The sequence below is a fragment of the Xiphophorus hellerii genome, chromosome 3 (assembly GCF_003331165.1).
Source record: "Xiphophorus hellerii strain 12219 chromosome 3, Xiphophorus_hellerii-4.1, whole genome shotgun sequence".
NCBI classification, from domain to species: domain Eukaryota; kingdom Metazoa; phylum Chordata; class Actinopteri; order Cyprinodontiformes; family Poeciliidae; genus Xiphophorus; species Xiphophorus hellerii.
The window spans coordinates 17,215-78,162 of record NC_045674.1 but is presented as its reverse complement, the minus strand read 5'-3'; the positions used below and the strand labels follow the sequence as shown (position 1 = coordinate 78,162).

The 60,948-nt window shown below is 47.6% G+C and overlaps 3 protein-coding genes and 2 long non-coding RNA genes across 15 annotated transcripts; 4 read left to right on the top strand and 1 right to left on the bottom strand.

Annotated features, from left to right (window-relative positions):
- Positions 1 to 284: 284 nt before the first annotated feature.
- arhgef2b (rho/rac guanine nucleotide exchange factor (GEF) 2b) lies at positions 285 to 13,455 on the bottom strand. Of its 6 annotated transcripts, none has more exons than XM_032558929.1 (22): positions 12,754 to 13,439; positions 10,026 to 10,176; positions 8,566 to 8,633; positions 8,422 to 8,485; positions 8,207 to 8,339; positions 7,817 to 7,920; positions 7,595 to 7,738; positions 7,222 to 7,472; positions 4,387 to 4,512; positions 4,125 to 4,242; positions 3,805 to 4,053; positions 3,658 to 3,734; positions 3,369 to 3,541; positions 3,212 to 3,279; positions 2,919 to 3,128; positions 2,747 to 2,824; positions 2,611 to 2,663; positions 2,224 to 2,265; positions 2,047 to 2,097; positions 1,691 to 1,969; positions 1,484 to 1,622; positions 285 to 1,414 (listed from the first exon to the last, which is right to left on the bottom strand). In XM_032558929.1, exons 1-22 carry the CDS (start codon positions 12,811 to 12,813, stop codon positions 1,380 to 1,382), a joined length of 2,673 nt encoding a protein of 890 aa, XP_032414820.1. In that variant the 5' UTR covers positions 12,814 to 13,439; the 3' UTR covers positions 285 to 1,379. The 6 variants fall into 6 exon arrangements, with proteins under 6 accessions (XP_032414820.1, XP_032414825.1, XP_032414824.1 ...); XM_032558934.1 differs by lacking the exon at positions 12,754 to 13,439 and adding an exon at positions 9,881 to 9,972 and having other exon boundaries at positions 8,566 to 9,389; positions 10,008 to 10,104; XM_032558933.1 differs by lacking the exon at positions 10,026 to 10,176 and having other exon boundaries at positions 12,754 to 13,041.
- LOC116717494 (transmembrane protein 79-like) lies at positions 10,497 to 21,641 on the top strand. Of its 3 annotated transcripts, none has more exons than XM_032558938.1 (5): positions 10,497 to 10,660; positions 20,057 to 20,524; positions 20,600 to 20,794; positions 20,875 to 21,106; positions 21,219 to 21,641. In XM_032558938.1, exons 2-5 carry the CDS (start codon positions 20,059 to 20,061, stop codon positions 21,421 to 21,423), a joined length of 1,098 nt encoding a protein of 365 aa, XP_032414829.1. In that variant the 5' UTR covers positions 10,497 to 10,660; positions 20,057 to 20,058; the 3' UTR covers positions 21,424 to 21,641. The 3 variants fall into 3 exon arrangements, with proteins under 3 accessions (XP_032414829.1, XP_032414827.1, XP_032414828.1); XM_032558936.1 differs by lacking the exon at positions 10,497 to 10,660 and adding an exon at positions 14,726 to 15,094; XM_032558937.1 differs by lacking the exon at positions 10,497 to 10,660 and adding an exon at positions 15,107 to 15,242.
- A 1,828-nt stretch (positions 21,642 to 23,469) lies between these two features.
- gon4lb (gon-4 like b) lies at positions 23,470 to 46,041 on the top strand. Of its 4 annotated transcripts, none has more exons than XM_032558925.1 (30): positions 23,470 to 23,583; positions 27,303 to 27,420; positions 27,536 to 27,678; positions 27,749 to 27,823; positions 28,170 to 28,220; positions 28,298 to 28,336; positions 31,837 to 31,932; positions 32,111 to 32,209; positions 35,048 to 35,179; positions 35,251 to 35,479; positions 36,573 to 36,674; positions 36,744 to 36,784; positions 36,883 to 36,965; positions 37,401 to 37,659; positions 37,878 to 37,964; positions 38,099 to 38,285; positions 38,366 to 38,516; positions 39,984 to 40,134; positions 40,210 to 40,326; positions 40,400 to 41,254; positions 41,330 to 41,549; positions 41,639 to 41,787; positions 42,343 to 42,540; positions 42,864 to 43,007; positions 43,090 to 43,389; positions 43,865 to 43,948; positions 45,079 to 45,199; positions 45,273 to 45,561; positions 45,641 to 45,743; positions 45,822 to 46,041. In XM_032558925.1, the coding sequence occupies exons 2-30, from the start codon at positions 27,303 to 27,305 to the stop codon at positions 45,933 to 45,935; spliced, it is 4,737 nt and encodes a 1,578-aa protein (XP_032414816.1). In that variant the 5' UTR covers positions 23,470 to 23,583; the 3' UTR covers positions 45,936 to 46,041. The 4 variants fall into 4 exon arrangements, with proteins under 4 accessions (XP_032414816.1, XP_032414819.1, XP_032414817.1 ...); XM_032558926.1 differs by lacking the exon at positions 23,470 to 23,583 and adding an exon at positions 23,911 to 24,009; XM_032558928.1 differs by lacking the exons at positions 45,273 to 45,561; positions 45,641 to 45,743; positions 45,822 to 46,041 and having other exon boundaries at positions 45,020 to 45,113.
- A 6,075-nt stretch (positions 46,042 to 52,116) lies between these two features.
- LOC116717497 (uncharacterized) lies at positions 52,117 to 52,677 on the top strand. The gene is made up of 2 exons (XR_004338751.1): positions 52,117 to 52,279; positions 52,329 to 52,677. It is a non-coding gene; the product is annotated as an uncharacterized LOC116717497 (long non-coding RNA).
- Positions 52,678 to 55,992: 3,315 nt separating this feature from the next.
- LOC116717496 (uncharacterized) lies at positions 55,993 to 57,843 on the top strand. Its single transcript, XR_004338750.1, has 3 exons — positions 55,993 to 56,296; positions 56,389 to 56,941; positions 57,718 to 57,843. It is a non-coding gene; the product is annotated as an uncharacterized LOC116717496 (long non-coding RNA).
- Positions 57,844 to 60,948: the final 3,105 nt, after the last annotated feature.

The window sequence follows — 60,948 nt, the reverse complement described above, 5'->3', positions numbered from 1 at the left end:
GACAGACAGGATAAACAACAACACACACACACACACACACACTCCTAGGGAGAATTTAGAGAAACCAATTCACCTGACAGTCATGTTTTTGGACTGTGGGAGGAAGCAGGAGAACCGGAGAGAACCCACCATGCACAGGAAGAACATGCAGAAAGACTCCAGGCCGGGAATCTAACCCAGGACCTTAATGCTACAAGGCAACTGCCACTGTGGAGCCCTCATTCGTCCACATCTCTATCCATCTATTCATCATTCATCCATCCATCCTAACAACAGCAGACAGGAAGTTTCTGAGGTTTTTATATTCAGCAGAAATCAATAATCAGTTCCTGAAAGGTTTCAGGTTGTTCTCCTGGATCTTCCAGATGTTTCTGTAAATTCTCTAAAATGTTCTGGATAGGAAACCTTCATCATCATCTTCATCAGCTGAAGAGCTGGAGTCGTTTGTGTCCATCAGCAGGTTCATAGTGTTTACATCATCATCATCATCATCATGTTGACACTTACAAACTGGTTAATTAACTCTTATAGAAAAAACAGCCATGCTAACATGCTAATGTACAGCAGCTGTGACTCATGCAGACCTCCCTCCCAGTCCTCCCAGTCCCTATCTCTAACTGGTCCCTCCTCCCACCCTGCTGCTGCATTAAAATGTTTTGGCTTCACCTGAACCTGGAACAGATTTTGAAGCTAAATATTCAGACGTAACAAACAGAATAAAAGTTTCTAAAACTACTTCTGTTTAAATAAAGTTCCCACAGTCAGGCTGCAACTCCAAAGGCCTTCTGGGTAATGTAGTGTGGTGACCGTTCATGTGTCTCATGTTTGGATCTGAGCCAGGAACAGAAATGTTTCTGCTTCCAGCGAAGGTCAGCAGGTCGGTCTGCTCTGAGATCTGCTGAATCAGCGTTCCTATCAGGCCAAATCGATTATTACTTATTGATCAGACTCTCATTTTAATATCTGAATCCTGCCAAGCAGCGTTTCCTGTTTTATCCACAGTTTCACTCCAGCTTCTTTTCCCCTGACCCCCCCAGTAGCTCCCAGTAAACCTGTACTGGTCTCCAGCTCCCAGCATGGCCGATTGTATGAAGCATTTTTTGAAGCAGATTTTGAACTTTGGACTGAGACACACAAACTCCGCCCACTGGCCTTAGGGCCTCCAATCAGAGTTGACCACAGCCTCTGTAAGCCCCTCCCTCTCTCTATGCCCCTCCCCCCTCCAGCAGACATGATCAGTAAACAGTTGTCATGGTTACACTTCCTGTATCGAACAGAAAATTTAGGAAATGTTGAAGGAAAATGTCCGACAGCGAGTGGATCTCTGGTAGCGACGGTGACATCACGGTGACATCATGGCGGCGACATCCACTGGGAGGTTAGCTCTCGCTCTCCTCGGGAATGTCCTGGAGGTCTGGGGGGGTCACAGAGCGGCGGTTACCATGGTGACAGTGAGGCGCACGGCGGTGACGGCGGTACTGACCTCTGGGACTGTCGGAGCGCGGCGAGATCTTCATCACTTCTTCATCCTCCTCCTCCTCAAGGCCATCTAATTGGTCGACGGGATCCTCGACAGCCAACGGGGCGACGGTGGGCGGCTCGGCTTCCAGCTTCCTGTCGACCTGTTGGGAGAAACAACGGACTTCAGCGCTGTTCGCCGTCGCCGCATCACCTGGCTCTCCAGACTCACCTGCTGGTCCTTGGAGGCGTCACCCTTCCCTTTGTTCTTCTTTTTCTTCTTTCCGGACCCCGCCACCTTCTTGCCGCCCTCCTCCGCCTTCAGACGCAGCCGCGACAGCTCCTCCTGCAGCAGCTCCACCTGCCGGCGCAGCAGCACCGCCTCGCCGCTGGCGTCCAGCGCCGCATCGCGCGACATCGACCGCACCAGGCGGGGGGCGGAGCCAGGGCCGGCCTGGGGGACGGCGCCCGCCGACAGCTCCAGGATCGAGTCCTGCCGGATCACCGCCGCCTGGGGGCAGAGCCAAACACAGCCGTTACATCACTTCCTGCTTCAACAGGAAACGCTTTTAGACCGGAGGAACGGACCTGGAGGGTGTGAAGCTGCGTGCTGAGCCCGACCAGCCGCTGGCGCACTTCCTGTTGACATAAAGCGGGTCAGAACTGGGTCAGACCCAGAACCGGGTTCTGACGCTGCGGCTCAGCCTAACCTCTGAGCCGAATGAAAGCTGATTGGTCGAAGCAGAAACAGGAAGTAGTGGTTACCTCGTTCAGGGTCCGTTCCTGCAGCTGGTTTCCGTTCCGGTCCTGAAACACAAAACCGGGTCAGAACCAGAACCCTCATGGTCACACACACTCTGATGAAACGGGTCGAGCCCGGCTTTCATCAGCCACCTCCAGACGACTCGCTGAAACAGAACCTTCTCGGATCACCGGCCAGCCGAGTCAAAACGGACCCGCCCAGAACTGCAGAGCGATACCGCCGCCGTGCAGCTGCTCCTGTTGCCATGGCCACACCACCAACAGCCCAACTGGGACCAGTCAGAACCTTCATCATTAATCTGCGAACCTAAACCAAACCTACACCTGAACTGGACCTGAACCGCCTCAGACTAAGTAGAATCAGCGGAGTTCTGGTGGAAGGAGCTTTACCTTGGAAGAGCTGTTGAGTTTAAAAGAACCGTTGACAGAACCCGAATCCCCATCTGAGAGAGAAACAGGTGAGGGAGGGACAGGTGAGAGGAGGTCGGAACCGGGCCAGGAAAAGAGCAGAACAGGTGTGACTCACTGCTGATGTCCTGGTTGCCGTTGGTCACAGAGGATTTCTGATTGCTGGTGTCGGACAGCAGCGCTGCCAGTTTGTCGACTGAAACAAGAAACAGAGAAGGAAAGTCAGATTCAACCAGGACGACCAACCAGAACCAAGCAGGTCCAACAAGGACCAAGCAGAACCTCCTCACCTTCTCCAATGGCGGCCAGGAGGAGCGGTTCTGCTTTGGGAGCGTGCGGTGTGTCGGCTCTGAACAGGTTCCGGTTACAGGAGGAGGTCTTCGCCTCCACACGCCGCTCCTCTCCGTCTTCTCGCGCCGTGGCCTGGACCAAATCGGAGAACAAGGTGGCCCGCTCCTGCAGGAGCTCCAGAACCTCCTTGTCCTTCTGCTGGATGTCAGCTGTGGAGACAGGCGAGGAAGAGGATGGACATTAGGACCCAACTTCACTCAGGGTCAGAGGTCACCGGGAGCAGCATCAGTACCTCTGAGGCGGCGCTGTAAAGCTTTGTCTTCAGTCTCAATGAGAGGAAACTCGTCTCTGGAAGGACAGCTGCAAAGAAAACGTGACGAGCTTTACGAACCAGTTCAGAACGAGAAGGAACTACAAACTACGTCACTGTAGCTGGGCGGAGCACCGACCTCTGAGCAGCCTTCTGGATGCAGCTCATCCACGTCTTCCGGTCGTCTTTGGACGAAGCGTACAGCTCGTACATCTCTGGGGGGGCGGAGTCACTGATCAGGTACATCCCTTTTTCCTGATTGGCTACTTCTCTGACGATCAGCTTGGTCAGGGAAACCACAGGGGACTTGTCCTGAGACGCAGGAGGACAGACAGGTGAAGAGACAGAGGACAGGCAGGGTCCCTCAGAGACAAGCTAAAGTTCACAGGTTTTTAAAGGTGATAAAGGTGAAATCAGGTGTGGCTCACCAGTGATGCAAAAGTGAATTTCTGGTCCTTTTCCTGGAGGAAAACTAAGATGTCTGACATCAGCAAGACCTGCACATCTGGAGAGAGCAGTGAGTGTAGTCAGCAGGTGTTCCCCAGGTGTTCCCTAGGTGTCCCCGCCCCGCCTACCTTTCATCCTGGAGCCCTGCACCTTCCAGGTGAGTGTCCCCTCATGGAGCAGCTTCCTCCTCAGCAGCTCCCCCCCTCTGAACGCGCCGCCTCCCTTCACCTCAGCCTGGGCCCGTGGGTCCAACCGGGCCTGGACCTCCTGCAGCCGCCTGTTCCGGTCCAGCTCCAGAACCTCCTGATCCACCGAGCCAATCAGCTCCTTCAGGAGGACCAGGGCCTCCTGTAGGTCTCGCCGCTCGTCCGGACAGCCTGCAGGGGGCAGAGCAGATCAGCGCCGCCGCCGGGGATGAGGAGGACCTGGTGTGGGGGCGGAGCCTCACCTTTGGTGTTGTCCAGGATCCTCTGGATCAGAACCGGGTATTTGGTGATCCGCTGGGTGACCAGCAGGATGCACTCCTGGACGCCATGGCGACGCAGCAGAGGACCGCGACAAACCCGCTGATTAACACAGAAAGAAACCGGTTTAATCTGGATACTGCCCAGCAGCACCCGCTTTAATCCAGTTCTAGTTCAATCAGTGTAAACCGGAGTGAATCCGGTTCAGTCGGTGTAAACCGGAGTGAATCCGGTCCTTCTCCTCACCCTGATGAACTGCTGCAGCCTGCGGTCTCGGTTCAGCACTTCTTTGTAGAGTTTCACGGCTTTGGGGTGGCGGCTGCAGAACTCGGAGTAAAGCTTCTTCATGTCTTCGGCACACTGACCTGAGAACTGCACACACACACACACACACACACCCACTTATTAGAAACATGTTCTGTCCATCAGGACTCTGAAGCTGATGTTCCCATCTGTCTCCAGGCCTCACCAGATTTGGGGTGTTCAGGGCCGCTGCTAGCTGCTGTGCGGGGCCCGGCCCCCCAATGGGAGTCACTGATAAATTCTGTATTTTTCACTTCATTTCTCCAAATGTGGTGGAGGAACATTAAGGATCAAGAAGTCAACAGATTTGAAAGTGTGATTAAAACAAGCAAACAAATAGAATATAATGATTTAACTGGGAGAACTAGTTCTCATGTGAAGACGTTTTAACATGTTGTACTGGTTTGGAGCAAAATCATAAAGAACATCTAAAAGGTCCAGGTATTCATCACTTTACTTATTTAACTTTGTCTTTTATAGGAATGTTGAGGAATGTGCCTTTTAAAGGAGATTTAATGGGAAGTAATTCACATTTGTTTAGGTTTAGAGTCGAACCAAAGCTTTGGAGAAGGTGTTGATAATTTCAATAGAGTTTTTTATTTCACATTTATTCTTTAGAAATACTGCAGTATCATCAGCAAGCTAAGAAATTACAATATTTCTGTTTTCAAAATTAATTGCTGTAATTTTTTTCTTTATTTTAACTGAAAGAATATGGCAAGAATAAATAAATACGGGGAGACTGGACAGCTTTTCATATAATAACTTTTAGAGCAACCATGAGACAATTTTAACCCTAACCCTGCAGATGCATTACAGTTAATGCAGTGGTTCCCAAAGTGGGTCCCTGAATGTTTTAGTTCTCTCCCTGCTTTAACGCACCTGGACCCAATGACGGCTCGTTAGAGGCCTAAGAAAAACACTGACATGATGAAAAGGTTGTTAACCAGGGACAGAACTAAAACGTGCAGGATGCCGGCCCTCCAGGCCCCCCTGAGATAATATATAACACTTGACAACTTTTAATTAAGATTTGTAATTTGTAATCATTTGTAAGATTTTGTAATATTGCCTCTCCTGCTGATTGAGCAGTAACATGTACCAGCCACACTTTGTCCCTCCACTGAGTTTTCCAGAATTTGGTATCATTTGTATTTGAGTTTGTTGGATAAAACAAAAGTCAGCTTTACAGTTTTTAATATATATAAAAAAATTACCTTTCTTTTAGTGTTGTAACTTAACCTTCGAGCATTGAGTGAAATAACTTTAAAAAAAGAAATGCTTCTAACCCTAAATGGAGTCACAGGAAAATCTAACAAACTCTCCCAACAGAGAAATGATATTATAAACGGACCTTTTTCAATATTTAAATGTCATTACTTAACTGTTAGTTCTGATTCTCAAGATGTCTGCTACCCAGCTAGTAAGCAAATGTTCGGTCTTAACGTTCACTCCATCCATACATTCGCACATTATGGAAAAAATTATTTTTGCTGTAATTTTACTTAATTAGTTTTAAATAAATTTAAAACCCTTATGGTGGTTAATATTTTTGACAAAATCTCCATTTATGTTTTCTTTAGAAAGTCTGCATCTCTGAACGTCGTCTGAACGTCCGTGTGCGACGTTTTTATAAAATGAAGTTGCTAAATTCAATACCCCACTTAGGCAGTAGGGGGCTCCACGCCCAGAAAAACATTGTCCTCTCCATTCAAAATATGGTTATAAGTCTGATTTTTCTCACTCCCTTTCCTGCATAAACTGCATTGCATTTATTCTAATGTAATGTAAATGTATCTCAAAGGAGAGTAATACTTAAATAAAAGTCCTTTCATTTGGGGCGTGCCGTGGTGGCGTAGGGGACAGCGCGACCCACGTTTGGAGTCCTTGAGTCCTCGATGCGGCCGTCGCGGGTTCGACTCCCGAACCCGATGATATCTGCCGCATGTCTTCCCCCCTTCCTGTCAGCCTACTCTCATATAAGGGACTAGAGCCACAAAAGACCCCTGGAGGGGTAAAAATAAATAAAATGTATATCCTACCGAGTGACGTCACTTCAGATTTCTGCAGTCATGAAACAAAGCTTCTTTACTTCACATGAAACCTATGGGATCTATTCGGTAGGTTATTGGTTTCCATACTTATTTGTATCATATTCTGACCAAGCATGTTAGAGCGTAAAAAGCCAGATTTGTTCCCGACGCCTTTTGTGTTTGTATCATGACAAGATTCGTCCTCCTTCGTATCAACCACTAAATAATGCTGTTTGCCGTTTCCAGTGACGTAAATCACGAGCCAATCAAATGGGTTCGGTACCGTACCCTGCTGTGCTGCTAATGCTAACCCTGGAGTAGGTAGGAAAGTCTGAGAATAGCCGGGCTGAGCCGCGCCGGATCTGCTCATGGAAACTGAATCTGGTCGAGGCGGACCGGGACAGAACCGGACCGGACTGGTTAGAGACGCTCTGGTGAAAAAACGCCTTTAGTTCAGTCAGAACCTCCTCTTGTGGACGTCCTCTGTCAGTACACAGGCGGAGGAAGTGGGCCGGCTGAATTCAGTACCGCTGGAGACCTGCAGGGGGAGCTGTCTCCCTCAGACTGAAACCGGACCTTCAGTCTGGCTTCATGTTGTGACGTCTCAGGTGAGCAGCTAGTCTTTTTATTGATTTTGTGTGCAAATAAAATATTTTATTTAACTGGTTCCTCAGACCTGAACCTGCCAGGTTCTGCCCGGACCCCAACTCCCTCTGACCCACTTTGTCGCCACAGGTGAGCTCACCTGTCGCAGCAGCAGGTCGCCCAGGCGACGGACGGTAAAGTTGTTGGCGCTGCCCTCCTGCAGCCCGTCCTTCCTGCGGCTCAGCAGCTGGGACAGGAAGTTGGTGTGCAGCTCCAGCAGCTGGTCCAGGCAGGGGAAGATGGTGTGGACCACTCCCGCCTCCAGCAGCACCTCCTCCTGCATCCCTCGCCGGTAAACGCCCTCCATGATCCGCAGCGTCCGGACGTGGTGGAACTCCGTCTGGATCAGCTCTGAGACATGAGACGGGTGGAGGCAACATGTAAAGTTTATTCCGTTTATTTGGTTCTGGTCCTGCTCAGTCCGGTGATTGTGTCTCGGCGGCTCCCCCTGGTGGCCGCGGCGTGCGTCGTACCGTAGATGACGTCCTGCTGCTTGATGACGTCTTTGTGCTGCATCTGCAGGAACTTGGAGTCCACCGCCATGCTCCAGCTGTCGGCCTGGACGCAGCCGCCCTCCTCCTGCAGCTCCTCCAGCAGGGGGCTCCACCACCACTCGCCTGTTACAACACAGCCTGTCGTTATCAGACGCAGCGCCCCCCGCTGCCGCTAGCGGCCCGTCAATAAGCTCAACGCACCGTCGTCGGTCAGAGACTCCATGGACAGAGTTCTGTTGCGGAAGTTCAGCGACTCGGTGGACTGGGACAGAATCCTGCGGAGACCGACGGACTCCTCTGTCCCCCTGGGACACAGAGAGACAGTCCATCTGAAGCTGTAGCTCAGGACTCTGAACGGATCTCTGGACTCAGCAGTGGCGCAAATGATCACACCTGCAGGTCCAATTAATCGCCTGCTAGCTTTTAACCACAGTGTCAGGAACAGAACAAGAAGTGGAGATGCTATCTGTTAGCATGTGGAGATGCTATCTGTTAGCATGTGGAGATGCTATCTGTTAGCATGTGGAGATGCTACCTGTTAGCAGTTGAGAGTGCTTCCCAGCAGCCAATCAGATCTTGGTTTTTACTCACCCTGCGATGTTATTGGTGGAGACGCTCTTGGCGAGCGTGAGGCCGGTCCGAACCCGCCTGGATCCCAGCAGAGACTGTCGCAAAGTGTCTGAGGGGTAGATAGCTGAGCTCGGACGCTCCTTCATCATCGGAGCTGAGGATGAGCACAGAGGAAGAGGATGTAGGATGGGCAGAGGCAGACAGACCGGTGGAGGCAGACAGACAGGTGGACTCACTTTTGGTCCGCAGAGCGACGTTCTGTAGAGCTGAATTGTTTCTGACTAACGTCAGCTTCTGTTGCTGTGGGACAAAGACAGACAGACAGGTGGTCAGACAGACAGGTGGTCAGACAGACAGGTGGTCAGATAGACATGTGTTACCCTCTGCTTCATCTTGGCGCAGCTCGCCACGCTGTCCCTGCAGCGGTTGTGGATGGTGACGTTGCATCCTAGGAAAGAAAGGAGTCTGCTCAGTACCTGCTCTCTGATTGGCTTTGCAGGAACCACAGTAGTGATGTCACAGACTGGTCAGGTGCACCTGTGCATCACTGTAGCCAGGTGAGACATTACTGTCACGTAGACCTGGTCCATTTCCCTACTTGGAGTTCTGAGACCTGGACCGGACCCCACCTGTCCCACCAGCACCGGATCTCCACAAGGCCACATGCTGAGAGCCCCACAGACCCAAATGGTACCATCACAGGGATTGGGGGCCTCTCTCTGGAAACCGACTACAGAGTGGAGAACGGAGAACAACAACCTCCGTTTGAACACGAGCTGATCGTCGACTTTAGGGGTGCAAACCACACATTCACCCCATCATTAGAGACGGGGACAGGGTGGAGAATGTGCCAGATTTCAGGTTCCTTGGCAGCTACGTCAGTGAAGACCTGACCTGGAACGCCAACTTCACTTCAGTCCTCAAGAGGGCAGAGCAGAGTCTGAACTTCCTGATTATTCTCAGGAAGAACAAGCGGAGAGCTGAGCTCTCTGCGGAGTTGGTGTTGAGCCACGGCGTCTCGCTGTGGTTCTCCAGCAGAGAGGAAGCAGCTCCAGAGGGCCAGAAGCTCCGCCCACAGACTGACTGGATGCCCTCTTCCGTCTCTGGAGGAGATCAACAGGATCCGCTGCCTCCGGAGAGCCCGCAGCATCACCACGGACCCCTCGCACCGCGAGCACCACCTCTTCCTGCCCCCAGGGAGGCGCTTCAGGATCATAAAGTCAAGAACAAACTTTATTTATTTATCTATTTATTCTTAACACTCCAGTTGTTCTGTGTTTCTTTGATTCTGAAAGTGAAGTTGGTCCTCTCTACGCACTATGGACACACACCTTTCTATCTTCATAAGGACTTTGCACCGACTCAACTCACACCTCAGTCCTAATCCTGACCTCTGACCCTAGAACAGTAGTTCTCCTTATGGGTCCCAGGCTTTGGGGCCCATACGGAGCAGTGGGTCCTCACAAAAAGAAAAATGGGCCTTACAACATGAGAAAAACCAAAACACACACTTTAGCAGAAGTATAACAGCTGTGTGTATATTTCGGTCCAGTAATGACATCATCAGTGGAAAAACTGATGATGTCATTACTGAACAACAAAATGGCTGAGTGTGTACTTGCCTATAGTGCATAGAAAGAACCAACTTCACCCACAAGTTGAGCTTCTTGTGGACAGTGAGGACATTTTTCTCACCTGGGGGTTGGAGGGTGGTTAGATGACCGAGTCCAAATCTGAGGGTCAACTGTTCCTGGTGGTCACACAGTCACCTGGGCAGCTGAGTTTACCTGGGCAGCTGAGTTTACTGGGCAGCTGAGTTTACCTGGGCAGCTGAGTTTACCTGGACAGCTGAGCGCCTCCTTAGCCGTGATGCTCTTGTTGCAGGAGGAGCAGAGCGTAGTGGCCGATACGCTGAGCGAGGTGAACAGGTGGCCGCTGCTGGAACGCGCCTCCCGCTCTCTCGTCTCCTTCAGCCGCTCCTTCTCCTTGATCTGGACAGGAAACCATTGGAACCAGTGAAACCAGTAGAGCTAATAAACCAGTGGAATCAGTGAAACCAGTAGAACCAGTGAAACCAATGGAACCAGTGGAACCAGTGAAACAAATGAAACCAGTAGAACCAGTGAAACCAGTGGAACCATTGGAACCAGTGGAACCATTGGAACATAGGGTGGGGCTAATACTTAGGGGGTGAAGGCTGGAAACACCTGAGCTCTCACTGTTCAGTGTTTTGTTCTGAGGTAAACCAGGTCAGAGCGGTACCAGACTGGATCAGAACCGGGTCAGAGGGCTGTGTCACTGTGTCACTATGGGAACTTCTGCTTTCCTCTGTTCTGTTTCTCTCAACAGGAAGAGGAACAGGAAGTCCATCTGTATTCATCAGAACCGGCCGCAGGATTACATCAGAGACGTGTAAAGGGGCCGGGTCCAGACAGCAGCCCAGGTCCTGGTTCTGGTTGTAACCTTTGTGTTCAGGTGGGTGGTCCTTAATCTGGCGCCGCCCACCTGTATGCATCATTAATCGTCTCTAATCCTCAGCTGGATTCCAACTCCCAGGATGCATTTCACCAACAGCACCCCAGATGGCTGGAAGAAAACGGTTCTGTTCTGATGAGCTGTTCAGATGGTTCTGACTTTGTTAAACTGGTTCTGACTGAGTCAGACTGGGTTACGCTGGTCCATATGGATCATACCGGGTCTGTCGGAACCGGCTCAGGGCAGAAGCGGCGCTCAGTGACAGTCAGTGATCAGCTGATGGATAAATAAAGAGTTCAGTGATGAAGAGGAAGAAAGGGAGCTCTGTTGGAGAGAGAGAGGGAGGGCGAGCGAGTTGGGTTAGAGCAGAGAGAGAGAGTCAGGAGGAGAAAGGTGGTTCCAGGTCATGTGACCGCTGAAGTCTGCAAGGTGATAAGGTTCTGGAGTCCTCTAGTCCAGGTATTATGGTAACAGCCAATCACATCCCTAGTGCTCCCAGCCAGCAGAGGGAGCCAGCGAGCCGCAGATTAACGCAGCGCAATGAGACACGAGCAAGACGCAGAGCAACCAGCAACTCTGGTCGTGATGCTGCAGCCCCAGCAGCAGAGCTAGCACTGTTAGCATGTTGCTGGAGCACCCAGCAACCATCTTCTTCTCCAGCCACAGACCTGATGTTTGACCTTTGACCCTGAAATCTTCAACCAATTCCATTTAAGATGAGGTGGTTGTACCAATGCCATGGATACCAGACCTCACAGCGTCCCCACAGGCGCGGAGGTGAACACGTTGCACAGAGGGTTCGGTTGGTTTGACTCAGAAAGAGAAACGCAACAACAGCAACAAATGTTGCTGTTAGCAACAAATTGTGCTGTTTTGGTTCCGATTGAACAGCTGAGACTAGAGCAACCTGCAGCTCCAGGTGAGTCAACCTGCAGGTTTCAGATCAGTTCTGCTGCTTTCATTAAATGGCTGAGATTATTGATCATAAATCCTTCGTACGGCTGTCTTATCACCAAGCTTCGATCAATATTTGAGCAGTGGAGTGAGTGGGCGCACAGGGCTGCTGCAGCCTGCAGGTAACCATGGCAACGGCCAGGATGCTTCAGCTAGGCGTAGGCGTGCGAACACCCGCTCTGCCTCATCTTCATCGGGATGAAGAACACTAAGCTCCGCTTGAGCGACCAATCAGAAGTCAGCGCCTGAGACTGACGGGCCAATCAGAGCTCAGCTCAGATTCTGTTGAAAGACTTTGGAGTAAAAACTAAAAACTCCCACTGTCCTTGAAGCAGCATTCCCAGTTAAACCAGTGACCCCCTCCCCACCACCATGACACCTCCACCGTGCTTCACAGCTCAGCCACACCGACCCGACCCGGAAGAAGAGCAACGGTTCTGATTACAAACATGGAAGCTCTGAAGAACCCTCAAAATCAGAACTTCTGCTAATCAGAACCGGCCCTGGTTCAGGAACTGATTGGGTTTTCCGTCAGAACCGGGTTGTTTGGGTTTGTGGGTCAGAGGTCAGACCTTCCCATCTCTTCCTGTATGAGACACTGGCACGCGCGCGCCCCAACGCACGCGGCGCGCGCATCCTCCCCTCCCCCCCTCCCCGCTTCCTCCTGCAGGACAAAGCGGCCACGCTGCCTCCTTTAAAAAGTCCGAACTCACCGAACCTCTTCGGTACCGGCCCACGCTTCTCGCACACGCTGTGACCCACGCAAGCACGCACCCTGTTCACGCGCAGTAGAAGAAACGCGCGTGCTCGTTTGAGTTAGCGGAAAGAAAAAAAAATCTGTTTCCCGTTTCTGATCTCCGAACTTTTCGGCTCCGTTTCCCTTTAAACTGGACCCAGAACCGGGCCCTGACCCGAACCCTGGCCCGCTCACTGAGCCAGTCCGCCGAAGTAACGAAACCAGCGGTTCGGTTCGTGTTTTCCAGATGTGCCCGGTCAGATCGGAGCGGAACCAAGCAGACTCGGACCGGGACCAGGAACCGGTCTGCTCGGTTCCGTTCGACCCATTATAAAGTGTCTATAATTAAAGTGTGGGTGGTCGCGCGCGGCGGGGTTCGGCGGGTTCCGGGGTTGCGGCTCACCTTCAGGCTGCTCTCCTTCATCCGGTCCTTCTCCCTCCGGCTCTCCAGCAGCCGGGACATCGAGCCGCAAATCGGTTCCGATCGGTTCCGACGGTCCGAGTCAGTCTCTCTCACTCTGAGCCACAAAGTCCGGAGGTTCTGGTCCCGGTCCGGAGCGCTCCGCCGTCTGTGTAGGGGGTGGGGCTTGAGTCTGACAGACAGATCTTCTCTGTACTTCTGACCAATCAGAGCGCAGCCCGCTGCCGCCGCGCTCGGCTAATCCCGTCGCTGCTCGTAGCTTAGGCCCCGCCCACCGACACATCTAGGAGAGCACTCGTTTCTGGAGCTGGAGCAGCGCAGTCAACGTTTTGGGTGGGGTTAGTCTCTATGACAACGTGTCACCAAGTCACATGACCCACATCAGCCAGCCAGGGCGTCACTAGAAGTCACGTGACTGATGATCAAACGCTCTCGGCACCGGAACGATTAGCTCCGCCCGCCGACAGAGGCATGGACAACAGACAACCGAGTGACGTGGAAGTGAAGGATCCGACCCCGCCCGCCCCGCAGCGCAGCGGGCAGCGCCGGTGAGCGACCCGAACCTTCACCGGCTCCGCTCAGACACAAAGAGATGACGGAGCCGCAGCGGAACCACGAGATAAACAATAACTGATCACCGCAGATCTGGATCAATGACGGCCACTGCCGCTGTCACCATGACAACCCGCCATCACACAAAACGCACAGCAGGCACGTTCGGAGGCGCCGCCTGCCGGCAGCACCGCGAACTGCGGTTCAACTTTATGATTAACTTTTTATTTTGAATATTTACAAAATTTAACATACATTCATTGAAATTAGTTGTAATAAATATACTAAAATACTTTATTGATTCCAAAGGAAAATTACATGAAATGAGATTTTAACAACCCACTTTCTAAAATTAGATTTCAACACAGCGCCCCCTCCCGTCAGAAAGATCAGTATTAACAGAGGTATTTTCCATTCAGTTACAGTCATCTTTCATAGCTGGATATCTTGGATAACAATATCTGGTTGATCAATACTTTACAAAACTAGAGAAAGTAACTTTGAGCTTCAGATTATTTCCATAATGGCCGTTAATTTCTCTGGCTGCTTTTCCACAGGTCGTCCCAGAATTCATCATCTATCAACAGATGTGACTCATGTCTCTATTACAATATTCTCTTATACAAAAAACGAGGAAGAGTCTGATTTGCTGCTTCACCTCTGCAGGTGAGACGCCTGTGTTCTGACTGAACCAATCAGACACTCAAAAAGCTATGACATCATCATTTGGGCTGGGCCAGATGGCTTAAAGGTTCCGAAACCTTAGCGTATGTAACCGGGTGGTGTAGAACTAGAACCGGGTGGTGTAGAACCTTGTGGTGTAGAACTGGGTGGTGTAGAACGGGGCGGTGTAGAACCTTGTGGTGTAGAACCGGGTGATGTAGAACCTTGTGGTGTAGAACCGGGTGGTGTAGAACGGGGCGGTGTAGAACCTTGTGGTGTAGAACCGGGTGATGTAGAACCTTGTGGTGTAGAACCGGGTGGTGTAGAACCAGGCGGTGTAGAACCAGGTGGTGTAGAACCGGGTGGTGTAGAACTGGCTGATGTAGAACCTTGTGGTGTAGAACCTTGTGGTGTAGAACTGGGTGGTGTAGAACCGGGTGATGTAGAACCAGGCGGTGTAGAACCAGGTGGTGTAGAACCGGGCGGTGTAGAACCGGGTGGTGTCTCTATCTCCCTGGTTTTAGTCAGAACCCCAGCAGCAGCGTTCTGGACCGTTGAGGATGTGAACGGTCGCTGCTGCAGGAATCAAAACCAAAATAAAAATAAATAGGGCGTGCCGTGGTGGTGTAGCGGTTAGCGTGACCCGTATTTGGAGGCCTTCAGTCCTCGACACGGCCGTCGCGGGTTCGACTCCCGGACCCGACGACATTTGCCGCATGTCTTGCCCCTCTCCTCCCCCATTTCCTGTCGGCCTACTGTCATATAAGGGACACAAGAGACCCCCTGGAGGGGTAAAAGAATAAATAATTAGATAAAATTAGTCTGGTTCATTGTCAGTGAAAATTAAAATTCTTCATCTCATTTTTCTCAGCAGAACTCCGGTTCCGGTCCGCTGATTCCGGCTCCTGGTTCTACTTTCGGTTCCGAAGTTGACTTATCCTTCGTCTGAGTTTTAATTTTTGTGATGCTTTCCCTTTAAGAGGATATCCCCTTTAATTCACCTGCCCTGACCTCACCTGGGCTGAACTTCCGCAAAGTATCGGAACAACAGAAGAAGAGCCCGAGCCCAGACCCAGAGCCGTCGAGCCAGAACCGAACCAGAACCAAGGTCAGAGCCTTCAGTTCCTTTCTCCGTCAGCAGGTTCGGTATTCGTCCGTGACGTAGGTGGTTCCAGGTGGACCTGAACCACAGTGACGTCAAACTGCAAACACGCTTCCTGTTTATGTGGACTCGGGTGGTTCCGGAGGTCCAAAAGGTTCTATTTGTTTTTGATGAAATATTCAGAGAAATAAAAATAAAAACCCAATTGGATCCCGCTGATCCGGTTCCAATGAAACCCGCTGCTGGCAAATGTGATCAGTCATTCTGGTACCGACTGGTTCTGGAGGTTCTAAGCAGTTAATTCCCTCCATTCAGCAGCAGGTTGGCGGTTCCTCAGATCAGAGACTGAGCTGCGAATCAAGACCGTGGAGGTTCTGCTGGGTTTGACCTAAAATAAACCCTTTTATCCAACTGGACGATCATCGGAGCTTTAAACCGACATCAGTGGGTAGAGAGACAGTGACGTCAGTAACGCGTTACAAAGTTTTACAAGTAACAAAGTAGTTATTACTCTTTTAACGAGTAATCGCGTTGCTATTTAAAATCCAGTAATCAGATTACAATTACTTTGTCATTTAATTTTATTTCCTCTACGTGTTTTAGTGACCAACAGCAACATGAGCAATGGAGAGAGATCCACAAGTTGTTGCTGGAAAAACAGGAACTATTTAGAGTTTCTGTCGCCAAGTCCGGTTAATATGAGCGGCTTTGGGCTCGTTTTTTCTAAATGTAATGAGTCATTTCTTTGGACTCGTTTTTGAGCGTAAAGTAACTCATTTGAGTTTTGAAATAAGCCCCAGGATTTGACTGACAACTAGTTAGTTTTAGTCAGGCCTTCCAGGTCCATCATTTTCCGGATGATCGTCCACTGTGTCTTTAATATCAAATTAATATACGACCTCTGAATGACGTCGAGCTGCGTTGCGCTCCAGAAAACTTTAAACACGGAGACTAAAATAAACAGCGCAATAAAGTGAAAACAGCCATGAATGAACGAGTCCGTAAAGTTGTGCAACTAAATGCCATTATAATTATTAATATTAAGATAAGTGTCACAAATCTGAGCAGCCAGCTGAGTTGTGAAGCCGCAGGAGTATGGGGGAATTTCCCTGCCATAATCCAAGAGCACACATGTTCAGTCTTAAAGCAGGATTTTTTTGTCTTTTATTCTGAAAACTTTGAATACTTTTTCTTACATTTTAATTTTGAAAGCAGGACTTCATGTCTTTCTTCTCAAAACTTGTAACACTTGTACTCAAAACTTCTCCTGGCGCTCACTCTTAGTCTCTGCTCAGACTCTCTGCTCGCACATGGAACTGCCTTTTGGCAGAGTCGCCTAGCAACCTCTCAGCCAATAGAATGAAAGTGTTGTGCTGGGTGCGTTTGTTTCCTTCCAGCGGATCTGCCTGTGTGGCTGCTACTGATTGTAGGCGTAATGAAGTATCAGCGCATTTAATTGATCATAACTTGCTAAATACTAAACAGATTTTCAGGATTATTCAAACAGCTATCATCGCTACACTTACAAGGAAATTTATGTTTTTAAGTGTTTTTGAATCGACTGATGCATGGTTCAGCATATTTAAATATTCTTAGTGTGGAAAACAGAATAGATTCGGAATAGAATGTTTTGATATTGATGTATGATGAGCATTTTACAAAACACACAACCAGTCATATTTTTTAAATATATTATTTAGTAATATCAATACATATATATGTATATATATATATGAGAAACAAAGATGATTAAATAATGATGAACATGGTTATATACATAATATCTATATAGGTTTTATTCATGTTTTCCAGTCGAGGAGTTGCAGCTTAAGAGATCCATAGCAGTGGATCCGTCTCTCCTTAAACTCATTTCCCTCTTTATGAAACCTTCTAAACTAAAACGGGAGATATCTTACTTTAGACAGAGTGAAACAATTACATATAAATAACAGTCTTTGCAACTTTGTGTCGCATAATCTAAATCAATGTTAGGGGATAATTAAAACTTTTTAAGATTTACAAAATCTCAGTTAGCCTTCATAGCTGAAGCCGGTGTTACACCGTTAGCACTATAGCTAATATTAGCTGGTGGATATAAATATAGTATAGTAATATTCTATTCACAAAATATAAACAGTAATATGTCCATCTTACTTGTGAAACGTAATCCCCCAAGATCTCACGTCAATAATCCATCGATATGAACAAAAACATCCGGCAGTGCTGAGGTTTCTGCTACAATCAATAGTAGCAAACGCACCCAGCACAACGCTTTCATTCTATTGACTGAGAAGTTGCTAGGCGACTCTGCCAAAAGGCAGTTCCATGTTTCGTAAGCGAGCAGAGAGTTTGAGCGGAGACTAAGAGTGAGCGCCAGGAGAAATTTTGAGTACAAGCGTTACAAGTTTTGAGAAGGAAGACATGAAGTCCTGCTTTCAAAATGAAAATGTCATCTCTTGGATTATGGCAGGAAAATTCCCCCATACAGGAGGAGCGCCGTGCACTGCGCTCTGGTAGCAAACACAGGGCCGTAACGCAGAACCTGGAGGCTGGGGCAGGGAGGAGAGGCTCTAAAATCCTACTTAGAGTTTTCCAGCGAATAGTGCAACACACAAAACAAGCAAAAATTACTAAAGATTTTTTTTTTGTAATGTTGTAACTATCAAACAATCTCCACTTCAGTTCACCTTATAAGTGGAGACACATTGTTAAACTTACCATTGTTAAATAACTTGCAATATTATGATAATATTGTGGTCAGGTGTGGCTCTTACTCTGTGTGGTTCGCCATCACACTTAGAATAATCTATAAATGAGTGCAGAAAAAGCAAATTCAAAAGTGTTAAATGTTTTGGTGTTAGAGACTGTGCAAAAGCAGAGTTCATTTCGCTCTAATAGAGTCACATTCTGATTATGTAACTTTGGGGAGTATATTATTATTTCTAGTTAAAATCGAGTTTTAAAACAAAGTGTTCCCGTATCAAATCTGAAGGTGTTAAAATGGAATCAATAACTCTTGACTTTTTAGCTCTGAACTCTTACAGGGGCTATAACCCTTGTTGAGAGACTCAATAAACCATCGCTTCAAAACCACGTCTCTCTACCTACTCTTAGATATTTCAGGCAACACACAAAAATGAGGCACAAACCAGAATGTAAAATCTCTAACAAGACAACCCTAACTAACCCATACGTTAATCTCTCATCCGTCACAAACCTCTCCAGTTATTGCCATACACTCAAACTATAGCTGTCAAATCCTCTCCTGCATTAAACACTCCACTCTTGGCTGCTAATCATTTAAGGAGTAGTGTTTTCTTCTACGTACTCGATGTTGCACCTTTTTACCAGAAACTTCTGCTCGTTAGTACATTCTGTACGGCTGCATCCTGTTCTAGCATAATTTGCACTCCTTATCTAACGGTTGCATGCACTCAGGTTATTCATCTTATCCTTAGCTGAAACATTTCAAACTATAATGAAAACACATCATTTAGCAATATGAAGCATTATACTTGCTATTCAAAAGGTGTGATTACAATATTCAAAATATGCAAAACTCACACAAAAATGAATATACTTGATTATTACATTTTTATTTCTCCACACACTAAAGGAGTTTATTCACTGACTCCGCCCCCAGAGTCACAGGTTCCCACCAAGCGAAGCGACAGAAGAAAAGTAATTTCAGAACAATTTGTTTTCCATGTCTGACTTCTTCACCACGCTCGCTCAATATTTTTTTCTGAGATGGCTTATATTACTATTATTTTGAGTTGAGGCCAACTTGTATGTTAGACATGGCTCGGTGTAGGGTTAGCCTAACCATAACCCTACCCTAAGTTCAATACAATAAAATACATATTTAATATTCATTACAAAGAACGCTTATGAAGTTTAAAAAAATACTCTGGGAGAGTTAATATTAAGCTCTTAACACAGAGTTAGTGTTGCTTAGCGTTAAGTGACTAACTCCAGCAGAATTGGTATTTGACACTTAATTAGAGTTAAGGTACCAACTCTCCAAAAAGAGCTAAATTAACACTTTCTGGTGTGGATCCATATAGACACTTTAAAAGGGTTGAAATCAAACCTGACAGAGTTAATTTGGGCCTCCTGGATTTTCTGTGTAGGATTTAAGTTACTTTAGTGTCTAATGGCCTCAAAGCCATTAGACACTAATTTAAAAATCATCTTTGCAGCAAAATTATTTAATAAATATCCATCAGAGTTGTGCAGCAGAGATAATTCTAGATTTTAATCTTTAGGTTCTTCATCGGATTGTAGCAAAGTTCATCTTTCCACAGTTTCTCTACAAATGTTAATGCTGACGTTAGCGTTAGCTGCTATTGTGGTTGCTGATGTTAGCATTAGCTGCTATTGTGGATGCTGATGTTAGCGTTAGCTGCTATTGTGGATGCTGACGTTAGCGTTAACTTCTACTGTCGACGCTGACGTTAGCGTTAGCTGCCACTGTGGATGCTGACGTTGGTGTTAGCTACATTTTGTCTATGCCATTTTAGACTAGTATACAGAGGCTAACTGCTTTTAGCACAACAGTAGCCTTTTCTAGCATCAGATCAGTTTGAAGCATAAGTTAATCAAGAAAAGCCACTTCATCGCTGCTGCTAGCTGATGTGCGTCAGATTTACTGCTGTACCAGAAACACAATTCAAAGGTTCCTCTCTGGACTTTTGATTTAAAAAATAATAATAAAGTGATTGTGTAAAATGTTTACATTTTCCTGGCCCTGATGTTGACCCGATCAGACCCAGAACCAGGAGAACCAGATGCCTCTGCATCAGATTGTTACTGTGAGACATTCAGACACGGTCTCACCTGAACAATCCGTCCTCCAGGTCATCGGGTGACCTCCATTGGGGTCACATGACCTCTGAGCGCCGGCTGATGTCTGATGGACCAACTGAGCATCCCACCAGGGTCCAACTGTCTTGTCTCTGTCCTCAGATATGGACGTGTCTCTGAGCGATGATCCGCTCCTTAAAGCAACCCTGACAGAGAACGGTGGCGGGACAAACGAAAAGCGAGACGCAGACGAGCCTGCGGCCATGTTGGAGCCCGAGACGCTGCAGTGGCCGGAGGACAGAGAGACGGGGACGGGGGGACGAACAGATGGGGTCATCGCGAGGTCAGACGCGTCCAGCTGGACGGAGAGCGAGCGAGGCCGCAGGATGGAGAGGGCGGAGCTTATAGGTGAGGGGCGGGGCCACCTGGAGGAGAACCGACTTCCAGAGAAAGCCGCTCAGGTGTTCAACCCGGCTGTCACCGTCCTTCCCTCCCTCGCTGCCTCCAGAGACACAGAGGCATTCTGGGAAAAGGAATCAGAGAGGAGCCCCTTCCTGAGCCCTCGCCAAGTGGACTACAACCAACATGGCTACCAGTTTGACTTACCCGAGGACACGCCCCCTTCTACCTGTGAGTTTACCTGAGACCTCTGCTCCAGGTGGGTGGGGCTTAGCCCTCACCTGTCTGTCTCACCTGTGTGCCCAGGGAAAGGGGGATGTTCAGACAGAGATGCACTGAAGCTAGGCATCTCCGTGATGACATCAGCGCTGTTCTTCCCATTCCTGGTGTGGGGGGGGTTCGTCTTCCTGCCGTTCGACGCCCCCCTGCTGGACGGCGCCCCCCTCAGGCTGGTCTACACTCTGCGCTGCTCTGTGTTCGCCGCCGCACCCGTCGTCCTCGGTGAGACGGAGAGAAGAGATAACCTGGGACTCACCTGTCTGTCTCTCACCTGTCTTACCTGTCGCCCTCTCCTCCCCCAGGTTGGCTGGTCCTGGGCGTCAGCCGGCTCCGCTCCGGATCCACTCAGCCGGCCGTTGATGATGTCATCAAGGAGGCGGAGCTTCAAGAAGTCTCCGTCCACCGACGCTTCATCTCTGATTCTGCCTCCCTCTTCCTGATCTACTTCCTGCAGCTGGTTGTCATGGCGATGTACCTAACCCAGGAGCAGCTGAAGCTCGTCCCGCTGCTGACCATCGTCTTCGCCTTCGGCCGGTGAGTGTCACCATGGCAACTGGTTCAGGGTGGTGCCTCAGAAGCAAAGGTTAACAGTGATTCTGGGTGGTCTGCCAGAAGGTCAAAGGTTAACGTTTCTTTGCTCCTCCAGGTTGGCGTACTGGCTGGCGGCGGCGTTCGGCAGCAGCCTCCGCGGTTTCGGCTTCGGCCTGTCCTTCCTGCCCAGCCTCGTCATGATGGCGGCCAACTTCTACTTCATCTTCACGGTGGAGTCGGCGGGGTCGGTGTTCGGCGCCGCTCCGCCGCCGGACGAGGCGCTGCCTCTGCCCACAGGCAGACAGAGGTTCTGGGGATGATACCTGAGCTTTTCCATGATTATGATTATGGACTGGAGAAACTGGAAGCTCCGCCCACCTCTTTTAGTTTTTCAGAGTTTTTATTTTGTAGAAAGAACACAACTTTCTATTTTGTAAATATGGACTTGCATTGAATCAATTTTTATCAGCCAACTGTGCTCATAGTTTAGGTTTGTATAAAATTCATCAAAAGTTTCACAATAAAAGCATCAAATTCACTTCCTGTTATATCTCAGTTCAGTTTGTGGTTCAGAAGTCGTCATACTGAGCAGCAGGGGGCGACAGTGGAGAGAAAAAACCTTCTAATAGCAGAAACCTCCAGTTGGCGCATCCAGAGAAGAAGACGGCTGTAGACAGACAATAGGAGAGTAGTAGAAGAAACCAGCAGGTTCCCAGTGAACGCCAGTACATCTACTGGTTTCCATGCTGCAGTCCAGCTCAACCAGAGCAGAGACGGTTCTGGATCCGGGAGACCCAGCCTCTGGCACCGGCCGGGTCCAACAGCAGCTCAATTTGGTCCAGGAGATTTCCTCTGAATCCATCTGGAGAGGCTTCAGTTTCCTAGTAATAATAAGAATGATAAGAATCTACTTGATAATTAACATTTCAATCACAGTAAAAGATCTACATGGCGATACGAGGAGTTTTGGTATCGATCTGACACCAAGTAAATGCAGGGCAGTATCACCGATATCAATACCGATACTTTTTCTTATTCAAGCTTCATAGATCCAAAAGACCTAGAACAGAATTTCGCCAAACATTGTACGTGACAACAAAATGCTACACACCACAACACAAATTATTCTTTTTTTCCAAGTTGAACAATACAAGAAAATAATAAAAAGAATAAGGAATTTCTTTCCTTCAGTAGAACCATAAGTGAAATTTAAATAAAGTATAAATAAAGAAAGAATACATTCCCCCCTGTTTGACTGGCGCCGCTGAGCCACGTGATGGTGCAACAACAACAGACCGTGGAGGGTGGAGCAGCGCCGCTCTGACAGACAGAGCCGTGTGCAGCAGGCAGGAGAGAAAACAAGTTGAGTATTGAGTATTGTTCAGTATCAATACCAGCGTTGGTATCGATATTAGGAGTGAGCCGCCCAACTCAACATGGGCTGCATAATGTATTTTTGATGAATCTTAAAGAACCTTTGATTGGTTTATTATTTGATAATAAACCAATCAAAAATAATATTTCCTGCAGCATAAAAGCTAAAAGACTAAAGCTAAAAAGCTAAAAGCCGGCGTGTAAGACTGGAGATAAACAGGAGACTCTGCTGGTTTCTATCTTCCCTCCAATCGTTAAGGAGGGGAGCACCTACACAGCAACGCTCTACCACCTGTACAGTTTGACAGAACCGGACCGAACCCGGTTTTATCCGGACTTTATGGGTCGTCAGAAATGGGCAGCAGGTGAGTCAGCGACGAGACGCCCAACAGGTGAGACCTTCAGATTGTTCAATCAGTCGGTTTTGGTTTGAGTCTGGATCCAGGTTCTGGTTCTGGTCCAAGTGTTGGGTTTGGGCCCAAAGGGTTCTGTGCTGACATTGTTTCAGTGACTGATTGGTTTTGAAGGTTCCTACTTGTTTCTGCCTGATCCAAGACAATCTGAGTGTTTCTGGAGAACCGACCCACTGAAAGATGGCGACTTCTGAGGAAATGGATCCTGCAGGAAGCTGAGAACATAAACATCCTGTCAGCTACAGCCAGATGTGATGTCCTCAGGAGGTGGGGCAGAAAACTGAACCAGGAGCACTTCCTAAGTTCAGCAGCTTCATCTGCTGAAGGATTCTACTCCAGAACCTCTTGGAACCAGCAGTGGACCTGCAGTCTAGTACTGAAGGGTTCTGATAGGAACATCTGGACCAACCAGGTATCTAATGCATGATTGAGCTGATTAGGTGAGGAGGAGATTGTCCCAGTTATGATCAGTAGTGGTTTTTCAGTTGCAAAAATCTGAACAGAAGATGGTAATGTGGAAAATCAATCAGAATCAAACATTTTAAATAGTTTTTTGTTTTCCTTTATTTGTACCTGCAGTTCCATCCTCTAGCCGAAAGGTGGAGGTAATGTTCCCCAACTGCATTTCCTATTTACTGATGAAGAAGAAGCTAACATGACGGAGTAACCGAAACTGAGGAGCTGTGTTACGCAGTGAGTTATGTTCTGCTGTCTGCCCAGTTCGGGCTCAGTGGGTCCGGGTCGAGTGATATCTTTTATTTGTTATGGTGTCGCCAAGCGAAACACGTCCAGCGCATGCTCAGTGGGCAACCCGCTGCACGTTAGCTTAGCCATATTAGCTCCGGTGTTTCAGCTCCACTCAGGTTAGATGGCTGCAGTAAAGCCGGGATCGAAACAACAACAACAACAAATATGTAGTTTGTCTCCTGAGGCTGATGTTGAAAAAGATCTGATTGAAAGCCTGGAGTTAAATCATTAAACGGTTCTCGGATGGAAACAGCGCGGTAAAATGTGTCGGCAGAGATAAATATCCTCCGTTCTCATTTATACCAGGTTCAATCAACCCTGAACACCAGCTTCAACTAAACTGGCACCAACTGAACCGAAACAGCCTGAAAGGCATCTGTACTCTGTGCTGAACATCGTAATAAATAAGATAAAAGAGCTTAAAGATAGTGACACGGCTAAGGACACAATAATTAGACATTCAACACAAAACACAATAAAATGACTCGGTTAAACAGACAAAATCAATACCAATTAAATGATTGGTGATATTTATAAAATTATTTATAATAATTTCATAAATATTAACTTTATAAAGTTAATATTTATAAAAACCCAGAAAGCTCATTTGCAGTGTTGTATAAAGTACTGAAATCTCAGAGTCAAGTAAAAGTATAAGTACCTCTCCAAAATATGACTTTGGTAAAAGTCCAAGTCACTGACTGAAATGTTACTTGAGTAAAAGTCTTAAAGTATCTGAAACTTCTTGTACTTAAGTATGGAAATTACTGTAAAAATGGATGTACTCAAGTAATGTAATGAAAAGTATAAGTAAAAAGTAAAACAAGGCAAATGCAGTTTGAATGACATTTTTTATATTTTGGTAAACTTGTCAAATACACTTAAAATAATGTACCCAACCAAGTGCAGGCAAAATTAAACCTGCTAATAGATATACCTGCAGGCATCATTTAGTTAAGAAAATTAGGTGCTTTACCTATAGCACAAGGTTAACTTAACCTGCTTTACAACTGAACCAGCTTCTTAGTAAACCCTCCAGGACAGAAAATACAAAGTGTTTGTAAGCCTTAAGTTTTCCCTTCAAGTAAGGTCAGTGCTGAAAATGAGAAAAATAAATAGTACAGAAAATGCGGCCAACATGAAGAAAAAGAGCTGTTACGATTACTCTACTTCACAAATCAGTGAATCAGTCAATGCTACAGTCAGTAGGTGGTGCACACAACTGGTCATTATGCAAAAGAAAAAAAGAACTGGGAGGGAAATGCAGCTTATTGGCATCTGTAAACCTGGTTTTGAACTTGCATGCCTTTCCTATATTCGTTAAATTTAGTCTAAATTGCTATCGCTATGGCTTCTGCCCCCCTTGAACAGAGGAGTCTAGGTAGCCTGCTACAGTCAACATTAGGCCTAAGCTAAATACACCACGTGTGGAACTGAAACAATGCCAAACAAAGTTCATTTATGGTCAAGATTTCACAATACAGTAGTGCCTAGTGACCAAGCTATAGTTACTGAAACAGGAGGATTATAACCATTTCATAAGACGTTACCTCGATGTGTTTCTTCAAGTTGGACGGGGAGTTTTTGTAAGATAGAATTTCCACATCTTCCGTCAGGAATAACATAAACTGCATGCGGTACGACGAATCTTTAACACCCACGAAAGAGTATATTGTGTTTAAATAAGGCCATGGGCTCTCATCACCAGCTGGTGGTTCCCCTGGAGCCGTGTCCGACGTAGTTGCAGTCGTTGTGGTCTCCGTCTCCTCCTCCATGTGGCTGCTGCTGATTGCGAGACTTGCTTTGTGTTTAATGGGAGAAGCGAAACAGGTGTATCCTATTGGAGGTGATGAACAAGACCAGGCAAGTAGGCTACCGACTTTGTTCGGTAGCCTACTTGCTACTTGCTAATCAGTAGGTGGGGTCAAAACACTTGCGTTTCTTTCTCTCGCTTTTTTGTAACGAGTAACTAAACCACACATTGAAAATGTATCGGAGTAAAAGTACGCAATTAAGTTCGGAAATATAGTGAAGTAAAAGTGAAAGTCATCAAAAATTTTCATACTCGAGGAAAGTATGAAGTACTCCAAAATATACTTAAGTAAAGTAGTGAAGTATTTTTACTTCGTTACTATACAACACTGCTCATTTGGATCAGAACCATCCAGATCAGGTTCTACAGTTTCATCCAGTGCTGCTTCATTTACTCACGATAAAGTAATCACTATGGGGGAATTTTCCTGCCATAATCCAAGAGCACACATTTTAAGTCTGAAAGCAGGAGTTCATGTCTTTTGGTCTCAAAATTTTTAATACTTTTGCTTACATTGTTATTTTGAAAGCAGTAGCTGTCAGTAGCTGTTAGCGACCAGTAGCTGTTAGCGACCAGTAGCTGTTAGCGACCAGTAGCTGTTAGCGACCAGTAGTAGCTGTTAGCGATCAGTAGCTGTTGGCGACTAGTAGCTGTTAGCTATCAGTAGCTGTTAGTGACCAGTAGCTGTTGGCGACCAGTAGCTGTTAGCGACCAGTAGCTGTTAGCTATCAGTAGCTGTTGGCGACCAGTAGCTGTTAGCTATCAGTAGCTGTTAGCGACCAGTAGCTGTTGGCGACCAGTAGCTGTTAGCGACCAGTAGCTGTTAGCTATCAGTAGCTGTTGGCGACCAGTAGCTGTTGGCGACCAGTAGCTGTTAGCTATCAGTAGCTGTTGGCGACCAGTAGCTGTTGGCGACCAGTAGCTGTTAGCGACCAGTAGCTGTTAGCTATCAGTAGCTGTTAGCTATCAGTAGCTGTTAGCTATCAGTAGCTGTTGGTGACCAGTAGCTCAGCTGGCGGATATTTAGTGTACTACGTAGCAGAAAGCTAACGTCGTCCATGTTTGATAAGTGAGCAGAGACTAAGTGTCAGCTTTAAAAGTTTCGAGAAACGTGGCAAGTTTTGAAAAGACAGACAGGAAGTCCTGCTTTCAGACTGAACGTGTGCTCTTGGATTATGGCAGGAAAATTCCCCCATAAATCACGTTCAGGAAGATGCCAATAGTTCTATTTGGAATAAATAAATAAAATTCATTTTATTTATGAAGAATGTCATAAAGTCCTGACTGAGAGCTGTGAGTCTGTGGAGGTTTTGCTTCTGTACTGAGCAGAACCTCAGAGTTCTGGTTCTACTCGGGTTCTTCTCTTTTCAGCGGAGCTATCTTGGTCGGGTTGTGGAATGTTCAAACCTGGAGAATGATGGGAGGAAATCTTGTTTTGATGATATCACATCTGAATTTCTTCTTACTTTCTCACGCGTGCTTCCATCAGTCTATGACCTTTAACCTTTCATGTGATGTTGTTGGTGTTTGATATAAGATCAAACTAGACATCAGCCTGATAATATCAGACAGCAGGTATTGCTCCACACAGCCCTTTGAGACGTGGATATTACACACACTGCTGTTGCCATGGTGACAGGATATATTGTGCACCACCAGCGTCCCGTACTTTGGGTCCAAACCAATCACTCTGATCGGCTCTAAACCGAGTGAAACAGAACAAAAAGGTTTATGGGGTTTCTCCAAATCTGATTTCCCTGAAGCGGTACCGGTACCGGGCCCCCTGAAGCGGTACCGGTACCGGGCCCCCTGAACTCCTCCTCATCAATAAGTAAAGCCCTCTAATTTACAGATGGCCCAGGGACGTCCAGCTGAAGACACTCTCTGTCCTCTGGATGTCAAAGCAACGAAGACCAGTAGAGACGTGGCGGACGGCGGGCTGGAGGAAGAGGAAGCAGCACCTGGTTCAGGTAAGCTTTCATCCAGCTGCAGGATGCAGGGTCATGATGTCAGGGTCACAGACAGGGCAATGCCTGTGGTGGGCAGAGCCAGTTGCTCACACCTTGTTTTCTGTCTCGTATTCAGGCCAGGTGGAGCTGAGCTGGGACTCGGTTGCTATGGAAGCCAGTGAGTGCAGCGATGTGGAGCTGGGACAGCTGGACATGGACCTGGACAGGAAGTCCAGACAGCACAACCTGACATCCAGGAACGTGCGAGCCATCCTACACGTGAGTAAGACGGGTAGCCCAGAAGGCGCCGCGTTCTGGACTCGGTGTAACACGGCTTGATCTTCTACAGGAGGTGATAACACACGAACACGTGGTCGCCATGATGAAGGCTACCATCAGAGACACCCAGGACCTGCCCATGTTTGTGAGTTCTGATTGGCTGACAGGCTGTGGAGTCATCAGACCCAGTGCTTCACATTCAAGAGATTACAGCAGAGGGTTCTGGTTCTGGGAACAGCAGGGGAATGGGTTCCTGAATTCATGGTCCGTTTGTGACTCTACAGTAGCTGACTGGGAACCGTTTCTGAAAGGAATGGTTCTGCAGCGGTTGGATAGAGATAATCCAAACCTTCAGTAAATTATGCTGGTAAATCGGATCAGAACCCATTCTAGATTCACTTCTGTAGAAGGATCCAGAACATTCTGCAGTAAATCCTGAATCTCAACCTCAGTTCTGATTCTGATTGTTGTTTATGGTTCTTTTCCCCTAGGAGACCAAGATGACCCGGTCCAGACTGAAGCAGGCTGTTCAGGAGGGACAGGTTGGTACCAGATCACAACCAGCTAAGCAGAGCCAGCTGAGCAGAACCAGCATGTTGATCTGTCTGTCTGTTTGTAGAGTCTCAACTGGACCCTGCCGGCTCCACACCTGTCCAAGGTAAACCCAGCCTGTCTCTTTACCTGTAAGTGTTCAGCGGCACCGCGGTGCCACTGGTGGTTTTGCTGTGGTTGGTTCGGGTCTTGGTGCTGCTGGAGCCGGGTTGGTGACCCTTCTGTTGTAGCTGCAGAGGAACTACCTGAGGTGCGATCTTTTATAAATTCTTATTGTTCGAATGAAAAGTAGAATTTAAGAAAAGACAGTGAGACCAAACATGATCAGAGTAGTTTTGATGCAGATTCAGGGGAAAAAAGAACTGATGAAGTTTTTTGTGAAAGCCTTGATGAGGATTTCCTGAAACTGTCCCAGAAATGTTCAGAGGTCTCGTGTATAAAACACTGTGCGGTTTTCACACTAAAACTTGGCGTAGGACAAATTGAAAAAGTGTGGCGCACAAAAAGCTCCAGATGTATGAAGCCGAGCTGCGATCAGACCTGCTCACCTTTAGAAATCCTGATTTGGGGGAAACGGAGCAGCTGCTGCTCCGCCTGTCGCCTCCATAAATACATATTAATTGGTATAAATACCAGGAAGTCGCCATGTGAAGCCGTAACCATGGCAACGCCCTTGTTTGTAGCAGAGTAAGTATCTATAATAATAATAATATAGTTTATTTCTAAGTTGCTTTCAGGGCACATAAGGTCACCTCACAAAAATAAAAAATGAAAGAAAGAATCCTAAAGATCTCAGAGCAGACGCTGTTGGAGCAGCAGAGCGATCAGCCGGGATTTAAACGTTTCTTCTGAATCCAGGAATCATGAGCAGAAGTTACATTTACAGGGTCCAGATGATTTCTGTCCATAAGGCGCATTCACAAAGCGGGCGGCTCCACTGGAGGACGGCTGCAGCTGGACCGGTACCGGTACCGGTACCTGCTTTAAGTTCTGCTCAGAGCTCCAGGATGATCAGTCTGGATGAATCTAAACGCTCAGAAACCAGCAGATCAATCTGATCTCTGATCAATGGCTCCATGTTCTCCATCAGAGCCAAAGCTCCTCAGGTAGCGGCTCACCTTGATGCAGCTACTGATATACCTGGGATTGTCTCCACACCTGATCACCTTCAATAATCAAACTGTTTGATCAGCCCTGGTTTCTCTCTAGTGAGAATAAATAGATGCATTCAGACGATGAGTTTCATCTTTATGAGACACAAACTGAGCAACATGATTATTTACATTGAGGTTTTCACATCCTCTATTGTCTGAGAATAAATGTGGTTCAGTTTCATCGTTTAAACACTAAAATATTAAAATCATAAAATCATGGGGTTTGATGCTTCCTGTTCTAAATAACGGAATCAGATTTCAGTGGATTTAGTGAGTTTTGACTCTTTCTAGTTTATTATTGTCCACAGGAAAAGTTTGTGTGGCTGCTGCACATTTTCACTGCAGGTCAAAAGTTAACCTATATTTACTCAAACTTTCATTTTCATACATGCCGACTTGTGTGTAAAATATGGCGCCGCACAGTTTTTGTGCGCACGCCGCTTTAGACATGAGGCCTCTGAACCTGCTAATAACACTAAAGAGGTGAATAAAGCAGGAGAGGTCAGCCTTTGTCTTTGCTTCAGGGTCAGCAGAATCTGTATCCTGCTGAAATGAAGAAGTTTTTACAAAAAACTAAATAGCTCAGGCTGATTAAAGTAGAAGAATATTTTCCAGATTTAAAACTGTTTGTTGAATCCTCTCGGGCTTTAACAAAGAAAACTGGAAATTTTGCTAATTTCTTGATCTATATTAACAGATAATAAAGTTATCACTTAAAGAAACTTATTTTGAAAGTCAGAGCCCAAACAATTACTGCTGATGAAGATGAGGATATTTAGAGAAATATTTTACACTTCTGTGTGTATTTTCTTCTGTTACTTCATCTCTATGTTTTACTTTAAAATGGCAAAAAATTCAATTTAAATGTCGCCAGAGATGAAGTAAAAAGAGCAGAGTTTTTTTAGACGTATGGCTTTGAAGAAAATTGATATAATGTTAGTTGAAGAAACAGCTCGTCTGATAACGAGACTGATTGGAAGGAGGTTTGTTTTAGCCATAAGTCCAGTTTAGTGTCAGGATTGGGTTTGGCCTATTTCTTGTGAAGCAGAGGAAATAATTGAAGGTATATTATTGAAAGTTAAAGCCAAATATGAAAATGTGAATTTAGTTTTTCTTAATGTGAATGCTCCAACTAAAGGGACGGATAGAATGATCTATTGAATATTTTATATGAAAAGATTGCAGTGATAATGATTATTTGTTTTTGTGTGGAGATTTTAATTGCACTGAAAATCGGTTACTGGATCGGAACCACTTAGAGCCTCAAGCTGAATCCTCTCGGAGGCTCAGACAGCGGCCTGCGACCTCTGACCTTTCAGATGGGTTAGGGTAGCCTTCAACAGGAATCACAGACATGGAGTCATTCTAAAGACAATATTTTATCCTTGGCTAGACTGGATGGTATTTCCAGCACCTTGTGAAACTTTCTGTCAACTTTGAACTTTTCAACCTGTTGCTGCTTTTCATGCTTCAACATAAAGATCAAAAACTTTTATTACTTTTTGAAGAATCAACAACAAGTGGGGCATAATCATGAGGTGGAACAAGATTTATTGGATATTCTCTCTCTACTTCTCTCTCTCTATCTCTCTCTCTCTACTTGTCTCTCTCTCTTTCTCTCTCTCTATCTCTCTCTCTCTCTCTACCTGTCTCTCTCTCTCTCTCTCTCTACCTCTCTCTCTCTCTCTCTCTCTCTTTCTCTCTCTCTACCTGTCTCTCTCTCTACCTCTCTCCCTCTCTACCTGTCTTTCTCTCTCTCTACCTCTCTCTCTCTCTACTTGTCTCTCTCTCTTTCTCTCTCTCTACCTGTCTCTCGCTCTCTCTCTCTACCTCTCTCTCTCTCTACCTCTCTCTCCCTCTCTACCTGTCTTTCTCTCTCTCTACCTCTCTCTCTACTTCTCTCTCTGTCTACCTGTCTCTCTCTCTCTCTTTCTCTCTCTACCTGTCTCTGTCCCTACCTCTCTCTCTCTCTCTCTACCTCTCTCTCTACTTCTCTCTCTGTCTACCTGTCTCTCTCTCTTTCTCTCTCTACCTGTCTCTCTGTCCCTCTACCTCTCTCTCTCTTTCTCTCTCTACCTGTCTCTCTCCGTCTCTCTACCTCTCTCTCTCTCTCTCTCTCTACCTTCTCTCTCTCTTCTCTCTCTCTCTACCTGTCTCTCTCTCTCTCTCTCTCTGTCTCTCTGTCCCCTCTACCTACTAATACTCCTCTCTTTCCTCTCCTCTACTCTACCTGTCTCTCTCTCTCTACCCTCCCTCTTTTTCCTCTCTCTCCTGTCTCTACCCTCTCTCTCCTTTTCTCTCTCTAACCTCTCCTCTTCTCTCTCTCTCTCTCTCTCTCTCTCTTCTCTTCTCCCTCTCCTCTCTCTCTCTTTCTCTCTCTACCTGTCTCTCTCTCTCTCTACCTGTCTCTCTACTTGTCTCTCTCTCTCTCTATCTGTCTCTCTCTCTGCAGCCTCCTCAGTTTGTTGACATTGACCTTGAGGAAGATGAAGACTCCTCTGATGAAGAGTACTGTCCTGATGAAGAGGAGGAGGACACAGCTGAGGAGGTGAGTGAGTTTCTGTCAGAGCCTCTCCTGTATATTATGGGATGGAGAGTTAGGGGTTGCCATGGTACCACAGTAATTAGGGATGAAAGGTCATTTACAGTCCATGACATTCAAGTGTAACCATGACAACTGATCAGACCATTTCCATGGCGATGGCTTACTAACATCCTTTGTGCAGATGTTTCTCAGCGACGCCGACAGCCTCGCCTCACCTCCCAGAACGCACCTGTGCTCTCCACCTGAACATCCGGACCAGGAGACCCGGGAACCTCAGGAGGTACTATGACCTCTGACCCCTGACCTGCTGTCCAGAGTTTTGCAGGTCACTTGCATTGATTGACTGTATAACAACTGTGGGAGTTTTCAATGTCCAAGTTGAGAAACCTGAAGGCAGAGAGGCAAAACGCCGAGATGTTCTTGGTAACTTTGATGATAATGTTGATGTCAGTCAGAGTCTCTGATCGTTTCTGACTCAGACAAACAGCTGCTGTCACAAAACGTTCTTTCACTAACAACGCAGCAGTTCCTCCTCACCTTTCATCTGTAACCATGGAGATGAGCTGCTAGATCATTTCCACTCTAAAATTTCAGATATAATGGCTCCCATTGAATTGAAGTTTGTGTCTCCATGCAGAAATCCACAGATCTGCTGGACAACCTGCCGTAGGGCCGAACATAAATATATTTTTACAATTTATAGCATTTTATATTTTATATTTTAATTTTTATTTTATCTACAACTACTACTCAGTGGTAGTTGTTATTGTGTCTTGTCTCTATGCTGTAACTGCGAAGTAATTTCCCTGCTGGGATGAGTAAAGTACTTCTATTCTATTCTATTATAAACTAAGACTGTGTAGCTATTGTTGAGAAAGGAGAGTTTTTCTACCTGTTGCTCATTGTTATCCCAGGTCTGTTAGTGTCGTGTGTAAAAGTGAAACCACAAAGACAGCAGTCACCATCCAATAGCACAATATGAGTGAAACAATGTCAGGCAGAAACGTTGAATCTACGTTGAAGCCTGACATAGAAACGAAATGAAAGTGGTCGGCGACTTACATGTTGAATTAACGTCTCAACCATAACTGACACCTTATTAATGTTGATTCAACCATCTTCTGAATGTGGATCAGACATTTTACTAAAGCTGGACCAAAGTTTATCAGCTATCCGTGTTTGTCATTTCAAACTGCCTCAAACTGGTTCCTGAACACACAGAGCTCTCCTGACCTCTGACCTCTGACCCCGGGCATCAAACAGCAGATTTGATTATAAAAATTTGCACGTTTCATATAATATCTTCAATCTCTTATAAAACAGACATGAGCAGTTTCAATACCAAAAATCTGTTACACTCAATATTTTCTGATTAGTTTTCTGCTTTGGCTGCAACAAACTGAGAGATTTTGCAGATGAATATCTGATTTATAGACTGTTAATACTATGATCTACTATAAAAGCTCTACACTGCATAGACTAATTTTAATCAAATCGTGACCATTATAAATGTTCTACTGATTATGTTATGTATTCATTAAATCATGAATCTAAATCTAATTTAAATTAAGGCCTACTCAAAACAATCATGATCAATCTAATATTTCAACCTGCACTAAAGTTAAACACCATTAAAATTAGCCTAATTAAACTAATATTTCCAACACTATGAACACTAAAACATGAAAATGTTCTTTACTCTGGAGCTTTATTTACCACATTGATAAAATCCAGACTGAAACGCCTGAAATGGATTTTCAGAGAAAATGATAAAAATCTGAAAATTAATCTGCACATCCACATAAAATGCAGTAGCACATGCAGAAAAACTGACTCAGTTTAAACACTTAACTATAAAAGCCTAGAAGAAATTACAGATCAATTAATCTCCTCTTCCTGCTGTCTGGATATCTGACCCACTGCTTTCTTCCAGGAAGTCCAGCCTTCAGTGATCGGATCTCAACATCCGGTTTTAAACACAGCAGGTATCAAACTGGTAGAATCGTTCTGGATGAACCTCAGTCCATCTCCAATCTGCCGTTCATCAGCAACGTTACTGGAAAATCAGTTAAACAGTCGCTTTCAGTCTGGTCTCCATGGTTACCGCAGCAAGGGGACCGGCCTAGTCAAAGTGTTCAATGACGTCCATATAAACACAGACGGTGGAAGAACCACTGAGCTGGTTCTGGTTCTGGTCATGTTACTGAACCGACTGGAGAACTGGGTCGGTTCAGAACTCCGGTCCAGAACTCAACTGGTTCCAGTCTGACTTGAAAAACTGGGATTTCTTTGTTTCCATAAGAAGCGTCCCATCAAGAGGTCAGAGGTCACATGGGGTTCCCCAAGGCTCCACCCTAGGACTTCTCTGATTCCATATCTATAAGCTCCCACTGGCTCAGGTTGCAGCAGGAAATAAGATCAGTTACCATGACGACGCAGATGATACGTTATGATGTCACCAGGTGACCTTTGACCCCTTCCATCACTGAACAGAGATCAGAGAAATGTGTGGATGAGATGAAACTTTCTGAAAAGAAGGTGAATTTACTCTAGAATTATACATCTAGAGCTGTAGATCTAGAGTCAGTTTCTGTTTTTCTTGCCAGATACCAGAGATCATGCTGACCTCTGACCTCTGACCTGACCCTTCAGAGCCACATAAAGATGGTTCCAAAGTGGGCCTTCTACCAGCTCCAGTTCTACACCACCTGGTTCTACACCACCTGGTTCTACAGTCCTTCACTGAGAGACTTTAAACTGCTGGTAGTTCAGAAATCACTGATCTGCTGCTGCTGGATCAACCTGCTGGTTCTGGTTCTGCTCTGCATCAAAACCAGAACCAAACATGGAGAATCTTCTATGCACCACAGATCTAGAACAAGCTTCCAGAAAAGTGAAAAACAGCCAAAACCCTGAGTTCCTTTAAATCCAGTGATCAATAATCTGATGTGTAACAATTTGAAAATGTGATGTTTGCTGTTTCTCTGACTTTGTATTTTTGTGTTTTTATGAGGTGAAGTTCTTTGAACTGCCTTGTTACTGAAATGTGATACACAAATAAACTTGATTGCAATCAAGTTTATTTAAGGTCAGACTTGACCTCTGACCTTTTGTCCAGCGTGTTGCAGGTCAGGTGACAGACCAGGTGAGCAGCTCCTCCAGAGCTGGGTCCTCTGACACGTCCTTCCTAGAGAGGCTAAATGCTGTGGAGGCGGAGCTAGACTGTAGCTCCGCCTACCCCTACGACCAGGTAACATCTCACCTGTCTCTTTGTCTCGGAGCTCCCTGCCCTTCTGCCTCTCACCTGTCTCTCTCGCTCAGCCTCTGGACAGGAAGCCAGTGGCCGATGAAGAGGACGACGGTGATAAAGGCTGCCTGGCGTTCCGGACGCGCTCCAAGCTTCCTCTGGTCAACGTTCCTCTGGACCGCCTGGAGGCAGAACTTCTGCCCCCTGACATCACTGCCGACATGTACGACCAGAGCCCCGCCCAGCTGGAGGACCGTCATTGGACCGAGTGGCTGCAGGGTCTCCTGGCGCCTGGTCCAGAAGGTCAGAGGTCAGGGTATCTTTGGGGGTTCCTTAGTGACGCAGCATTGGGCAGAGCGCCCCCTGTCGGCTGTAGCCGTACCTTTCTAGCAGTCCAGCAGTCACCTGGTCACAGGACGTTCATTTTCACACCCAGATGCTGTGAGCCCAGCTCCAGCCAATCTGTTCCCCATCCATGCGTGCAGAGGCGATCCCAGGATGCTTGGCGCCCTGGGCGAACCATCTTTCTAAAATGTTCGTCCCCCAGGAGCGCTCTTGGGTTACGATCTTCCGCCGCTCGCTTTAGGGTCAGAAACTATTCACACACAAGTCTGACTGCGGTCAAATCCCCCGACTTGACAACCAAGTGAGACGGAGGGAAGAAGTGGGAAAGGTGCTGGGGCGGCCTGGGAGGCGCTCACACCGCCCCCCCACAAAATGCCGCCCCGGGCAGTTGCCTATGTCACCCATATCAGAAACCGCCACTGCATGCATGGAACTAAAAGCTGTCCGATAGTTTTCAAAGTGTGCAGCTGAATGATGGTGTTGCATTTTCTCCACATCCAAACAGAAGCTGCAGTCAGTGCTCCACTGAAGGTTGCTGTTAGCTGAGCTTTTGTTTCATCAGCTGCCTTTGTCTGGTTCTGATCGGGTCACCATGCTGTCAGCTCCCAACAACTTTAAAATCCATCCGTAAACAGTGGCGGCCATCTTTACTTCCTTAAGCAGGGAGCTCCTGGGGGACGGCTGCGTTCTTCTACTGGTCGCTTTGGGGTCTGAAACTGTTCACACAAGTCTGACTGCAGTCGCATTTAATCAGTAAATCTGATTTTAGCACGAAGATCTGCAGTGAGAATGAAACTGATGTCATCCCAACCGTCCAGGACCCTTTAGGCCGGTCTCAGTTCTCATGGAAACATCTGAACCTTTACGATGTTCTGTCAGAAATCTTTCTGTAGTCTGCAAACGGTTGCCTTATTTGCCTGAAGGTGCAGCTCACAGCAGTGGACAGAGTGGGACGTGTCCTCGGTGGACGACTGTAGGGACGATGTGCGGAACCTGAACCAGACTGGATGGTTGATGATCCGTCTCTCTGACTCCATCTTGTTGCTTTCAGAGGAAGCTGATGATGACGATGACCCAGAGTACAACTTCCTGGAAGACCTGGATGAGCCGGACCTGGAGGACTACCGGACGGACCGAGCCGTCCAGATCACCAGTAGGTGTTCAGGGTGAGGTGGTGTTGTGGATCAGCTGGTCTCCGTCTGAACTCTGTCTTCTGTTCCAGAGAAGGAGGTCAACGAGCTGCTGGAGGAACTCTTTGACACGGTGTGTTTTTCTGGTTTCCTGGTTCTGGCTCTGGAGAGCATGCAGAATGGACCTTGGTCCCGTCCAGATGTTGCTTTGACTGGTTTTGTCCTCTGTAGCTGCAGGAGGAAAAGCTTCCAGCTGAGGAGGAGGAGCAGGAAGTCCCATTAATGCCCAAGTTTAACGTCCCACAGGTTTTACGGTGAGTTTCACCTTGAGGAGAGGATAGCTCCTCCTGAAGGTCTGAGGTGGCGGCAAACTGCCAGAAGGTCCAATTGGGTTGGTTCTGTTGGTGGATGGTTGCCATTAGCAACAGGTGAAAGACGGTCCTCCTGTTGGGACGGTCCGGCAGAGCAGTGCCGGCATCGTTTGGGTCAGGAGGAACAGAAATGTCCTCTGCTGGTTCTCTGACTAAAGATGGCAAGAGAAGAGTTCAGCAAAGAGGAGAACATCCGGATGCCTCAGGTTCTAGCTGAAGTGGGTCTGTTTTCCTCAGAACCCGGGTTCATGGTCGGTTTGCTGACTTTATTTCCATCAGTTTCAGTCCCGGGTTGATCGGGTCTGGTTCAGCCTGAAGCCGATGGTGTTTTAGATCAGACACTTCTGAAGAGCTTCATTGTTTTGTTGCCATCTTTAGCTTCGAGGCTCCGTTAGCCGGGATGCTGACGGAGCGGCGGCAGACGGTCCGGAAACAGTATGAAGCTGTTCAGCAGAGGAGAGCTCTGCAGGACACCACCAACCATCCCAGGACCACCAAGGGTCCACCCGGCCTGCCACTCATCGTTCTGGGAAACCTGACCGGCCCCGCCCTCCAGTTAAGCCCCGCCCCCCAGACAGGTACCTCTTTCCAATTGGACCGCACCCAGAAACTGCAGCTGCAGCAGCAGGTGCAACAGGTACGTCTTCTAAAACCATCAAAGTTTAACTCCTCAGTGGACCGGGTCGGTGGTTCCTCTGGGGTTGGTTCTGTTTCATTTCTGTTGGTAATCATGAAGGTGGAAGGTGGATTCAGGTCCACAAATGGGCCGGAAGTGATCAGAACCAGAATTCTGTTCAGTTGTGAAGCAGAGCAGAACTTTATGCACTCTAACCCTCTGATGGTTCTGTCCTTCAGCACGTCCAGCTGCTGACTCAGGTCCACCTGCTGAGCCGCCGAGTCCACGCCCTGAACCACGAGGCACACCTGACCAAACGCTACCTGGTGAGTGTCATGGACCAGTGAGGCAGGATTCAGGGCCCAGATGTCTTAATGTCTCTGTCCATCACGATATGTCCTGTCAGGTTGGACCATGTTTGAGTGGAGCGGATCAGATCAGTACTCATTTCTTCCTGCAGGAGGAGCTGCAGCAGTTTGCTGGTCGTCATGACGACTTCTGTCCACCCAGCAGCTTCAGCGCGTGTAACCTGCAGGGGGCGCTGGACCTTTTGAGGGAGGTGGACCAGCGACAGCCCAGTCCGCCCTGCGGTTCTGGTTCTGGAGCGTCCAGACGGCTGCTGCCCACCATGACTCCCACCACCAGCAGTAAGACCCAAGCCTCTGTTCTGACCGCTCAGCTACAGTTTTGGTTTTTGGGTGTCAGTTCCGGTTCTGGTCCGATTCAGGTCATGCTTTCCCGCTGCTGCCCGCCGACGCCGCCTGGCTGTTCGCCACTCGACCCGTCTTCCTGTACCCAGAACTACTTCCTGTCTGCAGCCTTGACCCCGCCCTGCACAGCAGACGCCAACGCAGAGTCTACACCGCCGGAGAGGACGGGTACGGTTAGATTATAAACTGGTCCGCGGACCGGTACCGGACCGCGCAAGAAATAATTAAATATTTCCGTTTTATGTATTATTTGAGTCTGGAGGATCTTTTATTTTGAAAATCCTTTAACCAGATTCTCTCGGTTCCGTCTTGCCGCCAACATGGAGCCACAAGCAGCAAAATGAGTCAGAAACGGATCAGATTGTTTGGAAAGTTTCTTTGTGAAGGGAAAAGGCCCAGAGAAGAGACAGGAGGTTGGATTTATCCCGGCAGGTGATTCCCACAGTCCAAGCTCTGCATGATATGGTGACCGGATGTTAATGAGGCAATGAAGCTTCAAGCTGCTTCTCCACTAGAGACCAAGAACCCTGAGCATCAGCAACACTTCCGGTCTCATCGTCTCTCGTCTCTCCCAGATGGACCGTCTGGTTGCAGAGAAACAAGCTCAGGGCTCCATTAGTCGTTATCCTGAGTTAAAGTTTTCACCAAAGTAAAATGTTTGTTTTTGTGGCGCATCTGTATCTTATTTTGAAGGGATATGTAAACGTTACCATAGCGACCAGAGTCAGAGAGCGTTAGGGCAGTGGAGAGACGAGAGGAGAGGAGCTTGTGAGTTTTAGGTCTGGTTCACATGATTTAAGGATTGTGGGCCGATTTTCCAGACCTCTGTGACCACAGAGCCGATAAAAGTCCAACAGGTTCGGTCGGTTCGTGAATCCAGCAGCAACACACCACAGAACCGATTCCAGAAGAAAATCCAGTAAAACCCCAACAAACCAAACATGAATTTAGAATAATCAAACAGGATGACGATGTAGAAGCAGCAGTGATAGTTTGTGGCTCATTTTAAGCGATAAAAGACGAAACAAAAAGAAAAGATGTTTGATAAAAGATGGCGGAGCAGCTGCTCTATTTGCTGCTCTATGATTTGGAGGTGAGTTATGTTTTTTCGTAGTTAACATTTTAACTGAATAATCATAGCCACATATAATAAACATATATAAAAATGACCTTTACATATAGTAATAAACATTCTACATATCACCTCTGATGTCCACCGAACTCTCGGTTGCCATGACAACTGTCTGGGATCCCCTCTGTTCTTACGTCACCGCGCTTTCTGATTGGCTACCTGATCAGAACAGGCTGCGTTTCGCTCGCAGTCAGTAAAAACCCCACAGGCTGAGATAATCGGGCCAAGACAATGTTGAATATGAACGATTGTAGATCGGACATATTTAACACATCACCAGTAACTCACCACACACTGCAGGATGCTGGAAGATTGTCGTAAAGGGACAAAAAAGGGCAAAAAAAAAGGCTTCAGTGGGAACACCAACATGAAGAAGTATTATCTGACGGTCCCCCCCTTACCGCCCTGGGCCGCAGCAAAATTGCCAAGTCTTGACCGGTCCGTGGTAATAAAAAGGTTGGGGACCACTGCTGTAACCCTCTTCCCATGATGCCTTGCTGCAGGCTGGCGGTGCTGGGTCTGAAGCACTTCCAGGGGGCGCTGAAGGCTGACGAGCTGATCAGCTCCTTCCTGCTCTGCAGGAGCCGCTCCGACTTCAGGAGGCGGATCCGGGAGATGAGCAGCCCCAGAGCGCCGCGAGACGGCGTGATCAAGGTGATGTTGTTACACCTGTGTGATGTCACCTGGGAGCAATGACAGCACAGGTCTCTGATGTTGCTTTTCCTCCAGGTGTTTGTGACGCAAGGCGTCGTGCCCCCGCTGCCCGTCGCCTGCAGCAGGGTCTGTCCAGGCAACCAGGGCCCCCCGGTGGACAGAGACACTTCCACCATGCCCAGATGGCTGAAGGTCAGAGGTCACCCGCTAGCCAGTTGTACCTTTCTGTTGCTAGCAGCTCACCTGTGATGGTTGTCACCTGTAGAACAGCCAGTCAATCATCCAGAGAACCAGGAGAGGCGCCGGCCCGTACTCCCCGTCACTCCCCCCTGGCGTCGCCCTCAGGCTCCACCCCTCCTATGGCAGGAAGTCCCAGGTGTCTCGCCGCGCCCAGCGCCGCCTCTTCACGCTGGCCCATAATGCATCTCTGCTGCCGCTCGCCAAAGCCCCAGCAGAGCAGGCAGTCAGCTGCCGCGGGACGCTGCCATTGGCTGCCGCTCGTCTAAGCCCCTCCCTCTCCCTAAGTCGGGACGTCCAGCAGAAACCAGCCCCCAGCACTACAACCCCCATGATGCCTTGCTCAGCTGCAGCCCAGCAGCTGTGGACCCTTTCCTCCTCCTCCCAGCATGCCGCGGGGCCCGACGTCCTCCGACCAATCAGACGGCAGGAACCAGAGAGCTGTGTCCATCCTCCAGAGGAAGACAAGGACAATTCTTCATCATCGCTGAGCCCCTTCTCGTCCAGCGCAGGAGACGAGGATCAAGAGGGAGAGGAGGAGGACTGGTCAAAGATGGCTGTCAGTCTAAAAGGAGGAGGAAGAGGAGGAGGAGCGGTGGAGGGCGGGGGGCAGGAGAGGACAGCGGACGAGGGACAGCAGGAGGAGCCGGACGGAGACGGGGAGGAAGAGGAGGATGATGAGGATGGGGGACGAGAGGACAGGGGGGGGGGGAGAGAGGACGATGGGGACAAGGATCGTCGTGGCGGCGACGAGGAGGAGGAGGAAGAGGATGACGAAGAGGAGGAGGAGGAAGACTTCGACGACCTAACCCAAGATGAGGACGAGGAGGAAGTGATGTCATCAGCGTCCGAGGAGTCCGTCCTGTCGGTTCCTGAGTTACAGGTGAGGTCAGGGGTCGGTGGGTCGGCGACCACTTCCTCGGCCGTGTTGTCATGACGACAGCGGTGTCCCCCACAGGAGACGATGAAACAGCTGACCTGGCTGGCGGCAGAGCGGCGGCTCTGCGACGGAGACTCGGAGGACGACCCGTCCTCGCAGGAGGACGAAGACGAGGAGGACGACGAGGCGAAGGGGGAGGAGCCAGCAGAGGGGCGGAGCTTCCAGACCAGCCTGGACAAGGATATGCCATCCGGAGACAAGACGCCCCGAGGACGGCGGAGCGCGGGGCGGGGACGAGGTGAGACCGTCCGTAGGGACGACTGCGCTGGATGGGACGAGTCCACCGTCCTCACCGGCCACGTTGTCTCTGTCCTCGTTTGTCCTCAGGTCGCAGCCGTCCGCTGCGCGGCTTGGCGAGGACGCGTCTCAGTAAGGACGCATCCAAGCTGTCCCTGCTGTATGACGAGAAGCTGCTGGACAATGACCCGCTGAGGGACAGCAAGGACGCGGCGTTCGCCCAGAGCTACCTGAACAGGGTGGGTGGCTCAATCCCACATCTGGATTCAATCTGAAGTGCTGCTCTCTGATTGGCCAGGTGTCCAGCTGCTGTCGCCACCTGCAGGCTACAGCAGGAAGTTTGACAGATTCATTCATTACTGTTTTAATAATCTAAATACTTTTTCATTTAAAAACCAAAATGTTAGCAGCAGAATATTTAGAATAAACCTGAACTGGAGGCGCTAGACCGGCCTTTCAGCCAACTGACCAGCAGTAGGTAGGGGAGGGGTTGTCATTAAAATGACTTAAACTGCTTCTGTGACTAATCTGAACCAGAACTTTGCAGAACCGCGGTGCTGCTGGTCCAGACATTTTTAAATCATCACAGTATGATGAATCTGCACATTTGAGTTAAAATCATAACTTGTTTTTGTTTTTGCTGTTCCTCATTGTCAAACTCACAGCTGAAGGGTTTCTGTACCTTATGTTTTCTCCTACATATAATGTTGTATTTAAGTTATTTAAGTGCCCAAAGGTCTGTATTATTATTATTGTTGTTGTTGTTTTCATTTTTGTGATGTCATGCTGTCCAGGTGCGCGAGGCGCTGCAGGACTCACCTGAGCAGGTGCAGGAGTTCGTTTCTCTGCTCGGCGAGTTCGAACAGGCAGGAGATGGACAGGAAGTGACCGGCCTGTTCAGGAAGCTGCGCTGCATCCTGGGAGAACACACAGACCTGCTGCGGGACTTTGCTGCGTTCCTGCATCCGGAGCAGGCGCTGCAGTGCGGGCTGGTGAGTTCCTGCAGTACCGCCGTTCCACCCACAGAGGGCAGCGCTGAGACGGAATCAGGCAGGAATGAAGAAATTTAAAATGTCAGAATTGGCACAGAAACATAAAGATAGAGACAAAGTAAAACTTAAATTATTGAGATTTAACAGCTTTTGATATTTCATTTTTCTGAGGTAAATTTTACATTTGACTTACATTCAGTTCTTTAAATATAAAGCAGCTTTTAGCAGAGCTTTGGATGCTAAATTATTAAAACTGTTAATAAATATCAATACATTGAAAGAGCTTGATGTTCCTGATCTACTTGGTTCTGGTCCCGGTCCAGTTGGAGGAGCAGCAGGCGTTCGAGCGGAGCAGGCGTTTCCTGCGGCAGCTGGAGATCAGCTTCGGAGACAATCCGACTCATTACCACAAGATCATCCGAGCCCTGCAGACCGGACCCGACCCGAGCCCGGCCCACATCCAAGAGGTACACCAGCTTCTGGTTCCGCTCCGGACTTGGGTCTGGTCCTGGTTCCGGCCTGGTTCTGTAACCTTAACCTTCCTCCCAGCTGAAGGTCCAGATGGCGGCGCTGCTCAGAGGCCACACCCACCTGCAGGCTGAATTCTGGGTATTCTTTGACGACCTGCGGCCGCCGGCGGCTCGGCCCGAACAATTCGAAGAGGCTCACCTGCCGGAGGAAGGAGACGGCTCGGAGGGGGGTGGAGCCAACGGCCAGGTGTCGGGAGGCGGAGCCGGCTTCGAGGAAGTGACGCTGCCGGACCTGGAGGAGGAGGAGGAGGGGCATAAAATCCCACCAATAAGGAGCCGGCGCCAGAGGAGGAAAATGGAGTCCCACCGCAGCTACAAGGTGCCTGGTGATGTCACAGAGACCGAAGGCTGTGATTTGCCTTCAAAAACGACCTGATTTTAGTTTATAAAACTTGAATCCACTGCTGATGTTAGCAAAGATTAAACTTGCTCCCAAGAGCCTAAGTTAGAGGATTGGTGCCCCCTAGTGGAGAGGAGGAGTTCAGGAGCAGCTTCAGGGTGGAGTAGCGCTGCCTGCTGCGCCACCCTAGAGACAGGTGGCGCCACCTGGAGGCAGAAAATAATCAGCGTCAATCAGCCAGAGATGAAACAGCAGAAGAAGATTGTTAGAGGCGCAGAAACAGACAAAACCCAAGCTTCTGATTGGTTGTTAGAGATGATGATGGTCCAGTGACTTCAACATTATCATCATCACCATCAGGGGTTCTACCGCAGGACCACTGATGGTGATGATGATGATGGTGCAGCGTCTTCATCATCAGCAGGTTGTGTTTAAAGGCTGTTTGTGTTTGCAGGGCTCTGATTGGCTCTGCCTCTGTCACGATGCAACAATCAGCCGACATCGGAGGAAACGATGCTCTCGCTGCCATGACAACAAGGTTTGAGTCCTTTACACTGTTGCAGGACTTTTTGCTAAAATTAGTTTAATTTCAATTTTAAATATTTTCCCCTTATTTGTCATCAGCTGGGGATCAATAAAGGTTCTCAGATCAGGTTCTGCTGGTTTAGCGTCTCATTCATGTTTCTGCATGTAAATAAGTCATGAACAAAAGTGACGTCAAGTCTCTCTGCTCTGTGTTTGAAACGTTATTCATCTGAGTGGCCACTAGAGGGCAGCTCTGACCTGGTTTCCTGCCTCTAAGGAAAGTTTCAGAGAGCATCAAATATGGCGGCAGTGGAGCTGCTGATGAAGATGAAGACGTCTGTTGTCAGACTAACTTAATGATGGAATCATAATTGATGGAGAGGTTCAGCAACTCTGCCAGACTAAAGAACTCATGTTAATGATCCATGTAGAGAAACTGATCTATGTATTGGCCTGTCGCAATAAATCAGATGATCAATTAAAACAAGCTCAATAATTTACATTTGCACGGTGTTTAGTTTTTCTCTTTTCTCTCTTTCTACCAAAAGTTGGATGATAAAGTCTTCATTCTGTTGCTTTTATTTTCAAGGATAATGTTGTTTACAGAGGCTTCATAATTCATTTTATTAGTTTTTTCTATTGTTTATTTTGGATATTTCAAATGACTTCCAGTTCCAGCGTAGAGTCAGAACGCTGCAGCTGGAGTTCTGACTAAAACCAGGAAGATAGAGACACCCTAACCCAGTTGTACAGTCCTTCACTGAGAGACTTTAAACTGCTGCTAGTTTAGAAATCACTGAATGGACTAAAGATCTGCTGCTGCTGCTGCTGGACCAACCTGTTGGTTCAGAACCAGAACCAAACATGGAGAAGCAGCATTCAGCTTCTATGCATCACAGATCTGGAACAAAGTCCCAGAGAACTGAAAAGTGCTGAAACCCTGAGTTCCTTTCAGGCTAAAAGCCTCAGCCTGGTCAGAGTTTGATCGTTGTATCTGATGTTGATTATTCTGGTCTGGATTTCATTCACTCTGTTTTTCCTCTGCGACGTTTTCATCCTGTGACCTTTAACCTCTCCCTGTGAGCGAACTCTAGCGGGGCTCAGGTGAAGGTGAAACTGACCTACCTGTCTGCTGCCTCCCAGACCTCTCCAGGTGTGTCCAGAGCTCTGAAGAGTTTGGATCCTCTTTACGCCCAGATAGGCTCCGCCCCCGACCCACCAGGTGACACACAGCTGAAGGGGGGTCACGGCAGCCCCCGGCCAGGTGAGTGATGTCACTTCCTGTTTGGCCTGACCCTGACCCAGGTGTGTTCTGACCTTATCGGTTGGGTCAGCAGATCAGAGTGGTGCATCATGGGAAAGTTTTCCTATGACTGATGAGAAGGAGGAGGAAGAGGAGCAGTTAAAGGACGAAGAGCAGGAGAGCCCCACCGCGAAGAGGAAGAGAGAGGAAGAGCTCCGAGCGCCGGCTGCCTTCATCACCGCCGACACCTCCTCTTCCTCAGTCGCTCCTCCCATCTGTTCGTCCTCTTCCTCGCCTCGGCCCAGCCTCCCTCCTGACCTCCCAGTTTGTGCCAAGAACATTTCTTTGACTGCGAGTGGAGAGAAGGTGATCCTCTGGACCAGGTGAGGCTCCTGTAAGGCTCCGCCCCCGTTTGGCTCCGCCTCCTCACATATTTTCTCAGTAATTCTTGATTTTCTTCAGGGAAGCGGATCGTGTCATATTGACGATGTGTCAGCAGGAAGGAGCCAATCAGAATGCTTTTCAGGCCATTTCTAATCTGCTTGGCAACAAAACTCCCAGTGAGGTAATTGGCCGTTATTTCCATGCAGGTCTCTGATTGGCCAATCGATTTTCAGACTTTGACCTTTTGACCTCTTCTCAGGTGTCTCAGAGGTTTCGGGATTTGATGCGATTGTTTCGATCTGCAGCTCGTCACGCCACCGCAGAGGAAGAAGCTCCGCCCACTGACCCAACAGCCAATGAAACTGCAGACTGACCAATCAGAGCAGTTCTTGAAGGATCAGTCTGTGAATCTAAATATTTAGGTTTTGTTTTTATCAAATTGATGTTTTTGTAACAATAAATAACTTTTTGTAAAAGCCTGGCGTGAATTTGCTGACTCTGATTGTAGACAACCACTAATTATTTATTATGGATGAAATTACCTTAAAGGTGAATATTGAGGTTGCAATGCATTGTGGGTAGCAGAAGAAGATGGGAACAACGTTTAGGGACCGGAGCCATTCTGTTCCCTCGGTTCTCGGTTTGTAATCTGGACTCTCCAGGAAGCTGCTAATCCAAACTTGACATCAGATTCTGGTTCAGATGAGCAGTTTGTAGATTCAGTGTATCACGAAAGTGAGAGAGGCACTTCTCAGCTGTACTTCAGAAATTCAGGTCACAGACTTGGAAAAGAAATTGGAAAAGTGTTTTGGTCAACTAAAACAAAAATCCCTTTTCAACCTTGAACACTAGAGTCAAACGACAGAAATTCTTTGAGGAAAAGTGTGAAATGGCTGAACCTGTTGAGTATGCGGCACGGTTTAATGTTAAGATCAAACAACCAGACTTTACAGTCAGGTCCCTGTGACAGATAAATTTGTGTACATGCCCCTACTAGGAACTCTCTAGTCTATATTCAGGAATACTCAATTATGTGAAAGTTTCTTTGAAAGCCAAACTTCATGAATAAGGCATTTATAAAGACTTATGTGAGAGTTCATACTTCAAAAGTAATATTTTATTTTCCCAGAAAAAGACATGCTCTACAGATTCAACTCTATTTTGATGAGTTTGAGGGAGCAAACTCCATAGGTTCAAAGAAAGGGATTCACAAACTTCATTTTATTCACTTGATTTTGAGGATCCTTCCCCCAAAATACACTGCTCAAAAAAAATAAAGGGAACACTTAAACAACACAATATAACTCCAAGTAAATCAAACTTCTGTGAAATCAAACTGTCCACTTAGGAAGCAACACTGATTGACAATCAATTTCACCTGCTGTTGTGCAAATGGAATAGACAACAGGTGGAAATTATTGGCAATTAGCAAGACACACTCAATAAAGGAGTGGTTCTGCAGTTGGGACCACAGACCACTTCTCAGTACCTTTGCTGTCTGGCTGATGTTTTGGTCAGTTTTGAATGTTGGTGTTGCTTTCACACTCGTGGTAGCATGAGACGGACTCCACAACCCACACAAGTGGCTCAGGTAGTGCAGCTCATCCAGGATGGCACATCAATGCGAGCTGTGGCAAGAAGGTTTGCTGTGTCTGTCATCGTAGTGTCCAGAGGCTGGAGGCGCTACCAGGAGACAGGCCAGTACACCAGGAGACGTGGAGGAGGCCGTAGGAGGGCAACAACCCAGCAGCAGGACCGCTACCTCCGCCTTTGTGCAAGAAGGAACAGGAGGAGCACTGCCAGAGCCCTGCAAAATGACCTCCAGCAGGCCACAAATGTGCATGTGTCTGCACAAACGGTTAGAAACCGACTCCATGAGGATGGTATGAGGGCCCGACGTCCACAGATGGGGGTTGTGCTCACAGCCCAACACCGTGCAGGACGCTTGGCATTTGCCAGAGAACACCAGGATTGGCAAATTCGCCACTGGCGCCTTGTGCTCTTCACAGATGAAAGCAGGTTCACACTGAGCACATGTGACAGACGTGACAGTCTGGAGACGCCGTGGAGAGCGGTCTGCTGCCTGCAACATCCTTCAGCATGACCGGTTTGGCAGTGGGTCAGTAATGGTGTGGGGTGGCATTTCTTTGGAGGGCCGAACAGCCCTCCATGTGCTCACCAGAGGTAGCCTGACTGCCATTAGGTACCGAGATGAGATCCTCAGACCCCTTGTGAGACCATATGCTGGTGCGGTTGGCCCTGGGTTCCTCCTAATGCAGGACAATGCTAGACCTCATGTGGCTGGAGTGTGTCAGCAGTTCCTGCAAGATGAAGGCATTGAAGCTATGGACTGGCCAGCCCGTTCCCCAGACCTGAATCCGATTGAGCACATCTGGGACATCATGTCTCGCTCCATCCACCAACGTCACGTTGCACCACAGACTGTCCAGGAGTTGGCGGATGCTTTAGTCCAGGTCTGGGAGGAGATCCCTCAGGAGACCATCCGCCACCTCATCAGGAGCATGCCCAGGCGTTGTAGGGAGGTCATACAGGCACGTGGAGGCCACACACAATACTGAGCCTCATTTTGACTTGTTTTAAGGACATTACATTAAAGTTGGATCAGCGTGTAGTGTTATTTCACTTTAACTTTGTGTGTGGCTCCAAATCCAGGCCTCCATTGGTTAATAAATTTGATTTCCATTGATGATTTTTGTGTGATTTTGTTGTCAGCACATTCAACTTTGTACAGAACAAAGTATTCAATGAGAATATTTCTTTCATTCAGATCTAGGATGTGTTATTTGAGTGTTCCCTTTATTTTTTTGAGCAGTGTATAATTCTGTGTTGATGAATATACATGTTGTGGCTCTTTTTCACTCACAAGATCTGAAAACATATAACTAATGTTATGACTTACTATTTGAAGCACCACCAAAAGCTATTTAGATATTTGTTTTCACAGAAAAGACTGATTCCAAAGTATCATTTCATGCTACATTATCCACGTTGTATTAGAAAAATAGGTTAACTCCTTCATGTATTGTGCATGAGATTTGAGGCAAAACATAATTTTTTAAAAGATCACTGAAAATTGTAAATATCACAAAAACATTGGTTAAGCAACATCAGAGACAACCAGTTTACCACTGGGAGAATTTTGATTTTCAGAGATTTTAGTTTGGTCCAGTGAAGAAAGAAACTTTCAAAGCTTAGATGGAAGTGAGGTTTTAAGTTCTGCTTTTAATGTAAGCACATACTGTGAAGTGTCAACCACTAATTGGATCAAGAACTATGGAACCCAATATCAGATTGCTATGTTTGTTTGTACTGGAACTGAAACAGAACTTTCTATTTTCAGAAGAGTCACCAACAGGATGCATGATGAGCAAGCTTTTATTTTTACTTGTAGAGTGGACACCCTTTATTTTCAGGATCATTTCAATGCACATTGTGTCAGTAAGAGAGCAGATTCATTTTCTGTTCTTCCTGTTAAGGACTTGGTTTATTACAGATCTTATGGCAAACAGCTTTTTAACGAAATGTGTGAATAAACATACATTGTGCCACATTGTCATATTGTGTGATCTTTGTTGTTATTGTGAGGCAGTGCTGTTTTATTTGGTGGGCTTGTTTGAAATACAAGTAGACTCAAACTGCAACGTGTGTGGCTTTGTTTGTTTATTCAAGGAGCATGTATTTTTTTATAAGTTATTTTAGGGATTGACTATTTTTGATTATTTTAAGAAAGGAAACTTTTATGTTGAGCTGTATTTAACACGTTCTATTGAGTTAATATATTTGAACCTTATTCAGTGTTAACATTTGGCCCTACACACTAGTGTTAGGTAAGTTCAACATCGATGTTTGTTAAATTTCAACTTCTGAGAGTGTTGATTCAACTCTATCACAAACAGGGGCTCTGCCAGGAATTTTGGGCCCCATGACAGAAAATCCAAATGGGCCCCCCGACCAGCCTGAGCAGCTGCTGTAACCACATCTCTGGAATCTGACCCATTAAAAAGCTTCAAATAACTAACTTAAAGGCTTGCAACGGTATCGTTTCCATTGTCCTAACATTGGTTCTAGCACAACTATGACTGCAAGGGTTAGGGTAAGGGATATAGGATGGCGTTTGACCCTTGTCTGAACCGATCTCTTACGCCCATAATCCGGCCAACGGTCATCTTGGTTCACAAGGTAGTGCACTCTCACTCGAGATCATACAGCAAGCCTGAATGACTGGACCCTGTCTTATAAATGTTAATGTGCAATGGTTGGCCAAGCAACCTGGTCTGTGATGTGCTGTATAGGTGCAAAGTGAGTGCCCGTTCAGTGGGACCAGCCCAACCAAACCATGAGTGTATTGTCATGTACTGTACCGGAAAGAAGAAGAAAAAATTATATACATAAATAAATAAAAGATAAAAGATAAGGATTAAGTGAAGTTCAAAATAAAACTAAAAAATTAGGTTAAGAGTCCACAATTATAATGCGGTTCCGGGCCAAATTTAGTTGGTTAAGTTTAGAATAAAGGTTATAATGAGTTTCAAAATTGATTGGTTGTGTTTTAAGGTCAAGAGTCCTAATGGGCTTCAAACATACAAGTTAATTGGTTAGGTTTAGATTCCAAGGGTATGGTGAGGTTCACAAACCCAATTAATTAGGTTTAGAGTCGACCGTTAAAGCGAATTTAAGGCTTACTTAGATTGGTTAGGTTTAGAGTCAAAGGGTATGGTGAGGTTCTAAAACCCAATTAATTAGATTTAGAGTCAACCGTTAAAGCGAATTTAAGGCTTACTTAGATTGGTTAGGTTTAGAGTCAAAGGGTATGGTGAGGTTCTAAAACCCAATTAATTAGATTTAGAGTCAACCGTTAAAGCGAATTTTAAGGCTTACTTGGATTGGTTAGGTTTAGAGTCAAAGGGTATGGTGCGGTTCAAAAAACCAATTAATTAGGTTTAGAGTCGACCGTTAAAGCGAATTTAAGGCTTACTTAAATTGGTTAGGTTTAGAATCAAAGGTTATGGTGAGTTTCCAGGCTTGGCCGGTTAAGTTTTAGGGTCAAGGTCATAATAAAGTTAAAAATACCAATTAATTAATTAGATTATGTAGTTGGAGAATACGGTGAGTTTTTCACTTTCCGATTAATTAATTAAATTTAAAGTCAGCAAATTTTTCAGGTCAAGGTCTAGATTAATTGGGTTTAAAAAAGGTTTATAGTGCATTTCCCAATTAATTGGTTGTGTTTTAAGATCCCGGGTCATACTGAGTTTCAAAAATACGAGTTGATTGGTTAGGTTTAGAGTCAAAGGGTATGGTGAAGTTCAAAATCCCAGTTAATCAGGTTTGGAATCAACAGTTAAAGCGAAGTATAAGGCTTAATTTAATTGGTTAGGTTTGGAGTCAAAGGTTAGGGTTAGGGTAAGGGTTGGGGTAGGGATATAGGATGAAAACCAGAAAATGAGTGTGATCAAGCTCAATAAGTCAAAAAGTATTTGAGGTAGGGGGCCCATACTTGGCCTCGAGAGTCCTTGGGAACATGTCCACGTACCCTGTAAGTTTGGTGGTTGTGGCTCCTTCCGTTGACATAGCTGCCATAGACACCCATACAAAAAAAAAAGTGATCAAGCTCCATAACTTCCGAACCGTAGGATGACATGTCACCAAACTCGGTGTGTATACATGTCTCGACCCCCTCCAGGTCTCCACCGAGTTTGGTGGCCCTGGCCCCTCCCCTTCCTATAGCTGCCATAGACTCCCATTGATTTTTCAAGTTTCGCTAGGAGCGTCGGATCGAGCTGGGAGTCGGTTTTCCGTGCTCAGGGCGTAGCCCTGAGTGCGGGGATGTGTGATATGCCAGGGTTGGTGGATGTGTGAAAATGGTGAAAATCGCACTAAGTGTTGTGAAAATAGGTACTTGTGGGAACCTTACCAGAGTGTGTTTTGGAGTGTCCCGAGTGCGTGGAGAGTGTTCCTGGGTGAAGTAAAATTGGAGTTGTTGGAGTGTCTTCCGTGCTCAGGGCGAAGCCCTGAGTGCGGCCAGGGTGCATTGTCCGTGCGTTGTCCGTGCTCAGGGCGAAGCCCTGAGTGCGGCCAGTGTGCGTTGTCCGTGCTCAGGGCGAAGCCCTGAGTGCGGCCAGTGTTGGTGAAAATCCTGAAAATTGCACAAAGTGTTGTGAAAATATGTACTTTGGGGAACCTTACCAGAGTGTGTTTTGGAGTGTCCCGAGTGCGTGGAGAGTGTTCCTGGGTGAAGTAAAATTGGAGTTGTTGGAGTGTCTTCCGTGCTCAGGGCGAAGCCCTGAGTGCGGCAGGTGCCTCGTCCGTGCTCAGGGCGTAGCCCTGAGCGCGGCAGGTGCCTCGTCCGTGCTCAGGGCGTAGCCCTGAGTGCGGCCAGTGTTGGTGAAAATCCTGAAAATTGCACAAAGTGTTGTGAAAATATGTACTTGGGGGAACCTTACCAGAGTGTGTTTTGGAGTGTCCCGAGTGCCTGGAGAGTGTTCCTGGGAGAGGTTTTTGTGAGACGTTCTTAGGGTTAGGGGTTAGGGTAAGGGGAAACAAAATTAAATTCTGTCGCCGAAGGCGACAGAATTTGTTATGCACAGGCCATCATCGTCTCTGAACCTCCTGGAACCCATTCCCACTATAAAATATAATTAAATTTGTCCCTTATAAGTCACACAGGTTAGGGTTAGAAAAATTGGTTAGGGTTAGGTGTTAAAGGTCACAAAGGTCAGAATTAGGAGAAATCAATTAGGGTTAGGCATTAAAGATCACAGAGGTTAGGTTCAGGATAAATTGGTTAAGTATAGGCATTAAAAATCACAAAGGTTAGGATTAGGATAAACTTGGTAAGGTGAGACCATAAAAAAGAAAAAATAAATAATAATCATATTACAAAGCGTATTAAATAGCATGTAGGAGATAAACATTTCTAAACTTTTAGTAGCTAATTGAATTTTTCATTGAGGCCTTTAGGATGTTTGGTGTCCAATTTTGAAATCCAAATCCTCTCGGCTTTCCGTCGTTCACTTACTTTCCACCTCGGATTGGTTTGAATCACCGTGGCAGAAACCGCCTGCCATCCATGTAATAAAAAGTGATTCACTAAATGTGTTTGTGTTTTTTTCTTTTTGAGAATGTTATGTTTATGTTGTGCAAATCTAATTCTCATGGTGTTTCTTGTCTCTCCCACATATTGTAATCCACACTTTTTACAGGTTATGAGGTAAACACAATTTTTGGAATATGGATTGCCTTTACATTTGGATGAGAAAACCTTATTATTGGAAAAACTACGCAACCATTTAAGGTGCTGGAAAAACTGTACATCACCCCTGATTCTAGGTTGAGTCAAAGGTGGAATTTTAGCTTTAATTAAAAAATCTCTAAGATTTTTATTCCTTCTAAAAGCTCCAATAATTCTATAATCTCCTAGTATTTTTGTTTCCTGAGTCAGCTTTTGAAAATTGTCTTTAATAACTTTGACCAATTTGATTGAGGATGGAGAAAATGTAGTCACAAAAGGCAACAGAGGGGAAACATCGATAGGCTTGGTTTCCAAAAAGGATTTAAAACATTTTCTTAAAAAAGAGCGACAGTACCCTCTGTTGGCCAAGGCGGAGAACAGCGTTTTGGTAGCTTCTTTGAAATCAGCCTCCTGAGTGCAAATCCTGTGAAATCTTAACAATTGGGATTTAATGAGTCAGGGTAAGGGTTAGGGGTTAGGACGAGTGTTGCGGGTTGGAGCAGGGTTTGGGTTCAAGGTCAAAGGTCAGGAAACCAATATTGGTTCCCCAAACCAATGCCTCTTACCCTCTTCCCTCCCCAGATGCACGGGCACGTCCCGCCAGGAGAAACAACAGTGCAGCCTATCTCTCATTGAGGCCCCTGGGGATCTTGGTGTCCAACCTGTGGATCCAGAGCCTTTCAGCTCTCCTCCTCTGGGCTGGAGACCAGTCCGGATTAGATTCCAGCACCAGAGCCGAGACAGAGGTCCAACCGTGTCTCATAAAGTGTCGAATTAGGGGTACATGTGTCTTTTTTTGCTTTTGAATATTATGTCTGTGTTGGACAAAACGGGTGAGGAGGGTGTTTCCCGTCTCGCCGACATAATTCATTTTACAAATTTTGCATGTGATTAGATAAACACAATTTTTTAATTTAGGGTGGCCTAATTGATCCAATTTAAAAATTGTGTTGTTAAATTTATTTTGTACCCAACTCAACTGTTTGAAAAATTAGGGTTAGGGTTAGGGTAGGGTTAGGGTTAGGGTTAGGGTTAGGGTTAGGGTAAGGGGTTAGGGTCACGGTCCGAAGTGGCAAAATTTTCCCATAGGCTTTGACACCGCCGTGTTCTGCCACTATGCCTAAGTGGCTGCAAGAGCTTATTTGTCACCTCGGTATTCCTTTGAATGGGCCATTTGGGCACTTTTGGTGCCATATCGGTGCAGATGCAGTTCATGCAAAATCCCCTGGATGGAGCTCTTGTATTAGGAATGAAATCAAGTCAGATTTTCAGTTTCAGCTCAGAGGGCCTGCCACCTGGGTGTTCCGACCGGTGATCCTCGGTGGCAAAGCGGGTTAGCTGGGTCTGCTAAGTGTCTGAGTGCTGGTGGTTCATGGGTAGTGTGGTCCACGGGCATTGTGGGGGATTGGGAGGCCTGCCACTTGGGTATTCTGACCGGTGTTCCTTCGTGGCAAAGTGGCTTAGCTGGGTGTGCTAAGTGTCTGAGTGCTGGTGGTTCATAGGTACTACTCTGGAGGTTCATGGGGGTGGTTCATCTGTCCTCCATGCGGGGTTATGGTGCTCCATTCCTGGGTACTTGTGCTCCATAAGTCCCCCTGGTTCTCTGGAGGTCCAGGGGCTGTTTCATCCAGCCTCCTTGCGGGGTTATGGTGCTCCATTCCTGGGTACTTGAGCTCCATGATGTGCCCTGGTTCTCTGGAGGTCCAAGTACTTAAGCTCCATGAGTCCCCCTGGTTCTCTGGAGGTCCAGGGGCTGTTTCATCCAGCCTCCATGCGGGGTTATGGTGCTCCATTCCTGGGTACTTGAGCTCCATGATGTGCCCTGGTTCTCTGGAGGTCCAAGTACTTAAGCTCCATGAGGTGTCCTGGTTCTCTGGAGGTCCAAGGGGTCTGTCTCCCAACCTCCATGCGGGGTTATGGTGCTTCATTCCTGGGTACTTGAGCTCCATGAGTCCCCCTGGTTGTCTGGAGGTCCAAGGGGGTGGTTCATCCTACCTCCATGCGGGGTTATGGTGCTTCATTCCTGGGTAAATGAGCTCCATGAGTCCCCCTGGTTGTCTGGAGGTCCAGGTACTTAAGCTCCATGAGGTGTCCTGGTTCTCTGGAGGTCCAAGGGGTCTGTCTCTCAACCTCCATGCGGGGTTATGGTGCTCCATTCCTGGGTACTTGTGCTCCATGAGTCCCCCTGGTTCTCTGGAGGTCCAGGGGCTGTTTCATCCAGCCTCCATGCGGGGTTATGGTGCTCCATTCCTGGGTACTTGTGCTCCATGAGTCCCCCTGGTTGTCTGGAGGTCCAGGTACTTAAGCTCCATGATGTGCCCTGGTTCTCTGGAGGTCCAGGGGCTGTTTCATCCAGCCTCCATGCGGGGTTATGGTGCTCCATTCCTGGGTACTTGAGCTCCATGATGTGCCCTGGTTCTCTGGAGGTCCAAGTACTTAAGCTCCATGAGTCCCCCTGGTTCTCTGGAGGTCCAGGGGCTGTTTCATCCAGCCTCCATGCGGGGTTATGGTGCTTCATTCCTGGGTACTTGAGCTCCATGAGTCCCCCTGGTTGTCTGGAGGTCCAGGTACTTAAGCTCCATGAGGTGTCCTGGTTCTCTGGAGGTCCAAGGGGTCTGTCTCTCAACCTCCATGCGGGGTTATGGTGCTTCATTCCTGGGTACCTGAGCTCCATGAGTCCCCCTGGTTGTCTGGAGGTCCAAGGGGGTGGTTCATCTGTCCTCCATGCGGGGTTTGGGTGCCCTAGCCCTGGGTAAATGAGCTCCATAAGTCCCCCTGGTTCTCTGGAGGTCCATGGGGGTGGTTCATCCAACCTCCATGCGGGGTTATAGTGCTCCATTCCTGGGTACTTGTGCTCCATGATGTGCCCTGGTTCTCTGGAGGTCCAGGGGCTGTTTCATCCAGCCTCCATGCGGGGTTATGGTGCTTCATTCCTGGGTACTTGAGCTCCATAAGTCCCCCTGGTTCTCTGGAGGTCCATGGGGGTGGTTCATCTGCCCTCCATGCGGGGTTATGGTGCTTCATTCCTGGGTACTTGAGCTCCATGAGTCCCCCTGGTTGTCTGGAGGTCCAGGTACTTAAGCTCCATGAGGTGTCCTGGTTCTCTGGAGGTCCAAGGGGTCTGTCTCTCAACCTCCATGCGGGGTTATGGTGCTTCATTCCTGGGTACCTGAGCTCCATGAGTCCCCCTGGTTGTCTGGAGGTCCATGGGGGTGGTTCATCTGCCCTCCATGCGGGCTTTCAGTGCCCTAGCCCTGGGTAAATGAGCTCCATGAGTCCCCCTGGTTCTCTGGAGGTCCATGGGGGTGGTTCATCCAACCTCCATGCGGGGTTATGGTGCTTCATTCCTGGGTACTTGAGCTCCATAAGTCCCCCTGGTTCTCTGGAGGTCCATGGGGGTGGTTCATCTGCCCTCCATGCGGGCTTTCAGTGCCCTAGCCCTGGGTAAATGAGCTCCATGAGTCCCCCCTGGTTGTCTGGAGGTCCAAGGGGTCTGTCTCCTAACCTCCATGCGGGGTTATGGTGCTCCATTCCTGGGTACAGAAGCTCCATGAGGTGTCCTGGTTCTCTGGAGGTCCAAGGGGTCTGTCTCCCAACCTCCATGCGGGGTTATGGTGCTCCATTCCTTGGCAAAGCCCCCCCAGAGCAGGGGGTCATCAGAGGAGGTTGTGCCTGGTTTCGTTTATTCTTCCAAGTGTGTGTGATGACCCGAGCCCACCTTTGGCCCAATAAATGCGCGGGACCCCCCCTTAAAGCCCCCGTGAATGTTGGTTCCCATTTGGCATCAATGCATTTGAAAGTGATACCCGGATGGCAAGTCCTGCAGCTCTGCGTCCCAAGCTGGTATCGAACCAGGCTCTGCCGGGTGGGAGGCACCAGCCTTAACCATTGTGCCACGGGGGAAGCCAGGGTCAGTGTGCCCAGATGGCAGAGCATTTATAGTGCCGAAAACCCAAGTGGCAAGCCATGTCCACAAAGGGACCCTTACCAGGGGCACGAGACTCTGGGCCGTGCGGGCTGGTGGGTGTAGTCCGCGTAGGGGTGCTTAAGTGTGGGGTACCCAGGTTCGGAGGGTCCTTAAGTCTTGGTCCCCCAAGTGGCAAGCCCCCATGGACATAAACACCCAGGTGGCAAGCCCCATGTACTCGAATACCCAGGTGGCAACCCTCCCATAGGCATAAACACCCAGGTGGCAAGCCCCCATGGACATAAACACCCAGGTGGCAAGCCCCATGTACTCGAATACCCAGGTGGCAACCCTCCCATAGGCATAAACACCCAGGTGGCAAGCCCCCATGGACATAAACACCCAGGTGGCAAGCCCCATGTACTCGAATACCCAGGTGGCAACCCTCCCATAGGCATAAACACCCAGGTGGCAAGCCCCCATGGACATAAACACCCAGGTGGCAAGCCCCATGTACTCGAATACCCAGGTGGCAACCCTCCCATAGGCATAAACACCCAGGTGGCAAGCCCCCATGGACATAAACACCCAGGTGGCAAGCCCCATGTACTCGAATACCCAGGTGGCAACCCTCCCATAGGCATAAACACCCAGGTGGCAAGCCCCCATGGACATAAACACCCAGGTGGCAAGCCCCATGTACTCGAATACCCAGGTGGCAACCCTCCCATAGGCATAAACACCCAGGTGGCAAGCCATGTCCACAAAGGGAGCCTTACCAGGGGCACGAGACTCTGGGCCGTGCGGGCTGGTGGGTGTAGTCCGCGTAGGGGTGCTTAAGTGTGGGGTACCCAGGTTCGAAGGGTGCTTAAGTGTGGGTCCGTCCCCCAAGTGGCAAGACCCCCATAGTCCTAAACACCCATTTGGCTTAAGTCTGGGTCCCCAGGTTCGAATGGTGCTTAAGTGTTGGTCCCCCAAGTGGCAATAAACACCCAGGTGGCAAGCCCCATGGTGCCCTGTCCCTGGGTAAAGGAGCTCCATGAGTCCCCCCCCTGGTTCTCTGGAGGTCCAAGGGGTCTGTCACCCAACCTCCATGCGGGCTTTGGGTGCCCTATCCCTGGGTAAGTGAGCTCCATGATCTGCCCTGGTCCCCAAGTGGCAAGCCCCATGTTCACGAATACCCAGGTGGCAACCCCCATGTTCTCGAATACCCAGGTGGCAACACCCCCATAGGCATAAACACCCATTTGGCAAGCCCCATGGAGTGAAAATGTGACAAAGTGTCAGTTGTATGGATAAGAATACCCAGTTGGCAAGCCCCCATTGACGGACTACCCAAGTGGCAAGTTCGGGTCCGGTACCCAAGTGGCAGTTTTCCCCATTGAGAGAAACACCGAGATGGCAACGATGCCCTCTGGTGGCAGAAACACGTTACTACAGCGAATCTTGCCACGAGGGAGCAAAATCCATGATTTTTGTGAAAAGTTTGTCCTGTTTGGGGGTCTCTCACGGGGAGACCGGGGGTCTTAAAAATCGGTAGGGTGGGTCACGGGGGTAACGAGGGATAACCGGATTTTTAGAGATTGACCCCGTAACCCTACGACCCAGGGTTAGACCTCCAGAATTTTTAGAAAAAGGCCCTTTTTTCCCCCCAAATGTACACTTTTTCGGCCCTCGCCCTAAGTAGGGTTAGGGTAAGGGTTAGGGTTAGGGTTAGGGTTAGGGTTAGGGTTAGGGTTAGGGTTAGGGTAGGGTTAGGATATAGGATGAAAACCAGAAAAGTCAGTGGTTCACTCTCTGTAAGTCAAAAAGTAAAATACTTATGGGGCCCATACTTGGCCTCGAGGTACTCGTGGAGGGTACCCAGGTACCCTGTAAGTTTGGTGGCTGTAGCTCATTCCCTTGACCTAGCTGCCATTGACACCCATATAAAAAAAAAACGGTTCACTCTCTGTAAGTCCCGAACGGTAAGGGTTCTTGGGCTGAAACTTGGTGTGTATACATGTCTCGACCCCACCCACCTTCCCTGAAAGTTTGGTGGCCCTGGCCCCTCCCCTTCCTATAGCTGCCATAGACTCCCATTGATTTTTCAAGTTTCGCTAGGAGCGTCGGATCGAGCTGGGAGTCGGTTTTCCGTGCTCAGGGCGTAGCCCTGAGTGCGGGGATGTGTGATATGCCAGGGTTGGTGGATGTGTGAAAATGGTGAAAATCGCACTAAGTGTTGTGAAAATAGGTACTTGTGGGAACCTTACCAGAGTGTGTTTTGGAGTGTCCCGAGTGCCTGGAGAGTGTTCCTGGGTGAAGTAAAATTGGAGTTGTTGGAGTGTCTTCCGTGCTCAGGGCGAAGCCCTGAGTGCGGCAGGTGCCTCGTCCGTGCTCAGGGCGTAGCCCTGAGTGCGGCAGGTGCCTCGTCCGTGCTCAGGGCGTAGCCCTGAGTGCGGCCAGTGTTGGTGAAAATCCTGAAAATTGCCCAAAGTGTTGTGAAAATAGGTACTTGTGGGAACCTTACCAGAGTGTGTTTTGGAGTGTCCCGAGTGCCTGGAGAGTGTTCCTGGGTGAAGTAAAATTGGAGTTGTTGGAGTGTCTTCCGTGCTCAGGGCGAAGCCCTGAGTGCGGCAGGTGCCTCGTCCGTGCTCAGGGCGTAGCCCTGAGTGCGGCAGGTGCCTCGTCCGTGCTCAGGGCGTAGCCCTGAGTGCGGCCAGTGTTGGTGAAAATCCTGAAAATTGCACAAAGTGTTGTGAAAATATGTACTTGGGGGAACCTTACCAGAGTGTGTTTTGGAGTGTCCCGAGTGCCTGGAGAGTGTTCCTGGGAGAGGTTTTTGTGAGACGTTCTTACTCCTGTGAGGTTAGGTTAAGTGAAGAATCTTGTGTTTGGTTAGGGTAAGTGAAGAATCTTAGGGTTAGGGTTAGGGGTTAGGGTTAGGGTTAGGGTTAGGGTTAGGGTTAGGGGTTAGGGTAGGGTTAGGGTAGGGTAAGGATAGGGTTAGGGTAAGGGTAAGGTAGGGTTAGGGTAAGGGTTAGGGTAGGGTTAGGGTAGGGTTAGGATATAGGTTGTGATTTGATCCTTGTTTGAACCGCTCTCTTACGCCCATAAACCGGCCTACGGTCATCTTGGTTCATCCAAGGTAGTGCGCTCTCACTCGAGATCATACAGCTAGCCGGGATGACTGGACCCTGTCTTATAGGTGTTATGTGCAATTGTTACAAAGTAACCTGATCTGTGATGTGCTGTGTAAGTGCAAAGTGAATGCCTGTTTAGTGGGACCAGCCCAAACTAAACTATGCGTGTATTGTCATGTGCTGTATAAAGAAACAAGACTACCAATTAGTACATAATAAATAATTAATAATAACCAACCAAAACCCCCCAAAAAAATTTTTTTAAATAAACAAATAGCAATACTAAAAAATATATAATAATAATAATAAGTAAAATAAATAATTGGTTAGGATTTAAAAATAAAATTATGTTAGATTTCCAATAGAATAAGAAATATTTAAGTATAGAGTCCATAATTAAATTATGGTCAGGGTCAAATTCAATTGGTTAGGTTTAGAATAAGAGTTATAATGAGTTCCAACATTGATTGGTTGTGTTTTAAGGTCAAAGGTACTGATGAACTTCAAACATAGGTTAATAAATTATATTTAAAGGATTCGGGTATGGTGAGGTTCAAAAATTCAAGTTTCCTTAAGTTTGGAGTTAATAGTAAGGGTGGATTTTGAAGTCTACTTTAATTGGTAAAGTTAAGAATCCAGGTATTGGAGAGTTAAAAAATTCTTACTTGCTAACTTTAAAGGAACTGGATCATAATAGAGTAAACATCCAAATTAATTAATAAATTATGGGTTAGGGTTAGGGTAAGGGTTAGGGTTAGGGTTAGGGTCACGGTCCGAAGTGGCAAAATTTTCCCATAGGCTTTGACACCGCCGTGTTCTGCCACTATGCCTAAGTGGCTGCAAGAGCTTATTTGTCACCTCGGTATTCCTTTGAATGGGCCATTTGGGCACTTTTGGTGCCATATCGGTGCAGATGCAGTTCATGCAAAATCCCCTGGATGGAGCTCTTGTATTAGGAATGAAATCAAGTCAGATTTTCAGTTTCAGCTCAGAGGGCCTGCCACCTGGGTGTTCCGACCGGTGATCCTCGGTGGCAAAGCGGGTTAGCTGGGTCTGCTAAGTGTCTGAGTGCTGGTGGTTCATGGGTAGTGTGGTCCACGGGCAT

Excerpts from the sequence above, each read along its gene's own strand:
- gon4lb (XM_032558925.1), top strand. The coding sequence starts at position 27,303 with ATGGCCCAGGGACGTCCAGCTGAAGACACTCTCTGTCCTCTGGATGTC. Across the intron at positions 28,221-28,297 it reads AGGCTGTTCAGGAGGGACAG|AGTCTCAACTGGACCCTGCC; the intron begins GTTGGTACCAGA and ends GTCTGTTTGTAG. Across the intron at positions 41,550-41,638 it reads GAGCGCGGGGCGGGGACGAG|GTCGCAGCCGTCCGCTGCGC; the intron begins GTGAGACCGTCC and ends GTTTGTCCTCAG.
- arhgef2b (XM_032558929.1), bottom strand. The coding sequence starts at position 12,813 with ATGTCCCGGCTGCTGGAGAGCCGGAGGGAGAAGGACCGGATGAAGGAG. Across the intron at positions 7,739-7,816 it reads GGAGTCTCTGACCGACGACG|GCGAGTGGTGGTGGAGCCCC; the intron begins GTGCGTTGAGCT and ends GTGTTGTAACAG. Across the intron at positions 1,623-1,690 it reads ACGCCTCCAAGGACCAGCAG|GTCGACAGGAAGCTGGAAGC; the intron begins GTGAGTCTGGAG and ends TTCTCCCAACAG.
- LOC116717494 (XM_032558938.1), top strand. The coding sequence starts at position 20,059 with ATGGACGTGTCTCTGAGCGATGATCCGCTCCTTAAAGCAACCCTGACA. Across the intron at positions 20,795-20,874 it reads CGCCGCACCCGTCGTCCTCG|GTTGGCTGGTCCTGGGCGTC; the intron begins GTGAGACGGAGA and ends CTCCTCCCCCAG. Across the intron at positions 21,107-21,218 it reads ATCGTCTTCGCCTTCGGCCG|GTTGGCGTACTGGCTGGCGG; the intron begins GTGAGTGTCACC and ends TTGCTCCTCCAG.